This window comes from Gambusia affinis, linkage group LG11 (assembly GCF_019740435.1).
Source record: "Gambusia affinis linkage group LG11, SWU_Gaff_1.0, whole genome shotgun sequence".
Classification (NCBI taxonomy): domain Eukaryota; kingdom Metazoa; phylum Chordata; class Actinopteri; order Cyprinodontiformes; family Poeciliidae; genus Gambusia; species Gambusia affinis.
Genome location: NC_057878.1, coordinates 11,195,337 through 11,259,800, shown reverse-complemented (window position 1 = coordinate 11,259,800; position 64,464 = coordinate 11,195,337). Strand labels below are relative to the sequence as shown.

Here is a 64,464-nt window from a genome sequence, read left to right as displayed (position 1 = left end):
TATTACTATAAGAATCTGATCAACAGTATGCATCTCACAAGATGATAAATGCTGATGTAGTTTCGCATGAGCCACAGGTAGTGATGACTCTCTACAGGCGCCTGGCTGCCCTCAGATCTGTAGAGTGGCTCGGATGAGTTTGTCAACCTGTCAGCAGTCAGTGGACACACGAAGCACAACGAGAGCTCCATCTAGTGGCCATTGTGAGAAGAAACACTTTTCGCTGCACAGGCAGGAAACGGATCTTAGGAGGGGCGATGAATCGCTTTCTGACACACAAATCACACAATTGTGAAATAAACTGCAGTGTGTATGTTTTTTTTTTCTTAAGCTGTTTTCCTACTTCAGGAGATTTAATCTGTTCCCATAAAAAACACACAATCACATTTTATTTGGATAGCACCTTTCAGCAACAAGGCATTTCAAAGTGCTTTACATCATAAAGACTCAAAATCACAAAGTCATAGAACACACAGTCAACAACATTACATTTTGCCATCATTACACAGCAGATTGTTGACTAATGTTTCATGATTATGTTAGCACCTGTGCTTAGCCGTTCAGTGACTGACATGGACTGATTAGACAGCACCTGTGACAATGTTCAACCTGGGAACATACATTTTTTCCCCCAGAAATAACTGTTTTTAGCATTCTTGTGTAGTGGTAAATTGCCTAACAGTATTGCTACTTTAAAATAAATGTAACTGAAACATCTTTTATTTATTTTTGCTTTAATTTTTAAAAAATTTGATCAAAGTTATAGGTTTTTTCTTCCTCGTCACTAATATGAACTTGCGGCGTTTACTAAATGCTGTTGGGACTTCAAGTGGACTGTGCCCTGATCAGACAACACTAATACTGAGGTTTTCGACAGCAAATATTCCAGGTGTACAAAATGTATGTGCGAAGGATGACTAAGTGGGAAAGGCACCTCATGTCCATTGTTAAGTAAGTTGGAGGATCTGTGGTGCTGTGGGCCCCTTCTCTTTTCAAAAGGCTCTGAAAATGGTGTTAAGGTGAATGAGATTGTCAAATTTTTTTCATTACATGTTAAGTAAGAATCTGGTAGCCTCTACCAGACAACTGAAAAAGGGTATTCCCTGGGTACTTCAATACAATAATGATCCAAATCTGGATTTGGTTTCTGTGGGACTGACGACCTGTCTGAGCTCGGGGGACAGCGTGGGAATTCTGGCTTTTTTTAGAGAACCGGCTCTTTTGATCTCGGATCACTAAAAAGAGTCGGCTCTTTCGGCTCCAAAGCGACTCTTCTGATTTTTTTCTCTTTTTTGTTCCTTAATTTAGTATCCAACAGAAAAAATTTTGCAAAATGAATAAGAGTTCATCGTCGGAAATGACTATATTCAACAGCTCTTCTTCTGGGTCAGCGTAAAGTGAAATGTGCATTTTGAGTTTTGAAATACTATATGAGATTTTTATTTGGCATTTGATGGTTACATTTACAGATTTCCCTGAGGAAAATGGATGGAAGGGGAGATTTTAATTCAGAAATCTTCCCATTTTATCTGAAACTTGTGTTTGTATTGAACCGGCAATCAGAAAACATGCTTCTGTTACATGACAGCTTACTGCTCTATAGTAATGAGTTTTAAATGTTTTCTTCTCTGAAAAGCGTCTCAAACTCAACATGTGTTTGAGACGCTACGTCACACTGAGTCGATGAACACTGGAAGAGAGGAGACGTAGTGAGCTTCTCCTGCTGGGCAGAGCTGATAGAAGAAAATGAGGATTTAACTATACCGTCCTGATGAACAGCTGATTTTAGATCCAGATGAACTCCATCCATCCATCCATCCATCCATCCATCCATCCATCCATCCAACCAATCATGTTCCCTTTCTCCCTTGCTCCCTCCATTTCTTTATTTCTTTCTCCTGGTTTCCTCTCATTCCTGGGAATTACAGGATCATTTTGATTTCTTTACAGGGATGTTCTCACAATCTGCTAAAATAAAAATGAATAAAATCAGAAAATCTTGGGAGTTTGTCTTTGAATGTGAATAAAGATTGCTTTGAGATGACAGAAAAAGAGACAATATTAAACATAGGGGGCAATGTTATCCGTTATCTCCAATGTTTAAAGTTGTCCACGATGTTGAACGTTGTCCCCAATTTTTCATTTTATCTCCAGTGCTTAACATTGTCATTGATGTTTAAGGTCATATAAGGTTAAATTGTCATTATTGCCATGTTTACTGTATCTTTTACTTTATCTCCAATGTTTAACGCAAAAGAAAACGTTTGCGTTAAATAAATGACATCAGTTTGCCTGTTTTAAAGGCCTGTTTTAAAGCACTTAAGTGCTGCGATAATTGTTTGTGTGCTAGAAATTAGCTAAAGTGGAATAATTTATTTGTGCCAGGTTATTTATTTTGGAGCAGGTCAAAGAGAATTCAGTGCTGTGACGGCTGTTAATTAATGGAGAAGCTCATTCTCATATCTTGTCTGTCAACAGTAGTCCTCAATAAAGAAACCCGTAAAACAACAGATAATTACTTGTGTGCTAAATAGAGCATGTTGATAGCGATATTATGGGAGATATTGAATCTAATAGCGGTATAATATTAAGCATATCCTGCGCAATCCGGTGGACACATTGTGGCTACGCTGCATTTGATAACAGACTGCCACACAACGTAGGCCTATTAAAAAAGACAACACATTCTCACACCCGACTCGTCATATATTGACGAGTTGGGACGCCGTCTGACCATGCGTCACATATTGACGCGAAGGGTATACCCTTCGCGTCAATATGTGACGACTTGGGCAGGTTCCTTCACCGTAAAATTTTGACGATTTTGACGATTTTGGAAGGTCGCATGTTTTACATGGATTATTTACGCGAATGGTCCTCGCAAACACTGCCGACACTTCAAAACCCAAAAATTGGTTAGGTTTAGGGCAAAAATTACGGTAAGGCATCAGGTAAAACCCTTCGCGTCACATATTGACGCGAAAGGGGTACCCCTCGCGTCAATATGTGACGAGGACGGAACCACCATGCGTCAATATATGACGAGTCGGGTGTGAGAATGGGTTGAAATTGTTCCTAAGCATAACTCCTAAGCTTCCACTTCAGTCTCGTCACTCAAAGAGTGCTATCCAAATATAATGTTTAACATTAACACAGCCTGCTGTTGTTTTCGGTTTGCAAAACATCACGGAAGAAATTTTAGACGCGTAGCACCGACAGATAGACATAATTATCTATCCGTGCTACGGTAGGAAAATCTGACGAGGTAGCACAGATAGTCGGAACACCGGCTTACTTTCACCCCTGGGCATAAGTGAAATAATCTGCCAATGGAACAAGTACTTTTTCCATCAATATTAAGGAATTAGCTATATCTACTCAAAACAAGTTCTTGTTGAAAAGTTACTTGTTAGTTTTGTCTCATTTCAAGTGTAATACGATATTTGCATTAGAATCGATACCAAAAACACTTATAAGATTTTGTGTTTTTTGCAGTGCCTCACTTTTGAACTAATGTCTGAACAACAAAACAGCGTTCAGAGCAGATAGCGACCCACAGCCTGCGGCGTCTGTAATAAACGGATAAAAGAGCAGGACACGCAAAAGCCGCCTATTCACGGGGAGCTGAAGCGGTCAAACAACTGGTTGGACTGGCTTGTCCTCTCTCTGCTGTGATGTCACCATCCAATAGATGAGCGGCTGCGATGCGCATATGTATGCGGTCCGCTGCCTCAGCGCATCGCAGCGAGCCGCAGCTGACAGCTTTTCCAGGTTAGTCGGGCTAGAAACGGAGCGTTCAAGGAGAGAGCACAAGACCAGCTAAATTTTCAACAAGCAGCCGTCATCATCCGCATCCAGCCTAGATATAGAGGGAATCTCTTTTCCTTCTTTCTCCTAGGCCCCCTCACCTACTGCATCTTTTTTTTCCTCTCTCTTTTTTAAGGAATAATGATGTTGATGATATTCTAACGCACAGATGACAGCATAACCAGGGCGGTGAGCTGTCAAACACCCTACTGCAGCCTCTTTGTTGAGAAGGATCTGTAGCAGTCTCTGGACATGAATTCGGCGGAACAGACGGTTACGTGGTTGATCACGCTCGGGGTGCTGGAGTCGCCGAAGAAGACCATCTCGGATCCTGAAGCTTTCCTGCAGAGCTCCCTAAAGGATGGGGTGGTTCTCTGTAAGCTGCTGGAGCGGCTCTGCCCGGGCTCCACGGAGAAAGTAAGCGCAACACATCCCCTCGTCCTCCTCCTCTTTCTCTGTTTAACCCAGGCAGCCGCCCGGCCTGTCAATCCGTCGGCGCGTATGTCCACGTCCGTGACACAGACGCGGCGGTTTGTTGTCTGGCCTCTCTTTTTGTCCAGTGATCCATGAGAGAATTTCTTTTGTAGGTCACGGCGGCTCTTGTTATTGTCTACCGTAGCAGCTTGCGCATATGTTGCCCGTGTCAGCGTGTAAAAACAGAAAGGCGCTCGTCTGCTGCCTATTGATCTGTCATAAATAAGGCTGCTTCGCGTTTACTAATATTACCAGGAAGTATTAAATCTAATAGCCGCTTTATGGTGTTTTCAATGAAAGCCGCCGACTGAAAATGCAAATCATTTGATAACCCCGGCTGTGACAGCCCAAATAATACCGTCCATGGTTTGCATGTCATGTTGGTACACATTCTGTAGGCCTGTGGGGATCAGTGAGGGGATGAGAGGATGTTATCTGTACACAGAGCATCAGTAAGAATGGGCCGCCATTGACAGCAGAGGTGCGCACACAGATGGGCTCTTTTCCCAATTTAAAGAAACAGAGCAGCGTTTGCCTGTCAGAGTCGCAACAGCCTTAATTATTGGGATTCAACACCATGCAGTGCAAAAATAATGCATTATAAGAAAGGTTATATTGTATTTATGTTGTTCATTTATATTACATATATTTCAAATTAAAATCTGAAATGTATGTCCTGTACCACTGAGTAAATACTGCAGAACCACCTTTTGCTGCCATATTAGCTACAGGGTTTCTTGTGTTTACCATTTGTGTATCTACAGGCTAAACAGGAATATCTATGTTCATTCAAGTTCATTCTGATCAGATTGAAGAAGTATGTGAATGTAAATTTTAAAGCCTTCAAAAATAATCTTGAATTTACTTCTCAAATGTCTGGACTTTGACTAAGCCAATATAATATAAATAGGGCCATTCTAACAAATACTGAATTAAAATATATTGTCATTTCAATATCCCCTTTGTGCTCATTGACAATTGCAAAGTTTCTCAGAAGCGATAGGTGATTAAATATTATATTTCAAATGTCATGGATTAAAATTCTGCTTGCAAGTTGCATATTAAGCATGATGGGTGGACATTTACAATCCTTTATGTCCATACTGGATGTTTTTTTTTTTGTTGTTAGATGGAAGGCTAAAGCTTGCAAAGAGTGAAGATATTGTGACATTGTCACAGTTGCTTGAGGTAGCAGCGGCAGAGGAGAGATGAGAAGATATGAAAACAGCTGGGAAGGGGAAAAACTGGCAGGCAGGAAGGTGAAAGATAAAGAGACGGACACAATCTAAGGAAACTAACTCTAATGCACAAATAATAATAACTCAAGAAGCAAACACAGAAATGAACTAAAGAGAAGAAAACCAATAAAGAGAAGATCAAACAGAAGCACAAATGAAACCAAAGTACAAACACCTATGAATCATAGCAGGCTCCTGGAAATAGAAAGATAACTTTTTTAATTGTAATTTATTCATCATCACAATATTCATCAACAGATCTGAAATGTTATCAGTATCATGTATCATCAGAACATGCAATCTCCATGCAGAAATATTTAGATCAAGAATCAAACCTGGGACCATCCGTCTGTAAGGCAGCAAGGCAAAAGAGGGTTCCACTGTGCAGCTCCACTGTACTGGTGTATTGATTGTAGGATCTAACAAGGCATTGGACAGCACAATATTCTCACTGGGTAATAATCTTGAATTAAAGTAATATAGTTTCAAGCTACACACAAAAAAATGAATCAAAAGTTTATAACATTGAATTGAATTGGTTTTAAAAAGCAACGTTTACACCTAATGCTGCAAAAATAACATGACTTATAACAATAACCTGCAAGTTTTTTCTTTAGTATCTGAATGCATAAAACACTAAAAAACAGACTGTTTCCCTGTTTTCTATTTCTCACTTTTGTTTTTTGTTTTTTCTCGTTTTTTTTTTTTTTACATATTTGTAACTGCTGTGGGACTTTTGCACATTTTGCTGAATATGTGGCATTTAGCATGTAGCTTAATTTTATCTGATTGACAGTGTGCAGAAACAGATTGTCTAGGGGAAATGTTGTGTGTCTCTACAGCTGGAACAAAACACCAGTTACTCCATCACTTTTTCTAACCTTCATTTAAAACAAAAATATTTTAAACTGTATGACTTGTACAATTTTTAAACTGTAACTCTTAAAATTCTTAATATACTTTGATACTGATAACTGATGTCTAAATGTACCATGCATGCTTTGTGATAAGTTGAGTCGCATCTTGTATGAGTGTGCATTGTACTGTGTCGGATCATAAATGCAAAGCCGTAATTATAAGTTGTTTGAAATGAAAAACTGGTTTTCTTGGTAATGAAATTAAAGATAATAGTAGCCAAGAATGTCACAAGCACAGTGGCCCACTTACAGTAACATGTCTCGGAAGCATAAAGAAAACTTTAACTTGAATTACTTTGAAAGTAATCATGACATCCCCATAACTTGAAGTCTGTCAGCACAAACAGTGCATCTTTGGCTTATTCTGTTTTGTGATGCAATGCGTCCAGACTGATTGAGTGATATACTTCATTATAAACTTTCCTCCATTACACCCATCCTTCAAACTGACTTGATGGGTGGAGAGATTTGTGACAACTATTGTTAGATTAGACATGAAGAACAAGCCTTTCATTGTGATTTGCTGGAGCTTCACAATCCTTCACAGATTTGAAATTAAATCTTTAGATGATTGGTTGGATCATTAAGAAGAAACAACTGGTCTTTGAGAAAAGTGATGAATATTGGGATTAGGGCTGTTGTAAACAAATATTTTAGTAATCGAGTAACCTATCGATTATTCTTACGATTATCGGATAAAATAAAAAGATAAAATAAAAAGATAAAATAAAACCTTGGTAAATCTAACATAACATCAGCGCCTGTCATTGGCTATCCTATTGCGATTTTATGAATGCGTTTCCTATTACAGAAGTAACTTTCTGACAAAACAGGGTGATTTTATTCACTAGAACAACACAATTGTAGTACATGATTGGTCTTGAGCCAGAAAAGGATAGAGTGCCTTCTCCGGGTCAGGGGTGTGTGTCCTGCCCCAAGTGGAGGAGTTCAAGTATCTCGGGATCTTGCTCACGAATGAGGGAAGAAGGGAGCAGGAAACTGACAGGCGGATTGGCGCAGCATCTGCTGTCAAGCGGGCATTGTACCGGTCCATCGTAGTGAAGAGAGAGCTGAGCCAATTTACCAGTCGATTTACCAGTTGATCTACGTTCCCACCCTCATCTATGGTCATGAGCTTTGATCTCAAAAGAACGAGATCGCGGATACAAGAGGCCAAAATGGGTTTTCTCCGTAGGGTGGCTGGGCTCTCCCTTAGAGATAGGGTGAGAAGCTCTGTCATCCGGGAGGGACTTAGAGTAGAGCCGCTGCTCCTTCACGTCGAGAGGGGCCAGTTGAGGTGGCTCAGGCATCCGGTCAGGATACCTCCTGGGCGCCTCCCTGGTGAGGTGTTCCAGGCACGTCCCACTGGGAGGAGGCTCTGGGGAAGACCCAGGACACGCTGGAGGGACTATGTCTCTCGGCTGGCTTGGGAACGCCTTGGGATTCCTCCGGAGGAGCTAGAAGAAGTGGCTGGGGAGAGGGAAGCCTGGGCCTCCCTGGTGAAGCTGCTACCCCCGCGACCTGACCACGGATAAAGCGGAAGATGATGGATGGACTGTCCAGCCTATCGCGTTTGTAGGCTATGCTGTTAAAATAAAACTACAATTCTGCACACTACTGATAAACTTAAAGCGTCTTATGGAGATTGGTGTATCATTATTATGCTAAAAAGTAGAAGAAACAAGTTGATTTGTAGTTGCCAATTCAATCCTCTTATTTATTGATGGGCATTGTTACTATTACAGAATTTATAACAAAAATACTTAGTAAAAAAAGACAATGAACAGTACAAATACTTGAGCTAAATTGTAATGAATAGTAAAAATTATCTTTTAGCAATATTATACCATGACTTACAGCTCCTTAGATTACGTATACTGTTTTTAAGAAATCCTTCACTGAGCACATGTAATGGAAATTTTTTAAAGCATTTACGTTTTACTGCTTCACCATTAAGCCTCTTAAGCTACTTGAGATTAATATAGTTTTTACAACTTAAAGATGATTAAAAAAAATGAGGCCACATTTCGTCCTCCAGTGTAGAGCATCTAAGAGTGGACGTCTTTTCTTAGTGTATGAAGGCATTAAATCTTTGGTTTGTTTTGCTAATTCTTGTTAATCTAGTCAGTGTACACAAGGATAAACAAACTGCAGTGGTTTTCCAAAATGCAGCTGGAACATTGACATTCCCAGTTCTGACGTCTGAGGAAAGTGTGTAATGATTTTTGGCAAGCAACATATTTGTGCATTACTAAACCTCTCTACCAAATGGCATCATATCAGTGTTACTATTTTTCCATAAAATAAGATTGTGTTGGATGTTTACATGCTAGATTATTTAGGAAAAATGTGGATTTCACAACAAATCTTAAAGGAGCTACATTTATGGTTTGGTGAATTTAAGGTTAATTTTGACAACAAGTTCCTGAACGTTTTTCCTCTTGTACTTAAGTTTCATGAACTTTCCATATATAGCATCTAGAGTGGTTTTTGTGCATGTTTCTGTTAAGATGTCGGAAATTTGGGCCAATTATGTAGTCCATACCTCCTGATACTGAGTAAGTGCTCCTCCTGCTGGAGTCCACACATGTCTGGGGATACTGGTCTCTGTTTACAGCTGAGTCTACAATTTGATTAAAACTATGCAAACAAGACTGGAACAGGATTAATCTCAGATTGTTTGAAAGTAGTTATGGGTTAAAATTCATAGACTGCCACTCCAAACTGTGTGGAAATGTGTAGACAGGGTTACATTTGAGTGAACTGCACTGAATCTGACTCTCAGAAAGAAAAGAAAAAAGCAGAGCTTCTATCAAGATTGTAATGGACTTTTTTTCAGGCATCAGACAATTTCATAGCAGTTAAACTTTGGAACAAAATTAAAATAATTTGTACCGAGAAGAAGCGTATAGCAATTCACATATCTCACATACAGAAAATGCAGTTTTAAAACTGGTTGGTGAATATTAAACACAAATACTGAAAACATTTTTTACTTGTTAAAATCCATCCATCCATTTTCTAACATCCTTGTCTCTAGCGGAGTTGGGAGGGTTGCTGGTGCCGATCTCCAGCTAACATTCAGGGCGAGAGGCGGGGTTCACCCTGCACAGGTCGCCAGTCTGTCGCAGAGCAACACAGAGACAGACAGGACACAAAACCATTCACACACACACACACACACACACACACACACACACACACACACACTCACACCTAGGGAGAATTTAGAGAGACCAATTAACCTGACAGTCATGTTAATGTCAGAGTACCCGGAGTGAACCCACCATGCACAGGGAGAACATGCAAACTCCGTGCAGAAAGACCCCAGGCCGGGAATTGAATCCAGGATCTTCTTGCTGCAAGACAACAGTGCTACCAACTGCACCACTGTGCAGCCCTACTTGTTAGCTTGTTAAAATGTCAAAAAAATAAAATAAAATAAAATAAAAAATCTACATCTAAAAGAAGACTAATGAAAATGTATTGTCTCTTTCTTTATCTCCAGAAAACATCTGACAGCAAAAGTTCATGCTTCCTTTAAACAAATTCCTCTAACGTCGGTAGATATTATCAACGTAATTCAATGTAAACTTTGTGAAACACTGTAATATTTGACATTAGTGGCTGGGTTGAACTGCTGTGGTTGTAAATATAAATATAGAACTCCTGCTGACATGCAAAGAGCATGAACCAGAAAATAAAATGCCAAGGATATTAATTCAGTGAGAAATGTTTAGGATCTATCCACCACAAAGCTCCACAGTGTTAATTCAGAGTGCATACAAAAAGTCACCCCGCCTCAGCAGGGCCATTTTCAGGGCCTGCTTTTGCCCTGGTTCCTACAGTACAAAGGAGAGAAAATTGAAATTGCACTAACCTGGTTCCTGAAAAGGTTCCTGCAAGGAGAAACACGCTTCTAGTGGCAGAGTTGCAAACTGCAAGGAGTCGAAAACATTTCCTCTTAAAATTTCCACATCTTCCTTATAGCCATTGTTTTTTATTTTATTTGTTTTTTTATTGTGTCTGGGCAATTGTGGAAATAAAAGCGAATCAAGCAAGATTTAGAGTACAGCTGTGTAAATGTTCAGTATTATTATTTTACTACTTCCAAATATATTAAAACATTTTTGTTTCTTTCTACCTGTTTGACGGAGGTTATTGTAAATGTCTTGCACTATCATCAACCATCATCATCATCATCATCGGTGGGGGATCCCTATTTGGCAACGTCATTTCCTCGACTGAGTTCTTCCAGCCTCCTTTACTTCCCCACAGCTTGGTTTGTGTGCAGCCTCCAGAAGCGTCGGGCCCAATGCACACAGAAACTGTAGAATGCGAGCTGAAAAAGAAGCGAGACTTTAAATGCTAGCACGGTCCCAAAGGCGCTCGTTGTGAGCAGTAACTCGCCCGCAGCGTGAAGAGGAGCAGTTTATCGATACTCAGCGTTTCCGTCCCTTTTGTTTTTGTTCCAGATTTATCCAGAGCCGAAGAACGACGGCGAGTGTCTGAGCAACATAAAGGAGTTTCTCAAGGGCTGCACATCGTTCCGCGTCGAGGTGAGTACACTTTTTGAAAAAATACTGGGTTACATTTCGCTCCTCTGGACAACATATCTCGAAAAGAGGCGCTTTTCGGGATCTTTGAGTTTGCATGTTTGGGAGGATATGGTAGATATAAGTGTCGTGTTGTGGAGCGGACTCTCGGAGCTCCTGACAGAAAAGGGGGAGGAGGAGTGAATTTGCTACCGAGAACAATCTCCTAAAGCCCGACTGAGATAGCTTTTACCTCCCCGTACAAGTGGCGGTTCTAACAGAACTGCATTTTAGTTGAATACAGGATTTAAACGAGGTCTGTTTTACTTTTCTCAGCTCATATCTGGAAGCGTCTGGGTGATGTTGACGCCTTTTGAATTAATGCAAGGGGCCGGTGCTTGGCTTTATTGTCACCAGCAGTTCACTCTGGCCATTGTTGATCATCTTCCATCCTACAGCTATGAACAAAGACTATATATATATATATATATATATATATATATATATATATATAAAAAAAAATTCCCTTCTCACCCACCGCGGGTGGTGATTCTTCTTCCTCTTAGCTCGGGTCCTCTACCAGAGGCCTGGGAGCTTGAGGGTTCTGCGCAGTATCTTGGCTGTGCCTAGGACTGCACATTTCTGGACTGAGATGTCTGATGTTGTTCCTGGGATCTGTTGTAGCCACTGTTCCAGTTTGGGGGTGACTGCCCCGAGGGTCCCGATGACCACAGGCACCACTGTGGTCTTCACCTTCCAGGCCCTCTCCAGTTATTCCAATTTATTCCAACAAACTTGGATCTGTTGGAATATATATATATATATATATATATATATATATATATATATATATATATATATATATATATATATATATATATATTTTTTTTACTGGGCTTTTTCTAACTTAGTTATACTCCCTATATTATTTCAAAGTGTTGCAGATCCTAATAGAAATGTATTGGGTTTCTGTATAGAAATACAATGGGAATGCTACCACAGCCTAAAGCAAATTAAGGACAGAGTGTTGTTGATCTCTGTGTATTGGCCAGTGCATAGATGGGTCATTGAACCAGTCTGACAATGCAGCTCAGTGTTCCTCAGCGTTGCCTCTCCCAGCAGAGCCTCTGGCCACTGAGCCAGAAGAGCAGCACAGAGCACTGTCACACTGAGTTTGTGAAACATGCAAATTAAAAGTTGGACAACACAGAATGCAAGAGAGGCAAAGACAGTGCGTGATTATTTTATTGGTAAAGGTCTGCGTTTGTTCTGGCGTGCTGCAGAGCCAGGTCTTCACAAGCACTGTTGAGAAATAATCTGCAGATTTTTGCCAATGTGATTCCATATCTAATCTCCTCCCTCATAAGCATGAAAACTAACTGGCTTATCTTATACCAACGGTATCGTAGTACAGTTTCAGACTCACTCCTGTGGCTTAAAGTCTGTTGGTAGAGATGGTAGGAAAACCACAGAGTTCCCTTGGGTTGGATGTAGCGTAGAGAAATGGAGTACATCCTTTCAAATTTTGCCTAAATGTGTCCCCTTTGTGCTAGCACAGTCATTTTAGTGCTGGATTCACGATTTCCTGTTAAAACGTCTTAGTCTTTTACACTTAATGGGTTCTTGCATACAAGATTTTGATCAGATATATGTGACCTTATTTTGTGAGGTCGTTAAAGCAGGATTACAGTAATTTGTGTTTTGGCAGTCAGCTGCTCACCGTCTGTAGAGCCAAAATGAGCAGTCAGAGCTCTGCTGGTTCCGACCTCTGTTAGCTTTGGATAAGAGGAACTACAGGTACTTATAATATGTGAAAGACAAATAGAATTATGCTTTGCTTTTACAGCTCTGTTAACTCCACTAGCTTCCTGTTAGTGGAGTTAATTTACCTGTTTGTGTATGCTGCTTATGAAAATGAATGATCTCTTTTACATCTAATTTGGATACTTGGTTCAGTCTTGTGACTGACACTTGTGCAGCTGCTCATGCTGACCTATTAACCTCTTGTAGTTTTGACCATAAGAAGTTCTCTTTATTGTTCCCATGACGTATCCTGTGCTTGTGGGTAGTTACCTTCACCCATTCATCTATTGGTTGATTACTTACAAACCAATCTTTCATAAACTGTGGGAAAACACCCAGTTGTGTATCCGATTTTAACACGTGCCAAATTATTTTGAGTAAAGCATCTGTTGATATCTTTGTCTTCCAAAGTTAAATTCTCAGAACGTCATTAAGAAACTTAAAGATAAGCCAATTTATCTGTGTTTCAAAAGTCCTTTCCAAATCACAATCAAAACGACCTAAAATCAAAGAAAATCTGTCAGTTGCATTATTGGCTTTGGTGAATATCCATCCATCCATCCATTTTCTTTACACCCTTCTTCCCTAATGGGGTCGGGAGGGTCGCTGGTGCCTATCTCCAGCTGCGTCCCGGGTGAGAGGCGGGTTCACCCTGGACAGGTCGCCAGTCTGTCGCAGGACAACAGACAAACAACACACTCACACACACAATCACACCCAGGGTGTTTTTGGACTGTGGGAGGAAGCCGGAGAACCCGGAGAGAACCCACGCATGCACAGGCAGAAAGATCCCCGGCCGGGAATCGAACCCAGGACCTTCTTGCTGCAAGGCAACAGCTCTACCAACTGCGCCACTGTGCAGCCCCACCTTTGGTGAATATGTCAGCTTTATTTTAAATGATAAAAACCAAGCATTCATGTTAAAATTTTAGCTGATCACATGTTAGCTGCAACCATTTTGTAATAGAACTGATTAAACAAGATAAGTTATGATCCTTTTGGTCATTTTTAGTTTGTCCTCCTTGGAAATTGAAAATCTTGTGACATCACTGGTTACGAAGTTATTTTTAAAAAAGGAGGATTTTTCTTACCTTAGTCAAATATGAATAATTTCTCATATTTTTGTATTTTCTTTTCTAAGAAAATTGGATTTTAATATGTCCATTTTTCAGATCTTACGAATAACTGGGATTTCAAATATTGAAGAAGAGCCCCAGCCCCCAAAATGTTCATTTTAACTGAATTTATTAAAACTACTATTTTGTAATGTATGGTCTGTACATGCATCAACAAACGGGCAGAGAGAGAGAAAATACAGGTTAGAGACATATGCCATTAGTGTATTTTTGTGCAGTTTCAGTCTTGGCTCCTGACATTTGCTAAAAAGTATAATCAACACTAAAATTATTTTTATTGCAATAATTTGGCCAAAGTCAAATTTGTGTGTTCCCAGTTTGCTGTTTAATCTCAAATTAACATACTGTAATTTGAAGTATTCCTGGGTCCTGCTTTGGTGCATGAATGGGAATGATCAAAGTGTGGCCCTCAGAATGATTTTGTGTGGCCTCCTTAATGCAGTTTAAGAGTGTTACAAATTTGACTGACCAACACAAGAAGTTCATAGGTGGCAACAAGCATTTTGATTAACAAAAGGGGATTCACAATTTGTTCATGTCTACTGATCCTCAGATATTATAAGTGCAAGACACTTTTATATTTCTGATCTAACATAAAATACAGATCAGTTTTTCTACAAAAAAAATGTAATTTCTTGTATTAAATTGTTACAAGTTTAGTTTAGTTTGAACATAATATAGCATTACATTTAATTAACTTATAAAAGTTACATACTGTACAGTATGTACAGTTTTGGCCAACAGGTTAAAAGTTTGGACACCACTGATGTCATGCTTTAATTTTCTGTTGGATCTTAAAGCAAAATTAGTAATTAATTTATAAAGTTAAATCAAAATTGGTGCATCTTTGCTAATGCAGCCTTTTTCTGCTTTAATTCACAAGAAATATTGTCAACCACATTTATTTCTAAATCTTCTGGCATGATGAAAAAGCTTAGACTAATACTTATGATATTTAGCAGATTCTATTTCCCTGAAACAAAAATAAGCATATTTTTCACCACCTCTGCTATTCATATATGGTCAAATGCTCATTGAGGATTCTTTTGTTTTTAGGCACCTTGAAACTATTTCACTTTTAAGACACTGTCTTAAAATTGGGTGAAAATAGCTACTGTTTATAAATAAATGTGACCTTGGAACAGAAATGTATATTTTCTCTCCCTTACTTTCAAAACCACATGGTGTTAAGCACACATTTCTCTAACTATTAGCATGTTGAGTCAGAGTTGGGTGTTCCTCTGTTGCCTGAACCTGCTCTGAAGGAGCCGCTCTTCATCTTGATGCTGGAGAACAAGAGACAAGCCTAAGCTTGCAATCTTAGTTATTCTTATTACCTCACTAATCTTTAATACTCATCATTTGTTGTGTATTAAGAAGGAGCTGCTGTTACTTTGTAAATCAGACTAAAGGAAGGGGTAAAAAATGTCTCGCTGTGGGGACTGTTATCAGTGTAAACATGGAAATATGCATTCTCTAAACTGACAAAAAAAAGTGTATTTTCTAAATTTCTTACTAAAAGATCACTAATAAGGGCTTTTCAGGGGGAAAATGTAGTGATTGTTGTCACCATCTTATTTCTAGATGCATCTCTAAAAAAAGAGCTTGAACTGTTACTCCATCTTATTTGTATTAAAAGAGCCTCCTTTTAGAAAATGGGAACCTCTCTATCCCCAGGTTTGGCTTCACTTACTCAGATAAAGGCTAAAAGTCATTCAGCTCTTGAACAAACAAATATACAGCACTTACGAATGCTTGACACACTCTCACTAAAACACAGTCACTGATGCATCCCCCTGAGGATATCTGAGGTCAGTGAAGTGAGAGCAACTCACCACAGGACGTTGTTACAGAGGAAGAGAGAAGAGAGTTGCGCTCAACCAATCACCTCCATTCATCCTTACTGGGAGGAAAGAACAAAATCGTGATGAATGTCATGCAGATATGTATTTCTACATTCAGTACTACTGTCTTTTTTTTTCTTTTTCTTTTTGCTACACTTTTCATGTTTTAATCTAGATAAATCACACCTAAACGTGAGTTTCAGTTCTTGTCTTGGTAATATTTTTTTTTTCACAGTCTGAGGAACAAGACTCTCCTTATAATTGTCTTTTTTGTTGTTTATGCTATTTATATGAGTGCATCAAGCACGTTGTTCCTGGCCAGTTTCTGGTTTTGATCGAGTTATGACCTGCTGGTTTTAATTTTAACTAGTTTTATTTTTCATTAAAAAATAGCACAGACAAGGGTTGGGCAACCCCAGTCCTCAAGGGCTGGTGTCCTGCAATTCTTAGACGTAAAGCTCCAATTTGAGCCCATTTTATTTTCTCTAAGAAATATAAATAACAACCACACCCTTTAAACAAATGACTGAATCACCGCCTCAGCACAATCAAGTTCTCCAGAGCTAGCAATGATGTGAAGAAAAATTATGATGATGATGATGTTAATTTATTTGAGACAGACATTTCACCGACAAAACATAATAACAATAATAATAAAGACTTTCAGGTTTCTAAGTGTAAATACAATACCTTACTATCATCTTAAGCAAAAACTAAAAAAAAGAAAAGAGAAGCACCTGTTGTGAACCTTTTGTGTTCAACAAATGTGGTGGGAAGGTAATGTTTGCAGTGGAAACCCTTTCATGTTATTCACCTTTCAGCAGATTATTTAGTTGGTACACTGGGTTGGTTTAGGGCTTAGATCCTTGTTGCTGTAAATCAGACTTCTGCAGTGTTTCCATTTTCACCAGTTTCTCGTATCAAGCCTTTTTTAACACTGTACATTATACTGAAAACAACAATCACATTTTTCTGACAACATCAGGATGTGAGGATGTTTTCTTCAGTGGAGACATGAAAACTAGTCAGAGTTGATAGGATTGGATAAAGCTTAACAATAAGACAATTCAGGATGAAAACCTGCTAGAGGCAACCAAAGACTTCATCATCTTCCAGCAGGATGATGTGAAAAATTATTTTGATGTGTTAGAAAGATCGACTCGAAGTCCAGACCTAAATCCAGTTTAGAAGCTGTATAAAGACTCCTCACCAGTGGTCTCCATCCATTCAGATTGAGCTTGAGCTGTTTTGTAAAGTAGAGTCATATTTGCAAATACGACTCTACTTCATTCTCGTGGATAGAATGAACTTTCTAAAAGCTGGTAAAGAAGTACCCTATAAGAGTTATAGCCCAGGGAGGCAGAGTAAAAATCAACACCATATGAAAATATAAAATCTTTGTATAATTTTTCTTCCACTTCACAGTAATTCTCTAATTTTTTGTTGAAGTGTCACATTAAAACATAATAAAATATATTAATGTTTGAGGTTGTAACATGACAAAATGTGAGAAGAAATTGGATGAAAACTTTTGCTTTCATCCCATAAACAAGTTATGAAAATACCTATATTTTTTCTTTTTTATATTTTTTGCTAAAGTACATACTAAAGATTAAGGTAAACTTTAACGTCACTTTAAGTTTGGAACCAATTACCTGACTTGTTCTTTCAGTTTCTATTTGAAAAATGTGTTTCGATATCTGACATATTAAGTCACAGTGAATTTGAGTACCGCCATGATTGATGACATGAGCCTTTTGTGCAGACAGGAAATGCTTTTCATTTGGGTTAAAAGATGATACTGCTAAATGTGTCTCTTTATGGCTGATGCAGATTAATTCATGGGTTTGCTGAGCATGCATGTTTCCTGTTCTGTTTCTGTGAAAGGTGATGAATAAACTCCAGCTGCCCTATTTTACAAAGGCAAATTAGATTTGCTCATGTTTTGTCCTCTTATCGTCCACAGCCGTTTGAGGCCAGTGACCTTCTGCTGGGCCTGAACTTCTCCAAGGTGCTGAGCAGTCTGGTGGCCCTGAATAAAGTCACTGCAGGTTGGTTGAAATATGTGCACCGTATGTGTGTGTGTGCACGCGAGTCACATGAGGAGAGAGCAACCAGTTTTTATGAAAGAACTGCAAAGCAGTGTGTGGGGGCTGACTGCAGATACCAGCTCTGTTTTATTTATGCTCTGCCGTATTTGTCTAGATATCGGCGTGGGGAGTGACTCAGTGTGCGCCCGACACTCTTCCGCCCACCGCATCAAGTCGTTCGAGTCGCTGTCCTCTCAGGCTTCGCTGGGCCGATCCTCCAAGCTGCTGCAGAACCAGTTTCGAAGTCTGGTGAGGGTTGCACACAACGAAGCAAGTGTGTTTTAAAATTAAAATTCATAACTTAGTGTTTAATATTCAGCTTAATACAAATATTAAAAAGTTTGTCAAAACAGCTGTTTGTAACAAGTAAAATAATAAAATTTTTTTTTTTTTGATTTAAATACACATGAGCTCTGTGTTTATTTTTATTTTGGCACTTCTTCAGGACATGTCGGAAAACAGCGGACAGCAGCTGCTGGTGAAGGCTCGCTTCAACTTCCAGCAGACCAACGAGGATGAGCTCACCTTTACCAAGGGTGACATCATCAGCGTGACCCGTCAGGAGGAGGGCGGCTGGTGGGAGGGGATACTCAACGGCAAGACTGGGTGGTTTCCTAGCAACTATGTGCGTGAAATCAAAGGCTCTGGTAGGTACCACAAGATCAGACGTAAAGATATGGGTAATGATTATGTCCTGATCGGAGATTATGGGGAAGATGCAGATCCAGCTGCTTAATAGAATTAGGATGTCCTGTTATGATGATAATTGAATTATATTCTGACAGATCGCTCATATTTTGCCATGCAATGGTCAAATGCAAATGGGGGTTTAGCAGTCAGGGATCTGTAGTTGAAGGTTTCTTCTAATTTGGAGTGAAACAAAATTCACATTGGTCCAGGAGTGCAATGCTGAAACATTGTGCTGATCAATGGTAGAACAAAGTCCAGCAGAACTAGTTCAGCATTTAGTTCAAACAAATCATACAAGTGTATAGACACTTGTATGATTTTAGGAATTTAGAAATCACATTCTCAACATCTTACTGTAGTTTCTTCATCTGTTTTGAATAAAGTCCTAAAAATACTCTGATAATGATGTCATGCACAAATTAACATGTAATTTGCAAATTATAATTTTTTTTACGTGTTTGACTCTGTCATTTACTCTATGTTCAAACTACATTTGAATTTGGATTAGTTCCTAATAATGCTTTCTTCTTTAGATATTGAATATTTTTTTTCTATTTTGCATTATCGTTTTCAAGAGAGACCTGTTCTAACATTATATAAAACCATTAAAGTTACATACAAAACAACAATACAAGTGCATAATAATTTGTAAGGTAAATGATTACAAAGTTATGGTTGAGGTTAAATTACACTGATAGCATTGGTGTTCCTCTTTCATAAAATCCCAGTGTGACAGCTGCTCATAATCTGTGTCATAATCTATTCATGTTGTACTTACCTTAATGATGATCATACAGCAACATTTAAAGTGACAAGATTAAGTTAAAGCATAAATCCTGTGCTTGTCTTTGTTTATTTATTTTTTCTTCAAAACTTGGTCTTTTTTTATTCACTTCCTTCAGCAGGCTCACAGACGACAGCCTGTTTTAGTGAGGGAAGAGGCATGCGTATTAGCAATAGCAGTTGCCCATAGATTTTCTGAGTGCAAACGAGTCTCAACCGCACAACAGTCACCAAGCTCTCGCCTTCAAGAGAAAACGCTGCGATGATTTTCTGCATATGGAAGCTGAAGCTTGTGATGAGTTAATTTCTCAATAGAGCAGAGAATGAAAGTTCTCTTTTTGAAAGTGTTCATGCACAACACCAACAAAAGCAAATGAATCTATTGCCCCTGGCTCCATCATCTCCTGTGCGCGGTACGATTGCACCGAAACAGCGATGAGGAGGGTTTTCATTTAGGCCTTCCTCAAAAGTGGTCTGTAATTTGCTTATCTGCATTTGTTAGTATTCCAAACGCAATCCACACAAGGTGGATTAGATTTAATTTCCTTTTTTGATATTCCACTCATGCAGCAGTTGAGTGTGTTGTAGCGCCATGTTTGTTTGGTAAACACAGATTAGTTCATTTATGACGGGTTTTATTGTTGGGTGTGAGCGCTCGTGGTTAAAGCTAGCCTCTTGTAACTGAAGAAGCCAGGAACCATGCATATGTGGACTAGAACAAGACGTATAATTCAACCCTCACAAGGGACCATGAGTTTAGTGAGTGGAAAAAAGAAACAAAAAAAACAATTCATGTGCAAATGGATAGAATGAACTTTGCCCAGGCGCCTGTTGAGGAAGTTTCAAATAAGTCGCTGCAATCTGGAACCAACTTGGTCCCAGATAAGCAGTCGAAAAACAATGGGTGAATAGATTGACTTCAGTTTTGTCAGTCTCTTTATGATGTAAATCAGTTTTCTGTCTATGCATGCCTTTGTGAATAATGTTGTTCTGAATAAACCTCATCACATCCCTATCAGAGTTACAAACATCACAACAGCCTTTGTTGTTGTTATCCAATCTGATAGTAATGCAGCGACACATCAATTACTCATAAGCTGCTGTGGTGTGAAGCCATGTGTTACTACTGTCAGCAGATGCAGAGTAAAATGAGATGAAGACAAAAGGATTCATTGTTGATTCTCAAATCATGACATGTTTTTATTTCACTTAATTTCCAAAAAGGGACATTTTATGAATTCCTGACTTGTAATGCAGAGTGTGTTGATTATTGTCCTGCATCTTTTAATTTGCTATGGGAAGTGTGTCATATTCCAAATGAATAAGTGCGCATTGCTTATTACAAGTGTACAGAAACTTTATATGCATGGGCTACGACAGTTAAACCTTCTGTAATGTGACAAAACTGGGAACTTAAAAATACTGTTAATTTGTTTTTGTTTTTAAAAAAGCAAGAAAAATATAGTGTGGGATCTTTAATGTCTGTAGTTCAGTGATAAACTAAGCATGTTTTTGTAATTTTAAAAAAAAAAGACTTTCAATTCTGTATTTTCTTGGTTTATAAAAAAACATGTTTGTTTTAAAGAGCAAGAACAGGATATGGATCACTTTGTTTTGAAATGCTTCCTGTATTTTAATCAATCATCTCTGGTTCAAAATCTGAAATACTAATCTTTGCTCTGTTTGATTTTAAACTCGCGGTGCTGAAAATATAAAATTTAGAAAATAAGAAATTAACAAAGAGAACCTGGAAAATGAGGGTGAATTGTAATTAATAAAATTTTCCAAATTTAAAACGACATCACAGTGAAATATTTTTGTAATATTGTGCATCCTTCTTATAGCACAAAATGGGAAAATTATCAGTGAGTTTTTATTTTATTTTATGTATTATTTACATGAAGACCACTTTTGAATTAGACAAACCACATTACATAAGCTTGTGAAATCTGGTCTAAAATATTTTGCACTTATTACAGATTTTTCAAAACAGTTTGATTAATAAAGCCTTTACTCTATTTGTGAGAACAAGGGAAAATATTTTGTATTTCCCTTCAGATTTTTTAAAGTACTGCCTTGTCTGCATCGTTGGATCCATAACCATTCACAGAATGACTGCTGATTGCTGCTTGAAGATGTGAAAATATTGCAGTGAATATATTGATCAGTTTCATGCAATACCGCCATCTTCAGGTGATATAATGAATTGCTTTTACTTTCTGGAAACAGATAAACAAGTATCCCCAAAGTCTGGCACCCTGAAGAGCCCACCGAAAGGCTTCGACACTTCTGTTATCAGCAAGACGTACTATAACCTGGTAAGGATATCTTTCTTGGTCTTATTTAGAAATATTTACTGAATCCATGACGTTGAGCTTGAAGAACACTGTTCTGCTTTTCACTGATGTCTAATATAACAATCCTCTACTTAAAGAGAATATGTCTTAGATGTCAAAAACTGATTTAAAGCTGCATTATTTGTTGGATATGTAAGAAGGAATGATGGTCAGTTTGACTCTGAGAGAAATTTTCTGTATTTATTTTATTTATGCACAACCTTTGAAATTAATATTTTCTTTTACTTTTTTATTTTAATCTTTATTTTAAGCTAGTAATCAGTTAATAAATAAATAAATGTAACTTGCCTTCTGAATCCTTTAACATGTAGTCTTCACGGTAATCGTCTCAACTGCTTGCTGATCACATATAAACACAGAATATCCTCTATTTGCTAAATTTTGTTTATTCATTTTTTGCTTTTTTTGTAGGTGTTGCAGAACATTTTAGAGACAGAGACAGAGTATTCTAAGGACCTTCAAAGCCTCCTTACTAACTACCTGCGACCTCTCCAAAACATTGACAAGTACGTCTTGATTAATTTCGGTGAATCTGTGCAATGCCATCTCGACGTTCTTTGACCTGGGTTGCGTTATGTCCTCCTCTCAGGCTGAGCAGCTCCGACGTAGCTCTGATTCTGGGGAACCTGGAGGAGATCAGCACCTTCCAGCAGATGCTGGTCCAGTCACTGGAGGAGTCTACAAAGTCAGTCCCTCCCCCTTACGGCACTGAACACTTCCATGTTTAGTTGAAATAAACAGAGTGACATCTAGTGTTGTAATTCATGGGCTGCATGAACACTAGATTAAACTATAGAAGATCTTACTGTATACATTTTTGATTGTAGAATAATTTTAAAGCATTTTTTACTAGCAATTTTTCTGTGTTTCTACTGTTTTCTATTTAGTGCTAAGTGTATTTTACCTTCTAATATTTGGTCTGCATGTGATCTGCTTTTGGTTAGGCTTCCAGAGAGCCAGCAAAGGGTGGGCAGCTTTTTCCTGAACCTCATGCCTCAGATGAAAGCGCTCTATGTCGGTTACTGTTCCAACCATCCCTCTGCTGTCAATGTGCTTACTCAACATGGGTAGGTTCTCACCAATGCTGTTTTACCTGGAGATTGGTTGCAATGTTGTGTTACATGCTTTTCTGTGTTACATGCTTTCTGAAAAGACTTTTTGGCTGCTTGCTGTATTTAGTTTAACTAAAACTAAATAGAACGAGAAATTGTTTTGTTTATAATTGGATGAATCAGAACAGTTGCTTCTACTAACTGACTATAAATCAGCTCTGAGTGAATATTAGTTGTGTACTGACTTGTTGTGTCACAAGTGATCTTGGTTAGAGAAGAAGCTTTTAGCTTTATCCTGATCAATGTAGCTTTTTGAATAATGGATTCTTGTTGTTACATCATTGATCCATTCTTTGCTTAATCTCTTTTCTAGCTTATTAGACACATAAAAGATTAATCGACGGCATAAATGTCAGGAGAGTTAGGTTCTTGCTTCAAGGGAACAGTGCCACCGACTTCTATCCTGATTTGGCGAACCCGGTTTGTTTTCCTGTTCGTTATCCAGCAATAGGGCGCTTGCATACCCCAGTGGTGGTTCTGACTTCTAAGTCACAGTCAGATCCGTAAGCTGACATTTAATAATCAAAACATTCCATGCTGCAGGTTTACCACTTTTCAGTGAATAAAAATGGTCACAAAGAGTTCATATTTAAAAGCAACAAACATAGCTTAAATTGCTGAGCAGATTAATCGGGGCGATTGTGATTAATCAATTATGAAAATAATTGTCAACTAAATTAGTAATTGATTAATCGTTAACTGGAGCATACACTCGAAAAAAGCCATTTTCAGATAAAACAATATATTCAAAGCAGCAATTAAGTCAAAATTGTACAAAAAATATATGCATTTTGCATTTAAGATAAAGACATATTTGTCTGTAGATAGTTTTTTGCCAAAATTTCTCAGTTGCCGTAAGTGTAGTTTCCCCCGGTTCAGATTTACTAAAGGAATGCTATGTTATTGAATTTTAGGGAATAAAATATCTCTATTATTTAAAAAATTAATTGAATTATTTGCTTATTTGTATTTTTTTATGTGTTTCCTATATTGTATAAAAAGACTGGAAAAAATGGAAAAATATGTAGAATGTGCCAATTTTTTTTTTATCCAATTAATTAATAATCAATAGAAAAACAGCATAGTTTGAAACATTTTAATGCCATCATCTCATAGCATTTTGCGGAGTTATTTTAGCTGTTTCCTTATTCCCCCTACACTTCTCCATAAGCTGTTTTACCCAATCAACAAAACGGATATCAGCATTGACTCTGCCTCCGGTTGATCATTGTTGGCAAAATATTCTGACTCACTATAGATGTTGACTCAAACGTCTGGAAACATTTTGGCTCGGTCTTGAAAAATATTAAAGATATCAGCAGCTCTTTGACATTGAATTGGGAGTTTACAGTAAATACCTTCTGTTTCTCTTCCATCTTAAGTGAAACTCTTCGGGACTTTATGGAGGGCCACGGTGCAGTGGCTCCTGGGATCCTCACCCTGACCACTGGCCTCAGTAAACCATTCATGAGGCTCGACAAATACCCCACCTTACTCAAAGAGCTGGAGAGGCACATGGAGGTGTGTATTATGACCTGAAATGTTGTAATCTGACCTGAAATGTTTAATAACTACACATTTTCTCTGGTGTTTTAGGAGAATCATGCAGACCGACCAGATATTGTGAAGTGCATGGGGTCTTTCAGGAACCTTTCAGTAAGCTTAGTGCACCTCTCATCCTCTCTAATGTCGCATTGAACCGCAGAACGAGCTGAAGGCAGATACTAAAGCAGTTTTCTGTTCCCATCGTGCTAGGCTCAGTGCCAGGAGGTGCGAAAACGAAAGGAGCTGGAGCTGCAGATTCTCACAGAGACCATCCGGCTGTGGGAGGGAGACGACATCAAGACCTTGGGCTCGGTGATATACATGAGCCAGGTGTTGGTCCAGAGTCCTGTGTCTGAGGTGTGTACATCATCGCTCCACACTGACACGAGTCACGTGACGTCCACGGTTTATTCTGTGATGCAGAAAACATTAGGAAATAGAGATGCAAAATCAAATAAATGTTATTATGAAAGTGTTGGCTTATATAAATTCATGATGTGAATTTTAAAGCGAACCATCATTTGTCGTGTATGGATGATATACGAGACAAATTTATGCAGTGTTACTGATGGTTTTTTTTTTTCAAGACATTAAGCTGAAAAATAGATTCTTTCCAGAGTGTTGCTGTTTATTGCTGTTAAATTTTATAACTTTGGAGAACAGCTAGTGAAAACCCCAAACTCTGTTTTTCTGAAATTCACATTACACTTGACAAAAAAAAAGAACTTTTATTAACAGAAAATGTTAGTCTACTTATAAGCATCTCCATGAAGTGGACATCATATGGATTGAATACTTGGACTGGGCTCCTTTTGCATGAATTACTGCATCAATGCAGCGTGGCATGGAGGCAATTAACTTGTGCTCTTCAACACTTCTATTCAAGAATGCATTAATCTTGAATAGCTATATGTTTGCATATAGGAGTGAACAAATAGCTAATTTGGCAATGACATTTGTGGCTTGCCCTCCTTGTGGAGGCCTTCAGTAAATAGTTTCCATGATAGTGTGGGCCATTACTCAAAATTTCTGTGTTAAAATCTTTGGTGATTTTATATTTCACTTTTCTGAGAAGCGGAATAAAAAGAGCAAAAAAACAAAATGTGCCATAAGATATTATTATAGTGAATATAATTTTTCACTAAACAGGTACTGAAGTTAATTTTTTAATAGTATTAAAATGTGTTGGGTAATGCTTTTAATCTGCTAGCGAGAACATGTATTTTAAAATTGACAATTGCATATTTAGCCTTGCTAGCATAATTAAATAACTTGGTTACATAAGTTGTATAATTGATTGATGTATTTTTCACCTCCTACAAAAGTAAAATATTGTCCCGTTAGTTTTTCAGTCCTGCCTTTTTGTCCCAGTCACTGAAATGGTTTTTCTGACGCATATTTAAGTAAATGCAACATTTATATGTGCAGATGGTTATTTAGGAAAATTGGTATTTTACATGGGAGTGGAAATGAGTCTCATTTGTGGTTTTATGTATAACTGCAGTTTAAGTGATGAATATGTGGTGTGAAGGCAGCCTGGCTTTGCAGATGACAGTTGATTAATGGCTGCAATAGAAATATGGGTCAGCTGAGGCATCTAAAAATATGATTTATGGCCAACAAAATGCTTTTGTCTGATATTAAGATTGTCACCATATCTCCCATTAAACTGCAGCTCAATCAGCTGCCTCAGAGCTGAAGCACTTCAACTTGAAGAGACAAAGGAGACTTTCTGATCAACACTCAGCCTTTCATTAGGCAAACCTGAAACCGACTATTCAGTGCCACAGAGGTCAGCATTAAGGCTAGTAATTAGAAACAACCTGAAGCAGTTGTCGTCTGATAGAATCAACTCACCCCTAACTTTTTAAAAACAAGACTAAGTCTCTCCCTGAATAGTGGATTCAAGGTTTTTATTTCAAGCAGGTTCCCCCAACTATTTTAGAAAAAACACAAAGGCTGTTGTGAGGTTGTAATATTTTTTTCCGATTACTGTTTCTTGTTTGATCACTGCTGAGATAAGATCCTTGTACTAAGGGGCAAAGGCGATTAGAAAAATGGAGGGACCACTGTTGAGTTGTTTCCCATTCTGGTTATTTCTGGACAGCTGATTTGTTTCCTCCAGTCCATTCATGGTTTTTATTCAGGTAGTCCACCTTTCTTTGCATAATTGTTTGCGTAGTTGGACACACGTTAATGAAAGTCTGGTGTCTTGCTCCACTGTGAAGTTCTCATCCACCAATACTTCTCTGTTTCTCTCTATTTTTTTTTTTTTTAATTTTGATCAGGAGAAGAATGAGCGCTACCTCATGCTGTTTCCTCACGTGCTCCTCATGCTGTCTGCTAGTCCCAGGATGAGCGGTTTCATATTCCAGGTCAGAAATCCTTCGACTTCCACCTCTGAACATCCATCCGAATGCCTAAATGAAAATGTATTTAAGGCTTGAATTACAGCTTGAATTACTTAAAAATGCTTGACTTTCCTATAAGCGTTTCCAAAAGTTTAAAAAGTCCTTCAAATGCTTTATATTCAGTTTGCATAATTTTGTTATAAAGTGCAATCTGATGTTTGATTAAAAGCCTAAATGTGAAAAATCTTAATTTTTTATTTCTGTACGGAGTTAAATCAGACCAAACTTTTCTTGTTTTGGGTTAGTTGGAATTACCAACATTTTCTCTTTGCTGAATGCCAGAACACTTTTTAGATATTTTTTATAACTTTCTTTGTATATTGTGTTTCAACATACAATCCAAGATTGTTTGGGTTGTATCAATATAATGAATATTTATTATATATTTCTATAGTATGAATAATTTACTGATCTGTGTAATAGAAATAAAGGGTTACTTATAACTGATGCAACATTATTGAAATTGTTTTTTTTTTTTTTTTTTTTTTTTTGTTGAATTAGTGATTTGTTCTTGGACCAGTCAGGTGCATAGAGTGTGACTTAGAGACATAAAAAAAAAAAAAAAGGTTGTTATATTTTAGTTTACCTTTTCCCTGCTGTAGTATATAAAATGCCATCACAAGGCATTACCAACAATAATGAATTGTATCATATATAATAGTGAACTGAAAGTGTCTTTCTTAGTTAATTTAATCCTGCAACCCATAAAGGTTAAGAGCTAATATTTACTGTATTTTGTTTCTCCCATTGGTTTTTCTTTGCAGGGAAAGCTGCCTTTGACTGGCATGATCGTGACCAAACTAGAAGACTGTGAAGCCCATAAAAATGCCTTTGAGCTAAATGGTAAAACCACATGAGAAGCAGCAAAAACTTCATGAACGTGCAGAAAGTGTTTCGAACAGCGCCCTCCGTTTGCATGCAGGCACCATGTTTGACCGTCTTCAGGTGGTGTGTGCAAACCAGCAGGACCTGCAGGACTGGGTGGAGCATCTGACGAGACAGATCAAACACAGCGCCGCCACGGCCCCCAGTCACAAACCGCTCGCTGTCCCCTGTCACACGGTCAGGAGCTAATCATTACACACAGCCTATTTCCTTTCCATTTATCTGCGCCCAGTGTGGGGCCAAACATTGCGACTATGTATGTTGGTTTCACACCGACCGTGATCCTACAAATCAATATGTTGTGAATGGTTGGCTTTATATAATGTGCAATGGTCATGTGAACAGACTGCAGTGGCATTAGTAAGTGGTTTGTTTCTCTCATTAGTATGATGTCAGTAAACAAAAAACTGATTTTAAGTAATAAAAATGCATAGGTTTCGACTTTATTGGCAGAATGTGTTGAAGTCGACTGATAAAAAGCAGCGTTAGGAGTTATTATCTGCATATCAGAGGCCAACTATGATCTGCAACAACCTATATATATTGAGAAGTTAATGTGTTACAGAGTATTTAAAGTGTTTCATTGAGCAGAAAATGGGAACAAAATGGTTTTGTAACAGAGATTGGTTTTGTTTGCTTGTTTCCTCAGCTCCCATCTCATCCTCTCACCCCGTCCCGGCATGCTGAGAGCAGGGCCATGACTGTGGCTCCCACCTACCACACCCTGCCTCACCCATCCTCTCATGGGACGACCCACAGCACAATGACATGGGGCCCCCTGGAGCCACCAAACACCCCCAAACCCTGGAGCCTGAGCTGCCTGCGACCCGCGCCGCCGTTACGGCCCTCTGCTGCACTCTGCTACAAAGAGGTGAGGGACTGTTTATTCTTTTTTTTTTATTGTTTATTTACATAATTGCACTATGTGTTTTGCTGTATAATTTTGGAGAAAAAATGTATTGTTTTGCTTCTCGTTTGCAGGATCTCAGTAAAAGTCCAAAGAGTGTGAAGAAACTCCTTCCCAAACGCAAACCTGAGAGAAAACAGTCTGAAGAGGAATTTGCTCTAAGGAAGAGTATGTGTTCAATATTCAAGCACTGTTTCATTGTAGTATTAGATCTCTACTCTTAATACTAGGTTTCTTAGAGCTCTAATACTCCAAGAGTATTAACATTAGCTTTATACATGAAGGCTATCCATTTTAATTAAATTGCTTCTTCACCCTTTCAGGTACGGCCGCTCTGGAAGAAGACGCCCAGATCCTGAAAGTTATTGAGGCGTACTGCACCAGCGCCAAAACCAGGCAGACTCTGAACTCCAGTAAGACAAATGAAAATCGTATAAAGGTTCATTTAGGAAAGGAGGAGAGGCTTTTACTTGTGTGTTAGTTTAATGTTCGATGACCTTTAGAAAAACTGCCAATTTCCTTAGTATTTAAACAGCAATAGTAAAAAAAACCCAAAACAAAACATGAATTTACAAAAACTCAATGAACTTGATGGAAAAAAAATTTTGTTCCTGTTTTCTACTTAGATAATATACTGATTATCACACCTACAGTATCTGACAATTGTGGGGATTTTCATAGGTAGTTTAAGCCAGAAAGTACATTTACAAACAGCTGCATCTTGAAGCTTTCACAAATCGTTCCTGTACAAATCGTCAAACCCGTTTCTTCCTGTTCATGTCTTTGTGGAGTAATACAAGTGGCCAGGCTCTGTCTTTTATACGTAAGGCGGCTGAAAACTTCTCAACAGATATGTTTCTTGTGGCTCCTCAACCATAGCTTTGAAAATTATAATTTTTTAAACCATGATGCATTTTGATAGCGTCAACAGGTCGATGCCTTGTAGAAACATACCTGTATTTTCTACTCAGTGCCTATCTTACCGCTGGTATTCCAAACTGTTCCTTCTAACAATATCTCCTCTCTCTTTCCTTCCCGTTTCCTCCTATTGGGCATTTTTCTGATTTACCTTGAGTACCTTTTTCCATATTTGTGTGTTTTTTTTATTCATACCTTTATGATTTTTTCCACCTTCTCCTTACGCATCTGTCATTTCTTTTATGATTTACCATTTGTTGCGTATTGCGTGCACCGCCCACAACCCCTTCCTCCGACTCCCCATTTCCTCCCTCTCCACATTTTTTGCGACATCTCCCACCCTTGTCCCACCGTCACCCCGACCCCGGCCCCACCAGCATGGCAGGGCACAGACCTGATGCACAACCACGTGCTTGCCGACATGGACCAGTCCTGCGTGGACTCGCCGGGCCGCCGCAGCAGCGTGTCTCGGCCAGAGCTGAGCTCCGATCTGTCGGAGGACTCCGACTACGACTCCATCTGGACCAGCCACAGTTACAGGATGGGATCGGTGCCGCGAAAGAGTTGCATCTCCCATCAGAACTAGAGAATGTACAGCGCCGCCAGGCTGTACTATAATGTAACGTATAGTGCGCTTACCTCTTTTACCGTAGATGTATTAAAGAAATTGATTTTTTTATCTATTTATTTTTTGGGTTGATTTGGGTAATTTATTGCTTTAATTTATTTTTTTGACGGCTTGTCTGATGATGTTTTCAGCATTTTTCCTGTTGCCTTTCCCTTTTTTGTGCCTCCTCTCTTTCTGTAGATGTCATGCAGTAAGTGTTAGCTAAATAATTATTGTTAATTTATCTTGAATGTGACCACTCTCCTTGTTTAACCATAAATCTGGTGGACTCTGAGTGGAGAGGATGGGGATTTTGGTATGTAGTTTAGGGGAGGGAGATTCAGCGGCTGGGCAGGTGGGGACTTACGTTTTTTTCCTGTCTGATATTCAGATGCAATTCAAGAATGAGTGTCTTCAATTTACCATAAATCTTTTTCAGCATGTGGTTTTGGGATACGCATGCTCAAGCATAGCACAGATGCTAAACAGGCACACACACACGTGGTTAGGCACAAATGCCTCTGCTGTCTGCAGAATTAAGCAGTGTACAAATTCAGATTCTTAACATTTACATTTAGTCTTTCATGATTCCATGTTTAAACAATCTTTCAAACCTTTGGGAGGATTACAAAAAATATGAAAAGCAAACAAAAATACACTACTGTAGGAACAAGCAGACTTTGTCAACTGAATCTTTAGCCAAATATAAATATAGCAGTGACTCTGTCTTATTATCATTTCTTTCATGGTATTTTCCACCAGGGTATTCAGGGACATCCTGGACATTAAACTGGATGGTGCATTATTACGCTAAAGCCCACAGTTTAAATTGGTATCCTTAATTTCGGGATCAGTGAATTTCTTGATTATCAGTGAAACAATAAGGCCTGTTGAGATCTGGCACTAACATCAGTCCTGTACACTTTGATCTCATTTGGAAAACACAGAATAACGATCTGAATGCATGCAATCCCAGTGAGACTAAGGGTTGGTTTGCAAAGATTTTAATACGACTTGAACCTTTTTCTTCATTTTTTTCACTTTGCAATTGATGGTACAACAGCATAAATAAATACATTTGTTGACATATTATGGAGCTCTAGCATTGACAACCATAAGAGGTGGTCAAGGAGATGTTAATCTGCATTATTTTTGCAATAGGAGCGTTGAAGGATCGCCACGTCGTCTGACGTAAAATCCCTTTAAATGGGCAGCATTATGTAAAATCAACTTTTTTGAGCTTTATGTCAATTTCTAATGTTATTCCCTCATCAAAGACATGCATGGAGTGTTGCTTTGGTTCTTTTATGCATGTTTGAAGAATCTGTGAATCTTCATAGCAGCCATTTGGGGATGCCTAAGCACTTGCTCTGACAAAGCATTGCCAATTTACCCAAAGCTCCTCTTTGGAGCTGCAATCTTAGCCGAGTTTTCGCCCCACAAAGCACCACTCCTGCGTTTCCCCCACTCAGCTCCTCCAGACTAGCGGCGGCAGCCATTAGCAAACCCCTGATGGAACTGCTAATCTGCTGAGCTCATCATATGAACTACTTCTCAGTCTATGAATGATAAATTGACATAATGGAGAAACGTTGGGAAGATTGTGAGATTTTTTAAAGAGACAGAGGCCAATTTCATGGTGTCAAAGATTTTTTTTCTTATATATGTTTGATACACTTTTATAACAATTGAAGGAAACATGATTGTGCTATGAAATCACACAAGGTGTCTGGGAAATACATAATGCTGCCCCTTTAATTGCTGGGCTTTTACCATCTTAAAAAAAAAATGTATTTAAGAAACAAATTTAAGTAAAATCACGATGGTTGACTAATTTAAAGCAGCTGAACATGTTTTTTGTGTTCCTGTTTTAAAAGTTTAAATTAATTTCTCGAATACCTGTCTATTAAGGAGACAGTTCTGGCTGGACTCAAAGCATTAGGCCAACACTAGTTAAGTTTTCATTGCTTTCAAACTTCAACAGTGGCTTTCTTCTTGCCACTTTTCCGTAAAGGACAGATTTGTGAACTGCGGGACATCTCAACAAAGTTTCCCCACTGGAGCCGTGAATCTCTGCAGCTCTTTCAGATTTACAATGAATTCTTGATAAAACATTGTAAATGCAAATGTATGATTGCAAAGTGAAAAAAGGGGAAAAAGCTTAAGGGATGTGAACATTTTTGCAACACACTGCATCTCTGACCTTTAGAGAAAGTGATTTCATAAGTCTGAAATTTTGTATTTGCAGCTAAAGGTGAAGCTTGAACTGAACTTTTCTTTTGTCATTGATGGTGTAGCTGATAAATCATGTCTGTAAATGCTGTTGTTTGAGATTACCCTTATGACTTTAAGTACGACAGTAAAAACATAGCTTAAATCAGTCAGAACAACATCATCAAGTAAACTAGCAGCTATGGTGATGCCTAATCAACTCTCCCTACTGTTGCCAGCTTGTGGGGCTTCCCATTCTTTCTCACATTAGTACCTATTTTTATGAAGAAGTATTTTTCCAGTATCGTTATGAAAAGTACAACTCTACATTCTCTTACAGTGGGCAAAAAGAATGACGTATGGAAAATATATATACTTATGAGTCCATGTTGCAAGTGTTTATAAAATGATTTCTTTACAGTATGTATAATTTTGTACACATTTTAGTATTTTTTTCCACTTGTCTGTTGATTTAAAATTGTATGTCAATGTTTACAAAATAATCTCTGTTCCCCCTTTCATTTGGTTTGTATCGAAGTTTACAATTAATACTGAAATGTTTTAATTATTTTGCACAATCATGTTATGGGCAGAAGGGAGTGGAGGTGTGGACTCAATGAAATTCTGTACTTTTTAGTGTCTACCAAGACTCTGTATAATATAATCTTAAAGATAGACTTAAGTATTCAGTGTAATTGTAAAGTGAATACTCATTTGTACTGTAAATGCTCACCTTCAGTGGTTGGATGACGTTGAAGGACAAAAGAATAAAAAATAGAACAAAACAAAAGAAACAAGAGACTGCAAAAGGCGGAGTTAATCTATTTCAACTTCAGGATGCTGTTAGAGTGGACTTGGCATATAAAGAGCACATAATGTCCCCGTTTTTTGTAAATACTAGTTGTCTTGCTGCCAGAAAAAAAAAAAAAAAGATCTAAGAATATGGCTGTCCTATCATGTGCTGAACTTTGTGACAGGTGTATTCTGTGGTTTAACAAGTCAAACTCTTGGACAGACGGGGTGAAAAAAAAACGTAGTCTTTAACCAACATCGTTCTCTGTCTGCTCTAATGTTGCATTCAAGTCACACACCTGACCGTGTCCTTTTTCTTTTTCTTTTTTAAAGTAGCCTTCAGTGTATTTGTTCTACACTGCTGAAGTGTTCAAAGTCCCAAATGCTGTATTATGAGTTTTAATAAATCTATCAGTTGATAGAAGCTGTCGTTCTGTTGCTTTGTAGAGCCGATCCGATTGTGTGTCCGAAAGCTTTCGCCAACTTTTCATGCCTTTTAGTTTCCTCTGAGTCTTGTTTTTCTGTCATGACTAAAACACTAGTACTAACCTCCTGTCTGTACCTACAATAAAGTCCACACTGACTTTACTCTGAATGCATTTCACTACTACTTGTTGACTAGTTCAAGATGAGACATAGTGAAGTCCCAGAGGTCGTTTGCTTCTCTGTTTTGACCCAGGATCACGACCGGAAACAGGGCTGCATGTGATCATCCCTGGTGAGGAGAACGTTTTTCTAGACGATCCAAATCGCAACGGACAAAGTGTGCTGGAAGAGAAGTAAGAGTTACTGACGGTGGCAGTAAGAGGTTTACATGAACTTGTCTTCGGCCTGAATGCCCAATTCGTTTTCTCCATTGTGTGTGCCCCCCCCCCCCCCCCCCCCCTCAGTGTAGCTGAGTGATCTAAAATAAAACTTAAAGAATTAAAAATAAAAAAAAATAAAAAATTGTGTTTGCATGATTGAATTTATTGTGGATTTTTCTAATTCACAACAGATCAAAATTATGTACATATATAGTTATCAATCCTCTAGCATAATTCAGGCTTGATATTTGACATTTCCAAGCACAATTTGCAGAGTCATCTTAAGCTGTTGAAGAATGATATTCTATCATTCTTCAACAGTTTAGGCCAGAACTGTCCTGGAAACTCAAGATTGCCATGCTTTATCTCCTAGAAAACTAGTTAAAATGTGCTTTTGGTGTTTTTGACACGATTATAAAATCCATATAAATCGCTTCTTGCTTTTGCACAAACCTAAATTGAGCGTTCATTGTGACTTATACTGGTTTATGTAACGGCCTGTGTGAATCTGATTTCATTGAAGGAGTTTGGTGGATGTGGTTTACGCCCTGCGGGATGAGGTTCAAGAGCTGAAACAGGTGAATGTTTGCTGTTGTCTCATCATAAACTAAGAGTTAATTGTGTAGTTATTTTAATTAATTTAACCATACAGTTAAAATACTCTGCAAAACGGTTCTTACTTCCTTATACTTTACTTTAAAACAGCCACAATTACTTCTGGTCACTTGATGTAGAGTTTTTCTGTTGTCTACAGGCTTTGTGGAGGTCTTTCAAGCTTTGATGCTTATTCACTTGGATAATAACAAATGTGAAAAATGTAGAAATGGAAGACAAAAGCAAAGATGTTAGAGCTGGAAACCTATCTGCAGTGAATAAACAACGTGTCTTTGAGGGAAAAAAACCCAATATTGACTGCAGCACATGTCCTCAGAGACACATTAGCCTTTAAATTAATCGCATCAGTTTGTAGAGCAGCTCAGGACAAACGTTTTAAAACTTAAGCCATGAATAACAAACAAAAATTCTAGAAATAACGGCAGATATAATATAATTGAATAGTTGAGAATTTTGAAACTATTTTTATCTATCGCTGCAGCCTAATAGTTAATCATGGTATATGAATAAAATAAAATGGAATAGAATAGATCAGGTGAACACCCAGGTACTTATGAGAGTACTTATCTCAATGTCTGTTGTGTATCAGATTAGGATCAGTGGTTGTCTTAGAAAACGGTAAAGCCACGTTAATATTCAAAATGTATTGGCAGCGAATGCTGAGACTTTAAACTGATTGTTAGTTCATCATATTTTGCACAAGTTTTCAGTAGATAAGAGGGACATTGTTGGGTCCTAAAATCCCTTAGGTGTCACCCTGAAAGTGCTTGCATGTTGACACTGGTGTCCTCTTGACGATTAATGGGTTAAAGACCGCCTATGTAACCTGTCCTTTTGGCTGCAAGTAACAAAGTGACAAAAGTTTCCATTTAAAGCTGGCTCGATGCTATGGTGTGTTATATGTCAGCATAACTCTCCTCTAAGTGTTTAGGAGCTTTTTCATGCCTGAATAAAAGTAGGAAAACAATTCATGACTGTTCACTCAATATACAAAACTGTGTCTTAAAATGTGTCAAAATTTCTGGCTTAGTTTGATTATTTAAAACATCTTTTGCTATTTGAATGATTTTATGTGTGGAATTAAACATTTCTCATATATGTCTTTTGGAATAACTCATTATTTATCCTTGTAGGACAATAAGAAGATGAAGAGATCCCTGGAGGAGGAGCAGAGAGCACGTAGAGACTTGGAGAAAGTTGTGCGGCGAGTACTGAAGAGCATTAATGACCCAGCGTGGGATGAGACCAACCTGTGAGCTTTATTGGTTGCATCCATCTGTAGCTTTGACAAAAAAATTGACCAGCATACCTTTTGTGGACTTGATGCGAAATCTAAAATGCACACACTGGCTTAAAAAGGTAAAAACTTGTTCTGGGAATGAGACCAAGAGTAGATTTAAAAGCTGTGGGCTTTGTGTTCAAGACATTTTTTGGTGATATGTACAGAAAATTAGAGGAATGTTGACCATATTCCTCCTAATTACATTCCTTTAGGCAAAAAGCCAGTGTTAGAAAAAGAAATCATACCTCTGTAGCATTTCAACGTTCATCATGAATGTCTGTTGTTTTTTTTTAGGAAGGATCAACTGGAAAAATGAGACTTTTTTTCTGTTCCTCTTGTTTACAGTCTTAACAGGATGACCATAACGTGGTACATAAATGGTACTCCAATGGTGTTCATGGTCATGAAGGCTTTGGACAAGTTGCTACTTGAACAATACTATTTCATAATCTCTGTTATTTAAAGTTTTATTGAATAATTTTGCAGGGATCTTTTATTGGACACAGGCTACGTCTGTTTTTGTTTCAGCTTGTGGTGATTCCCCACTTTTATTCCTTCCCTTTTGTCTTTGTTGTTTGACCACTTTGCGGTACGACCTTCTAAGTGAATTGTACAGATATAAAGTTTGTACTGTGTGATGTAAATAATGCTAAAACATGAGCCTTTTTCCTTTGGGAAATAAATGTTTATTAAAAGAAGGATTTTGAATCACTTTTCAATTTGGTCCAGACTGGTGAAGTAAAGGTTCCCTGACTTTTTAGTGAGTCACTAACAAAATAATATTGATAGAATCTCGTGACTTGAAGTATGTATCATGCCTTTCAAATGTTTTTAAAGGCAATAAAAAAAGCAAATTGGTGAAAGAAGATCCTTTAATCCCATGAGACCAAAATGTAACTTTTTAGCCTACATGAAAACTACTAATTATTTTGAGTTTTTACTAAGTAATATTTTAGTATTTACTTATTTATTTCAAACAAGTTTTAAAAAAAGAAGAGAGCAAGAAATCGGTAGGACAGAGAAAAAACATAACCAGGAACAAAATAATTTGTTTACCACCACTCCTCTGTTTGAAAAGGAGTAGACTTATTTATTACTTATTTGATCCTTTTGAGGAAAACAAACAGTGCAGACTACCCTTAACAAACTATTATTTCCATCTATTCTGCCTCGCTTCCAGTTGTTTTGTTCTCTGTGTGTATCCCACTCACTGTAGAAATGTTTGCCTATAGATCATGCTGAACATTAATGTTAAATATTTAAAAATTGTCATACAGTAAAGAACCGTGATCTCAGGTAAGATGAATTTTTTTTTTTTTTTACATAAAAATGTGTAGAAATGCAGTGCTCAGGTCTATGGGGATGCCACAAATGATTCAGATATTAAAAGGTAAGACTGGAAAGCTAGCTGAGAAAAACAACTTTGTAGATTTTTTTTTTTAATCAATTGTCCATAATTCTTGATACACAATTCATGAAATATATGCACAGTCATAGTAAGTTGGTTTTAAATCTAGTGGTTGCCATGTAAAAACCCTGTTGTTGCAGACACATGGACACATTTGACATTTTCATTTCACTTGGGTATCATCTTTCACTTGTTCCCTGAGTTGATGACCAACATTGGTAGGTCAGGATTACTGTAACCTGGGTAACGCTTTATAATTAGAGTGCTTTAACTATACTTTATAATCCGTGTACTGTCTTTTTTTTTTATGATAAGATCAATGTTGAGTATAAACTTTTGTAAATCAGATCCACGTGGCTTGATTAACTCAAAGAGAAAACACAAAAATGACCTTAAAGGATTGTTTTTTTTTTTTTTAAATAAGATCAGTTAAAGTGCAGGCAAATAGAGTGATGTGGCTATCTCATTGACTGCATCTTGTGTGTGTACAACATCAGTGTTTTTTTTTTTCTCCTCCTCAGGAGGTTTTTGAAATCTATTGTGCATTTAGGTAATTGTGTCAAGCTTTGTGAAAGAGATGATCCGATTGTCCGGCCGGATGAATAAGCACAGATGTCAACCTCCTCACTGTGACTCTCACCTTGTCCCCTCACTAGTAGTGAAAAGAGTGGCCCCCTTTTGTTTCATGGTGAATATTCCCCCATTGGAACAAAGCCACAATTCATGAAGGAAAGCAGATCTTAGAAGATAAAGTGCCAGTCTCTGACCTTGCGGTTTGACTCCTAGAAGGTGTTGACTCCTAGCGCTCAGTTGTGAATCGTTTCCTTTATATTTGGAATCTTACTTGGATCTACAAAACCCTGTTTAATTTGGTAAGATGATGCATTTTCACATGAATCCTTCTGTTTCTGCACAGGAATACTTGAGTCCGTTCTGTCCTCCTTCACTCACTTTTATTATTGTACAATTTGTGCGACTTCTGGGAAGGCTACAAATGCAATATACAGAATTTTATTTGTAAAGCAAAGAGGAAAGGTTTTGAATCCTTTTTTTTTTACATTTCACAGTCATGCTTTGTGTTGGTCTAAATCATAAAATACATCAGTTTGTAGTTTCAGTATGCATACGGTGTATTTCTGACTGCACTGTAGGATGCAGTCAGAGATTTACTCCAACTTTACAGAAACAAACAGAGGAGTGTTTTTCTCCCCGTCAAGAGACTTATTGTCAGATCTCTGACCTGCCCCACCATCTCCTCACTTTGACTCTTTCTTGTTACCAGGATGGAGTGACAGCTTGTCAACGCTGCTGCTCCACAATAAGACTCCGGCCTCCTCTGGCTGTTGAGGAGCTCATAAAAAAAAGGAAGAAAAAGCATGAAGGTCTTCCACTCTCCTTCCTTCAGTCTTTTCTCTCTCTTCTCAAAGCAGAGAATCAATCAGCTGTACGCACACACATCCAAGCACACGACTCATTTCTTCTGCCTTCCCCTCGACTATTCAGCAGCCAGTGATCATTTAGACTTGACATGTATTGTGAAAAACTGAGCTGCTTTGCCTCTTTCTTCCTCTCTTTCTTTCTCTCCTTTTCTCTTTCAACTGTCTGTCATTAATGTCCAGGTCTTACAATGTACCGACGGAGGAGAGGAAGAAAGCGGAGAGTGAGGGATGAATTGATGGATGGGAGGATAAGCACTCTGTGTCCTTTCTTTAAAGATTTGTTATTGTACAGTACTGTCTCACAGTCATTTTTGGTTGGTGTTTCAGTCTGAAAGCCCATCCACGTGCTCTTTTGTATGGGAAAGCAATAAGGCCCCATTGAATGAAGCTGAATGGACCTGCCATCCTTAGGGGCTGAGGCCTGAGGACTCCTATTCTTTAGCCCCCAATCTAATTGGAGCTGAAATGAAATGGAGGTTTCTTATGAAAATAGGCTTTGTTTGGCTGCAAGGCTGGTAATTCATAAACAATAAGCAGGGCTCCATTGTGTAGATAATAATATATTCATGCCGCTGGAGATGGGGAGAAGGCAAAGCGAAGGCTGAGGATATATAAGGAGGATAGGCAGAGACAGCGATGGAGAGTGGAGGGGAGGAGGAAGACGAGGGGCTAATAGCAAACAGTGGGTCAAGGAAAATTGGTAATGGTTGGGTAGAGGCGAAGGATTTAATAGAGCAAGTGAAAGGACTTTAAGTGGGCAGGAGTGAGAAGTGAGTGGGAGTGAGGGAAGTGAAAATGACAGGAACGGGCGAGATGGACAAGATAAGGACGAAGCGAGAGGTGGTGGGTGGGTGGGAGATTGGAAAATGGCTACAGGTGACTGGTTTTGGAGGACGCCAAGTGAGTAAAAGTATCATCAAAACTAGAGTGGCGGGGAGCTGATAGAGACGAGCGGTCAAGTGCAGGGATAGAGCAGAGGGAATGGTGGCGAGAGGATGCTGGTGTTACTGCTGAGGTTTGAAATCTGGAAGGAGGGAGGAAAAAAAAAAGGTGAGCCATGTCTCTTCTTTGCTTCGCCGGTCTGTGCATATGATCTCCTCACTGTTGCCATGAATAATTCTGCAGGTCAGGGCTGTGCCTCTCTGTGGAGTTCAATCGTTCTGAAAGTGGGGGAAGAGTTTCTCACTTCCAAGGACACGAGAAAACAGAGCTGGACTGTGTGGAGATGCAGGCTGACTGAGGAGATCCCCCGCTTCCTCTAGAGGATCTACGCTGCTGTGACACTTAATACCTGTATTATTATATTACCTAGAAAATGCTTTGGATGTTACCTGAAAACAAGGCTTCAAGTGAAAACCTGCTGTACATCAGGGACAATTTTTTGAAACGGTAAGTAAATTTGAAAGAGCACTTTAGAAGTGCACTTGAACTAAGAGCTTATCTTAGCAAATGTTTGCATGCTCATGGATGTTAGTTTTTCTTGTTGTGTGCACACAGTAAAGAAATGCTAATGACTCCTTCAAAGATTATAACTTTGTTATTTTAGATAACTTTTCTGCACAAACAGTAAATAGCCATTTTTGATTAGATCACTTTTTAAAACAGAAAATTGCAGACATAACAGGAAGATTTTATATTATGAAAGAAAGCAATTTAAAAGTTAACTTGTCATTAAACACATCTACTTGAGGTTAACTTTTAATACAACATTCAGTCTTCCACTTCTATATTAAGCAACTGGTGATTTCAGGTAATTCAGGGTTTGTTATTCATGCTGATCTATAAACTTTCAAGAAATATTTCATTCTTTTGAACAAATGTCAATCGTTTTGAGATGGATCATTCACATTTAAACATTAGAGGGAAAGAATCAAGCTATGAAATCAAGAAAATTAAATATTAATTTGAATAAATGAATAGTTTTAAAGTACTATATTTGCTGTAGTGCTGATCATAACTTAGACGAAGTATTACTACACGGAAGGCTGAGTGTTTTCATTTTATCCACTAGATGGCAGCATTTATTAAGATGTTCACCAAATTCCATCACCTGTAGACAGAAAGCATCGGAGCACTACGTGAGTCTAAAACGATGAATTTGGACTCGGTGTAAAGCCACATTTCACTGGTCTAATATCAGGAGGCAGATGTCCATGTTTCATTAAATGTGATAAACTGGCTTTCTGATATGACTGATTAATTAGGATTGAAAAGCTGGGCATTTAATCGTGATTATATTTTGTGTTGATCCCATGGTAACTTGTCCACAAGATGGCAATGATGCATAATGAAAATCTATATGTGTGAGTTTGCGCTGGCTTGTGTTTTAGAATTGAAAACGGACTTTCCGCATATGGATGCTTTTGCAGATAACAAAGAGTAATCAAATTGCCTAGTGCTCATACATAAAATAAAGTTTTTATGTCTTGTCTGTATATTTAGAGTTTTTTGAGTATAGTTTTTTTTCACACAGAATTTTCCATTTTGCCCTCATCTGTTGGAATCAGTGGCTTTATATTCTGGAGATTAGATTTAAACCATCTTAGAAGCGGGTGAAGATCAAATCATGTATATTTTAAAACCGAAGGACATTAAGTCAACTTTCTTTTTGACATAGTCTTTAATTACTTTGCGGTTCTCTACACGACCAGAGTTGGATGTTTCCCCGCTGGGTGTTCGCTGCCTTGTTTGTGTTTATTTTCATGCAGCAGAGTGGTTGCTGGCGGCGCTGGTCACTACAAGTGGCTGGCATTCGGTGCCTGGTAATCAGGCTGTGGGCAAACTGGGTGGCAGTGCTTCGAATGGTTTGCTGGAGATTATCCCAAAATTATCCATGAATTATCCCCCAGAATTACGCCATTGCAGTCGCCATTGATGGAAACTGGGAAGAGGGAGAGCGTTGGACTGAGTAGGGGTGTGTGTGAGTGCAGACACACACAAACTGTTAGACAGATTTGGATGGAGCTGCATTGGTCTGCATGTAGTGTAGCAGTGTGTCTCTAATGATTCTGGCAGTGTTGGTACATTGGGGTAATGGAGCATGTTAATCCACATCAAACAGCTATTAGCAGCAGATTTTACTTGTAAAATCACTGGTTATGCTGACAGGGAATGCAACCTAAAGACTATCTTTTAACTTATGTCACAGTTGCTCAGTCGACTGCTTTTCAAAGTGCCAAAATTATAACTTTGCTTCATAATGCCTCTATCTGCTTGTATAAACTGCCTTTAGAAGTACTCATGCACCACAAACATGTTCCCATTTGTTTTTGTTTTCCAACTCTCTGAGTCAATAATTAGTGACCGTGTCCTTCTGTGCCATTACAGCAGGAGCAGGTTTCTACCAGCTTTCCTAATCTAGAGACTGAAATCATACTTCTTTGCAAAAATTTAAAAAAAGCACATGCTTCATTGGCTCTACATCTTGATTTGAGATTAATCTATGATTTGAAGTTGCTTTGAGCCATGCCATTGTAGCTCTGGCTCCATGTTCAGGTTCAAGTTGAACCTCTATCCAACCTGTTTGCAGCCTCCAGCAGGTTTTCTCCCAGGACTACTCTGTGTGCTACTCCATCTCTCTTCCCATCAACTCTGACCTGATTCTCACTCTGCTAAATAAAACCATACCCACCGCATGATGCTGCCACCACCACGGTGTGTAACTTTTTTCACAATGTGTAACTTTTCACATGTTGGTCAAAACATGTGATTTCTGCAACTCCTCCAGAGTTATTGTGAGGCTTTTGGTTTCTGTTTTGGATAAATTCTCTCTTTGGAAAGGTTAGTTTAGTTTAGGTGAAGTGTCATGTCTTCATTGAATTGCCGTTGTGCCATGTTTGTTCTAGTGTTTGGTTGATGGATTGAATGAATTGCAGTGAAATGTTCAAAGTTTTGGATATTGTTTCTGAACCTAACCCTTCTTTCTTACTGATTTGTCTGGTTTGTTCTCTACCAAAACCCCTGAGACATTCACAGAACATCTGTGCAATGATAATGAACTACATACAATTGTAAGTGTAGGTGCTTCTTGAGACAGTTTGTTGGTCTTGATTGTATTTAGAGGTGTCAGTGGAAATGAGATTAAATGTTTCAGATTTTCATTGGTTAAAATGTTGGTAAACTACATATCCTTTGCCTTCCACCTGGCAATTATGTGCTACTTCTGTTGGTCCATCATATATAACCCTGACATGAATGCTGGTAGCTGTAAAACAACAAAATTTGGAAACATACTCTTGCAAGGCACTGCAAATGTGCACTATACATTAATTCTCATGCAAGTTATTTATTCCCCCGAGCTACAGGTTGTTGTACTTGTTAGTTTTTTTTAGTTTTTTTTTTTTTATTGTGTGGTTTCTGTCAGTGTCATTACAGTTTGAGCAGATAGTGTGTCTGCTGGGGTTCCAGAGGGATGAATGGTGCGGCTGAACCTCTCTGCGATAAGTGTTCCACAAACAGGTCCGCAGATTGTCCTCTGAGCCATTTTCCACTGACTGAGAACACAAATTATCCTCTGCATTCATTCCCTAAACAGACCGCCGGTGGCGCAGAAGCAACATAGTTTGTTGTGGCTCAGTCTTCTCTGTTTTCTTGTGCCTTGGCTGCACGCAGCAATGCTTACACTCAAGATGGGATAACAAATGTGTGCTTGTCTCACGCTGGCAAACAAAGGCCAAATGCAACACAAGTGAATAGAATAAATGCACATCTAAGGCGAGGTGAGAGAACAATTAGGTTTAGAGAGAAACCTAATTTCTCTCTAACGCACAGACTGGCGAGGACGAGGGAAACGGCAAGAGGCAGAGGGGCCAAAAAGAGGGAGAAGCGGAGGTGGTGAAAGGTTAAGTACTCTCTCTTTTTTTGGATGCTGTACTTCCTGCGGGGCCTTGTTCCTTGACCTGCTGGTTAGAGGAGAGAGGTTAAAAAAAATCTTGAGCAAGAGGAAGGAGGGTAGAAAAGGCTAAAGCTGCATGCGAGGTAGCAAGGTGAGAGGTGGAAGAGCTAAAATGGGAGGAGTATTTGCCTCCGGCTGATGGGGAACAATTGGACACGTAAGCCGGCACACGCACACGCACACGCACACACACACACACGCATTCAAGTGCAGAAACAAAATGGACATTCTCACACACACACAAACACACGCACACTCAGGACTTCAGGCCCAGCAGGCGTATGAACTTCAGTGCAGTTGTTGCCATGGCGATACACTGAGTTGCTGACCCCCTGACTCCATTTTTCCTGCCGCTTGGCTATTGAAAGAGATGATTGACAAGTGTCCAAATGTCAGCCGACCCAGCCTGGCCACACAGATGGAGGAGGGGTGCGTGTGTGTGTGTGTGTGTGTGTTTGTGGCAATTTTATGCTACTTTCACTCACAGGGTGGGAATGTGTGTGCATTGTGGGCATAGATGCATGCAGATATTTAAGTACCTTTACTTCCTTTGAAACTGAAAAAGCACCTTAAACACCAATCACAACAAATTGCCCACACCCTGATGCTAACAATACACCGAGAAAAGACATCAGCAGAGATAAACACACGCATAACGTGGACGTATTCATGTGTGAACACATATATCCTGACTTGCACAAAGAAAGCAGTCAAATAAAGTCCTTTTGTATGCAGGACAGGGTCGTATATTTGGTTTGTCTTTTGAGCTGCACCGATAATCCATTCAGTGGGACGTGGGATTGACAGTGGCTATTCAGCTTTTTTTTTGTGTGTGTGCATGAGTTTTGTTTTCTGTTCTGCTGTGTGTATATTTAATTGCACACCATTGACCCAAATGCATTGAATTTAATAAGAAAATGAGTCTCGTGAAAAATATTTATCTTTTTCCTTTCTTTAATTTTCTAATGCAGTTCCCTCTTACAACTCCTGTTTTGTGTGTGTCCGCTCTCACTTTTGTCTCTCACTGTCTCATTGTGTGCGGGCTTGAAGGGATCGGTCTTATCTTGATCACCCACAGCAACACATTAACCTCTCCTCCCTTATCTCTACGCTGGTCATTAGTGCCAAAACCCTTAACGTCCTATTGACGGAGGCCACAGAGCTGTGTGTGTAGGTGTGTGTGCATGCGTATGTTGAGTTATTGTAAGAGACGTCGATGGGATCTGCTGAGCTGGTGATCTGCGGCGATAACATTATTAGCATTTTGTCTGCATGCCGAGATGTAAGTGAGAGTGACAAAGAGTAAATTGCAGAGGGATATTCTTCACTTAATTGCAGGAATTTTCAAATACATTGTTTGTGATTTGACGGGATAGAGCTTCTATTTCATCATTACCATCTCCAGCATGTGAAATGCCTTAAAAATGAATGTTTTTTATTAGAGTAGGACAATCACATGGTAAAGAATTTTGAAACATCCTATCTTTAACTTGTACATTTTTTGTACATCATTGACTATTTTAAAAATAAAAACAGCAGTTATTTCCAAACCTACTAAATATTACAAACTAAACATTTTTATTTATACTTTTATTAACATTGATACAAGAGTTTACAAAACTGTAACTAGGTTTCAAAACATTCAGTTTGGAGTAGGTACAAATATGACACAGATGCCTTTTTGCCTTAGTAGCTCTTTGACAATGACTATATATATATGTATACAAGTATAATGATAACCAAACTTGATGAGAATTCAAATTTATTTTGCCACTATCCACAGTCAGCAAGGTAAATGAGGCATGTTGTCAGAGAAATGCAAAACATTTTGACCTATTTGACTAATAAACTGAAGTTGACTTCAATAATCAAACTGGAATATAGGTAATTGACTTTAAACTTGTCCGTAATCAAAAACTTAATACTCTGCTAAATGTTGATGGAACTATCATGGAGTTATGATTATGTAAAATAATCTATAACCCACTATTAGGTCTGGTGGAGAAACTGATACTTTTGGCTTGTTTCTCTTCGGCCCTGAGACCCTTGATGGTCTGAAACACAGAAACACAGAATCCTACCAAGTATTTTTAAGTCCTGTTTCTAGTGCAAATTCCTTACTAACCTTGAAATAAGACTAAACTAACTTGCAAGTAACTCATCAGCAAAATTTAAAAGCTTGCTTTAAGAAAAATAATTTCTTAATATTGATGAAAATGTTCTAGTTCCACTGGCAGATAAATTTACTTACAACAAAACAATTTCTCCATGTTAAAAGTTAGATAATCTGCCAATGGGACTAGAACTTTTTCATCAATATTAAGGAATTATTTACTTAAGACAAGCTCCTAAAAAGTAACCTGTCTTACTGATAAGTTACTTTTCAGTTAGTTCTGTTTTAATCCATGTAAACTAAGATATTTGTACAAGATAAAAGATAAAAAATACTTGGTAAGATTTTGTGTTTTTGCAGTGCTCATATGGCATTGTGTTGTAGCAGAAGATTTTAAATATGTTTGGTTCTGCGTATCAAAAAGTTGAAAATGGGTCATGACGGTCTTTCAACAGAAAAATATTCTTGAGCCCTATTAAGAGAAGTCCCACCGCTCCGGAGGACCTAGAGAAGTTATGAAATGGTTGCAGTCCCATCTTTCATTGGCAGCAAATTAAAAAAATATATACATATATTTCCCGTTGGAGATACTCCTATAAAGATTTTTTACCCATCTTTACCAGGGGTGTTAATAAATTGAAGAATGGTCTATGAGTTGCTTCTTTTACTGCTTCGTCTCAAGCAGCTGTCAACATGAAGTGCACCACAAATTCAATCAGTTCAGTATGTCTTTTTTTTTTTCTTCACTTTTGGATATCATGTATTGCAGCAATAGCATCATTTATCTTAAATATGGTCTCACCCATCCAACTTAGTTTCAAAATAAGAGGAAGCACATTAGAAAACATGTCTGCATAAATTCATTTCTGCGATGCTTTTTCGTCTAGTGTCACAGCACAGTTATTATTCTGAATGGGGAAAATTATATTGAATTGCAAGTGTTCATGTTAAAGACATACCATCCTTAAAAGCCCATTTACTCAAAAAACCCCTTCTGACAGTAACTGTGAATAAAATTTAAGCATTCAGTTTTGAGGTAAATGTGTTCCTCTGCTTATCACTAAATGCAGTACTTATCTCATGTGTCTCTGGTTTCTGTCTTATCCCAGCCATTTGTGTGTGTTGTAGCGAGACTGACAATCTAACAGGTTAAAAGAATAATAGCAACTCTATTTACCGCCAAACAGCCTCTCATCTGCTCAAAATTGCATTTGCTCCATTGCACAGACATGCAGCTATGGGATGTGCGCTCTGTGCAGAGTGGGAGAGTCCCCACTCTGCTCTAATATTTAGGTTGAAACAGTCATGTGTTGGAGTGAGCCCTCCTCTTGTCCTCCTCTTCAACGCAAAGCACTGTTAACCACCGGCACTCTCAGAGAGGAATACGCTGACCGCACTTATTGTGCTCTGGATGTGCTGTGTGAGTGCTGTGCTTTGAGAGAGTGAAAATATTAGGACTACTATAATCCTCCAAGGTTAAGGATTCTTTGCTCTGTAAATGTTTTTATTCCCTCTGGTTTTTTTTTTTTTTAAACTTTATTATAATATGTTAAATTCTCATTTTTAGTGCTCTTAATGATAGTGATATTTTCTGTCATTTGAAACACTTAAAAATTGAATTATGTTCTGCTGATGAGAAAACATGGCCCATATTGTTATTTTTAATCCATATGCTGCACTCAACTTTTCTCTATGAGTCTGTGAACAATGTTAATATAATTTCAATTGTAAATGCTTCCCAAAGCCATGGAACTATTTTTTATTTTTGTTTTACTGAAACAAAGCAAAATCATTGTATAGAGAGCCATTTCAGCCAAAATTAAATAAATTAATAAATGGGAAAAGTAAATAAATAAATGAGTAAAATAAATAAACAAATAAATAAATAAATAAATAAATAAATAAATAAATAAATAAATAAATAAATAAATAAATAAATAAATAAATAAATAAATAAATGGGTAAAATAAACAAGAAAATTAGTTAATTGCATCTTTATTCCCATTTATATTTATTAATTTATACATTTATTTATTCCCAGATTTATATCTGCCTGGGATTTTTTCATTTCCCTATTTTCCTTTTTCCCCTATTTATTTATTTAATTAATTTTGGCTGAAATGGCTCTTCATCTCATTGGAGCTGCAGTTTTAAATAAGGTTTATATTTACAATGAAATATTGTTAGCTATGCACTCTAAAAAGGAAATTAAGAGTGTATTGAATTTTGGCCAATAGAATTATCAAATTTTTATAAGAATTTATGTTGGTTAATACAATATGTTCAATGGCTTAGATTACACCCTGATTTGTTTATTTTTGTAACAAATCTTACAAAAACACGTTTTAATAATTCAACTAAAATATTGACTCTGTTAGCTATTATTCTGATATGTTTATCTTTGTTGGATTAGAAGTGAATAGATCAATTTAGGGAGGTCTAAGAATTGCCCGGAGCCTTTTAATTGAGAAAATATCTCCGGAAAATATATTGGAGTGTCCATCTTTAACTATAAGTGCTAATGCTAAATGCTAAAGTTGTTCTTTATCTTTGTAGAATAGATTTCAAAATGTTTACCTATTTCAGTCACTTTGACTAGTTTATCAACGTTGCTAATGCAAAGTCAAACTTGCTGGGAGAGGATTTTAACCCTGGGGAAGCTGATGTTAATTAACAGCATGTTTGATGTGGTTCTCTGGGAAAATGTTGTGTAGAATACATTCTATTTCTTTTTGTATTTGTTTGTTACAATTTCAATGCCTTTTTTATGCCTTAACTCAGTTAGCTGCAATGCGAACCAAATAACTAACTAACTAAACTTACTAGCAAGCTGAGCTTCATTGATGGTTGTCAAGACAGCTTTTGGCAAGTGATTGTTATGGTGTGTTACTATTTTGGTAGCATCATGCCTTTAGCATTTTAACAATTTTGCTGATGCTAAAGTTGAACGTGCTGTAAGCTGAGCCTCTTGATAATAGAACAATCTTTGCAAAAGAGTGACCTAACTGTTCTATTGTTTTCAGATAAATGTTCAAAAACCTCTTTGTTAAAATCATTTCAAAATGTCTTTACTTGTTCAATATTGTTCTATGTCTTAACAAGCGCAGTAAGTCCAGTTGTCACATGACAGCCCTTTAAAAATATAGATTTTTAAAGTTTGTAACTGGTTCACTTTTAGATCTTAATTGTGAACCTATTTTTGTTTCTTACAGGAAGACAAGCTAAAAAAAATTAACTTGGCAGTAAGAATTTTCCAGTTATAGTTAAGTAAGCTCATTTGGATAATCAGTCGAGAATTGGAGGTATTATTTAGGTGTTTTTCAGCTGCCAAGGTTACATACGTTTTGTTCAGAAATACCTAAATGAAACGTGTTAAAATTACTTTGCCAATTTCATTAATGTGTTTCTAACAGTTTTATCAGTGAATATGCTTTACACACACAGATCTATTTTACTCTTTTACCCTCTATGTGCTTTCTAAAAGTTAGGAACAAACAAAAACTCCAATTCAGCGAATGTAAAGAGTACAGTAACTGTGTGAAAATAAGAAATACAATTTAAAAAAACGCTCTCCTTTAGTTGCATTTCTATCCTGCTTAGATTTCTAGTGCAGCACTGATTAAAGGCGCCTGGACTCTGAGGAACTTTTTTTGTATGCGTGGTTTACAGGTGCACTTCATGAAATTTGTCTGTACAGATGCATGTGCATGCAACGCGGGTGCAGGTTTAACTCTTGTCTCTGTCCCTGAGGTGTAACGATTTCGGTTTGCGGCTCAGTCATGCAATGCTCGTGTTCAAACATTGATGGCGCTGCTGCTGCATTGTGATTAATCACAATGGCAGCTATACTGTGGATCCACTCACCGCCCAGCATTACATTAGGGGACATTATCTAAATACTCAACAAAGTGAAATTGAATTTAGGACTCCCTCTGCGCACACACACACACACCAACACACACACACACACACACCTCCTCCTTCCACTCTGCAGGCTCAACCAGCCCGCTTCAGGATCCCATTCTCTCCTTATTGTTGGGGGGGGAATGGAAGGTGGGGTAGTTGAGCAGGATCCTCCAGTCCTCATCCACTTTCAAATTGAATCAGTCTCAATTTGACCTTTTATGTCCCAGAATCCGCTACAGATGTACAGTATGTGCACACAAGCGAGATTTGACACACGTCTGCGTGTGCACCCATGTGTGCCCCCGTGTCAGCTCACATTGCTCCCGGTGAAGTGGGAAACAGCATCTCCCCATTTGCTGCAGAATAGACCAATTAGTGTTTAGCAACAGAGCAGGAACCCGCGTGAATGTGTCATTGATTAGCAGGATTTAGCTAATCATCACATCTCATAAACTCACCCGTTAATGTCAGCTGGATCTCCTACGGTACGCCTCCTTCTCCCTTCCTCAATCCATCACTCTGTCTGCTTTCCTTCTCCTTTCAAGACCCCTCTTCCCGTCTTGCCTTTTCCGCACTTGTATTTTTGCCCATCTGCCACAGTCTGTCTTCTCTCTCCTTTTCTTCCTCTTCTTCTCCCTTCAACTCAAGTTCTTCCTTCCTCTCTTTGCCCTTTCTTCTCCTTTTCTTTCCTGCAAGACTGGAGGGTGTACAGTAGAAGAAGTGGAGCGGATGCAGGCTTTCCTTTTGATTTTTTGCTATTTTTAAAGAAAATTAGCACTTTAAAATTTTTTTTCCCCCCTGTAAGCAGAAGGTTTATCTCTTTAGGGTTGTGTGTTCTTCTCATTAAGTTGGTACCTTTTTATGTTTCTCATTTCGGTATATTAAGTTATATTTAGCATTTGAAGAAAGTAGAATCTCTTTCACTTTTAGTTATTAGGCACTATGATGAATTCATCAAAAACACCTATGTAATTCAAATTTTCTCTTGACTTTTTTGTGTTTAAGGCTTAAATGAGTTAACATAATACTCAGCGGCAAATATTTTGAATTATAGATATATTGCAATTAGTCATCAATAATTAATTTGTGTATATTCTATGTCATCTGGATTCCCTTTCATTTCAAGCATCTCAAAAACTGCAGAAATCAAATTTAAATACCAAAGTTTAAAGATCCCCAACTTTTCTCAGAATTGTATCTAAAAGACTCATGATCAAAATGGATATTTTAATTTGATTCTGTTTTCACAAAGAAATCAAGAAACTGAAAAACAATCACAGGCATAAAATGTTCTTTACTATTTCATAAAATTTCACTTACCTCCTTAACAATACATGGCATGTTTTTGCTTTGGTAATATAAACATTGTGGAACATTCATGTCTTTTTTTTATGGAGTCTGAAAATGTTTAAATATCAAAAATAATCAGAAGTAATTCAGAGGTTAGATTACCAGAAACGTTTAGTTTTAGAAAGTTAATTTTTACTGCATCACTATGCTGGGACTGAGATTAATCACTGTATTTTATTTCACGTGGCTGATTTTCTTCTACTGTAAATTTTATAACATTTCAAATTTTTCTCTTGAAGTAAGATGTAGGGTGATAGTAATAAAACGGTTTCATAAGCAGACCCTAACTCAAAGTTTGACAGATGTTTTTTCTATAATTTTGCTATTTAAATATACGGCCATTAAGAGAGTGCTTTATTTTTACAAACCAGGGAAATGAAAAATAAATAAATTGCAATCTAATTGTAGAAGAACCAGGAGTTATCGATAGTGTTACCTTAAAAGCCACTACAGGGGAAAAAAAGCAAGAGCCCATAAAAAAGTATAAACAGGTTAAAAAAAATTAAAATAAAAAATACACATATGTGAACAAAAGTATTTAAATCATTACAACCTATTATATCAGTGACTCCCTCTTACCTTTTATGGTAGTGAGACATATTGTCTTTGAGTCAAGATGGAAAAGATGAATTTCCCTTTAAAGGTCATATTTACTTGAGAATTTCTTTTTTCCATTTCCTTAACCCTTCATTCCGTTTTAATTTATTTGTCTGAATATAGCTTTTGGAACGCTTTTATTTATTAGTTACTCTGTGGTGGTGACGATGCTGTGGATCACTAGAGCAGTTAGTTGCGTTTTTTAGTTATTTAAAGTTTATTTTTGGAAAAAAAAACCCAATGATTTTCTTTACAAATAATAAATTGAACATTTAGAGGGAAAAAAATCTATAAATAAAATGTCATGATTTAAAAAATAGTGGCTGAATTAAACTGCTGTTTTTGAAGCTTGCTGTGTGAAGTGACAACTATTAGTTATATTATTAATTAACATCTGTTTGACAGCACATGGTGGCCAGCTGGAAGCATGAAGGCGGACGTGTGGCACGCATGTGGTTACGTGTGTGTGTGTGTGCGTGTGTGTGTGTTAAAGGTTTCAGGGTGGAGGCTGAGGGGAGAGGAGGGGGATCACACCGTTTGATTTGTTGTGTTGCTAATGTGACACTGATTATACAGGTCAGAGTAAAACAAAGCGGCGAAACGTTGCGATGCTAATACAGACGCTGTGATAACAGGGTTGTCGTCTCAGGCGCCCAGATCTGCAGATATATACCTTCATGAGAACATATACACTTGCATGCACTCTCTCTGCACACACACTCACATGTCAGAAAAAGAAGAGAGAGAAAAAACATTCTCTCTCTCAATGACTTCAGCAAACCACGCAGAGCCGTTTTTTTTTTTTTTTTTTTGTGAGAGGTAGACTGTTGCCATGGAGAGACGAGGTTAGTGAATTTGACCTATGCTATCATGCTAGCTTTGGTCCCGCAGCTGTAATTTCAAATGAGAGAAAAAAACATGTGTTTCTCACTGAATTGATTTATCCCTATGTTTATGAGTAGATAAGTGCAGTGATGCTTAGATGGAGGGTTATTTTCATGGGGTGACTCTTTTGTGTGTATTGTGTTTATCTAGGCCACTGTCGATGTAGGGAGTACTGTAGCTCTTTTGCTCCCAGCGGGGGGGCCTCTTTTTGTGCTTGTGTGTACGGGTTCCTTTCCTCTGTGTGTGCCTGCAATTTGTTTGTGTTTATTTTGTGCACCATTCTCCTCCGCAGGTACAGCGAAGGCATGGGACACGTTGTGATTTATGGAGAACGGTGCGTGACCAGACTGCCCTGGTGGCACTGACGAAATGAAACACAATGAGATGGACAAAGTAGACGCGACTAAAAAACACGGAGTGCGCTTGTTCTGGTTTCGTTTGGATCGAGCCAGACTTGTGGCCTTGATTCTGAACTCTTCTGTCCCTAAAAATCATCCAGTTGTCTGCTGTTCCACACAATGAATCCAGAGTAGCACCATATGTGTGCATGAGCAGCATACAACATGGAGACTTTTTACTGAACAGTATTTGATCAGTGTTTTTCTATTGAACCCATTGACCTAGAATTCACACTAGATGTTGGTGGCGACCAAAGTAATCCATAAGTACAAAGAAATCAGCAGAAATCTGTCAAAAATCAAGCTATGTGCAAATATTTAGAATGACACAGAATAACCCACTTACAGAAAAATCCCCTCTTTGCTTGTGGTATCTTCATGATATCTACTGTGTGGAAGTACGAGTTATGTGCATTGCTCAGATGTGACATTTAATCAATTTTTCCAAAGAAAATGACTTTAAACATTAAAAGCTCTGTTGGCCTGTGACACAATTTGATCTTAAATTCTTTCCAAAGATTTTCCGTCGCATTCAAGTCTGATAAATAACTGAGCTACTCTTACCTTTGTTTTCTTTTTCTGGAACCACTTGAGACTCTTCCACCGTGTGTTTGGATGATTGACTTGCTGACAAACTCTCATGTTGTTCAGTCTTAAAAATTTTATCAAGAAGGTAGTGGTACGTTTCTCCGTTCATGCTTTTCTCAGTTATATGGACATTTCTTAGCACCAAATTCTGAGAAACAGCCTAGTACCACACATGGTCTTTGGAGGATGTGGAAAGGCTTTTTATCTCTAAACATGCTGTATCTAATCACTTCTGAATGGTTTAGTCTTGGTTTCATCTGATTGAACTATGTTAGTCTATTATTTCACCGGGTTATTTTGCTGTAAAGCTTTGAACAAGCATCAATATCCTTTTTCTTCAGTAGTGGAGTGTTGTGCTGTGAGCAAATTAATTCTGACAGATTTTTCTATCTGTTTTTTTTTTTTTTTTCTTTGGGCGGGGCAAAATGTAATTCCAGTTCTATCTTAAATCTCCGAATGACTGGAAATTGTGATTTCTTTTCTGGTTACTGTTTATGGCCTCTAGGGTGCCAACATATTTTGAAGCTCAAAATATGTCTGTAAGTTAACCAATGTCAACATCTGATTTTGCAGAAATAATCCTTTTGAAGGTCAGTCTTGCTGTGACCATTTATGAGATATTACTGATGTGATATCTTGACACTGAGAGACTTTTGAATAGGACATCAATTAGGACTTAACCAACCAATATTAAGTGCTTCATAAATGCCTAAAGATTTCAGGTATATTCTTGGCTTTCTATGCCATCATGCAACTAGTTTTCTTCACATTTATTCCCCATGACTTTGATTTCTTTGTGTGAGTAAATTACTTTAATTGTTACCAAGTTGTGGTGTAAATTTCATGTTATTAACCCTATCAGAAATTTATTTATTAGGAAAAACTTTAATGCGTTTAGGACTCATTTTTCATGTTGTGTTGAGGAACACAAGAGAGCAAATGGGGAGTCGAGGTTTGGTCTGCCTGGGATTTGTAGGGGGTTAATTGCTGCAGTGGGTGTTAGTGTTGGCAGAGGAGGGTGGGGGACGTGTCAGTCACATGTTTTGACAGTTCCTTGTATAGGTTGTCATGTTGCCCCACAGCCGTGGCGGAGGATCCACCGACCTGGAGACCGAACAGGGGTCATCTCCCTGAACGGTCCCCAAGATGGCAATAGGTGACGATAGGCAAGGCGTCGCTCAGGAAAAAGGTCCCACCAGGGGTGATCCAATTCTCTGTATTTGGGGCGTCGGGAGATTGCTCGCTCACCTCTGTCAACCCCTCCATATACAGGTCAGCAGAAATAAGGCAGAAGCTTACAGTGACAGGAGGAAGGGTTGACATAAGAGAGAGGCGTAGCGTAACCTGTGTGTCCGTGAGTGTATGTATAATTCACTGGGTAGGACTGTGTCCCTCTCATTCCATCTCCAGTCATCTGAACAAGCAATGTAGTGGACACTAATGTGCTTCCCAGCACTTAGGTGACCCTTAAAAGCCCCAGTGGGGGATACTTGAGGGGGTGACTTTGCTCATGCAGCATGGGACACCTCTGTATTCATTGTTTCTTTTTTTGCCCACATGACATACCTGTTATCTCTCTCTCTTTGTCTTCTTACTTCAATCCTTCACTGTTTACACTCTGCGTTTCCCTTTCAACTTTCCTCCTCAGGGAACGATCTCATCCCTCTTCTAAATGGTTCTCAAGGTTTATGCAGGTCACCATTGGATATTCCTGCGTGATCTATAGTTATTGAAGCATAAGACAAATCAATAAAGTTCTGACGCTCTCAGATTTTTCCTTACCTTCACTAATGTCGTCAAAGCATTGGTTGTGAAGGTCAAGGTTTTTCCAGTTGTTTTTTGTTTTTTGTTAAAGAGCTTGTTAAACATAATGATGTACCTGCTGAAGGACATAGAAAAGAGGTAAGGCCCACAACCCTGAATGCTGCGTGAATAAGAATTGAGGGCTCTACCGCTCACCGTCTGTTTCAGGAGAACCTCTGGGAGCCGCCATCTGCTACTGAAGGCCAGGCGGCCGTTGGAGCCTTGCTGGCTTGCCCTTGTCTAAAGGCAGCTGTGTTTGTCTGTGAATCTGCATGTTCAGCATGATGGCTGTGTGCAAGTGTGATCACGAATAGTATCATTCCAGTAATCGGTCATCATTAGTTGACATGTCGAGTTTATTTTCCTCCCCTCTGTAGTTATGTTGCACTGTAATATATGCCACAATGTAATGGTACCTAATGGTTTATTGGAACTTCATTTTGAAATAATAATAATAATACACACAACTAAAGTGTAATATGAAGCTGCAATCATTTCTTTAAAAACACAAACAAGACTCTGGTTTGAAATTGAATCTATTGTGGATTTTCTTTGACACACATGGTCGTCATGCATACCAGCTCAAATGTAATTCTGTAATTCATTTTCTTGTCATTAACAAGCATCTGGCAGCTGTTCAGCAGAAAGTGTTGCAGAATTGGTGCAGCTTCTCTGAATCGGTTGCTTTCTTGCCACAGACTGCACTCAAAATCATAATTCTCTAATTTTTCACGTGATTAAAGTCATGACCAGTCCAGAAGAGTCGTGTTAGTCTACTTATCTACAATAAAATGAAAATTTTTGAGGTGTGTTTGGGATCAGTGTTATGGCTAGAACACCCACTTGTGTTCATTTCAATTTGCTCGTCATTGGTGAAGAATATAAAGTGTGCAGGATGTTCTATTGTACTTTTAATTCATTATCCATTCAACTTTCCATTCAATCCGGCCAGCTACAAAACAGCCACATAGCACTGTTCTGCCACTGCCATGCCTAACAAGTCATACATTGTTTGGAAGTTTATAACCTTCATCCAAACATTTTCTAGTCAGTTTGACCAGATATCTTCATCTATTGCCTCTTTCACACTTTAACTTATTACCACAACTTATATCGAGGGTTTATGGTGGAATTGCTTGGTGAAGAAAGTCAGTGTCTCTACTACAAAACCTTTCTGTAGAAGACTTTGAGTCGATGTGGACAGGTACAGCATTCAGGTGCCACTTTCTGGCAACTTTCAGAGCATGTGCTGCCTTTTAGATCTGCCTCTTTTTAGTCCATGGTGACATTAAGCTTTCGTGGATCTTTGTGATTTCCAGACTGCTTTTAATCATTCTGACCAAAAAGTGGGATAAAGTAGAGCTTCTTTACCAGAAAAACAAATAGATCTCAAGATCTGGGTCGATTTCGGTGCAGATTGCACATTTCCGTTGGGGTCTGGGCATCTAAACGTGAGCATGTGAAAAGTGGTATCCTTCATTAAGTCACGTGTTTCAGAGATTTTGAAGCGTAGAATTTGTGTCACAGAAAGAAACGCGGCTGTGTGGTAGTTAGGACATTGTCAGTCTGCTGTCAGCTTCCTCTCTCAACATGTCCTTGGGCGAGAATCTGAAGCTTACATTGTCAACGATCTCTGAGTGAAAGGGTGAATGTGGCTCGTAGTTAAAAAATGCTTTTGAGTGATCAATAAAAGTAGAAAATTGAAATTGAAAAATCTCCAGTTTAAAAGCCTTTGTGGGGAGCAAAAACACTTATCACCCCTCAGGAGTACATGTGCATGTCCGCGTATGTGTGTAAGTGTGTTAATTAATTTTTAGAACGATTGTTTTGGAGTCCTAAGAGCAAGACAAACTGATTTATAAAGAAGTCAATGAAGAGCAAATTAAAGCTACTACTCCTGCAAGGTTAATAAATTGTAAAGTAAATTCATGTTTTCCACAAAAATAACAACAGATTTTAAAAGAGGATTTCTTTTTTTATTCTTTGCATTGCTGTAAAAACTAAAACATTTTTCCCAATGCGATTCATTGTGAAAGCAGGTCAAAGCAAAACATTTTTCCATTTTACCATTAATAACAGATGTAGACGGCGGCAGATTTGGTATAGGCAATATGAATCCCCACTCTTGTCGACAAAGCCTTGAAAGAGGCTTGAGCACCTGACAAATGAAATAAACCATTCAAGATTTATTTGTTTTCTGCAAAATTTAGAAACTTCTGAGTATGTGTGTTAATTAATTATTGAAGTTATTGTTTGAGGTGTCGGCATGAATCAAAGTGATTTATAAAGAAGTCAATGAAGAGCAAACAGGTAATATTGCAACCAGCTTAATACATGTATAACTAAATTAATGTTTTGTAAAAAACAAACAAACAAAAAAACACAAACTAAGAAAAGCATACTTTCTTAGATATGGCTCCTGTAAAAATCTTTTCAATTCCTGTATTTTTTTATGGCTTTAAATGAAAGCTGCTTTTTCTTTTTCTTTTCTTTTTTATTGTAATAAGATATGCAAGTCCGTTAATGATCGTGGCAATTTTATTTTTTATTTTTATTTTTTAAAGGGGCGACGTTCCTCACAGCCATGTGAATGAAGTCAAAATTCAACAAATGAGGAAAAGAAAAAAGATCCAGAAATATAATTAAACAGGCTGTATATTGCATCAGGCTTTTACATTAAAGTTGGATTCTTACAAATGTGGCGCTATTATAATAATTTTATTTACATCAATCCAGTTCTATATTCTTATCTTTCAAAAATAATACTTACATTCATAATAAGAACTTCTACAGCTTTTTCCATTCTCTGCCTCCAGTGATTTGATCTCCATCCTTAGGGGAAGACTAAACTTTTTCTAAAAAGAAATATGCACTTTTAAATGTATTGTAACATAAACCTTAATAAAGAGATGCTTAAAACAATCTGTGTGTGTTCTTTAGTTTGCTTCCCCCTGATAAAAAACTTTGCATGTACTTACAGTCCTCAGGGATTGATTTTCCACGACTATGCGCATTACCACAAAACTACTCGACGTAAACATCTGATTTTCAGACCTTCAAAGATTTAAAGGTTTTATTTGGTAACATAAAAGATTCTAAAGTGAGACAAAAGAAAAATGACAACGTTCAATCCGTTTTACCAGCTTCAGATCTAACTTGAGAGGCTAAACATCTCCTAATGTCTTCGTCAAACAATCAAGCTGCCACAAGCCCCCCACCCTCCCCTTAACCCGCTTCTCTCCCATGGGCCAGCCAAAGGCTAACAGCTTTGTTTGGATTCTGCACTAAGTGATTTTTAATCAACTAGCCTGCATGAGTCCTCCCAGGGGCCTGAGCAGCTGAGGCTATAAGACACTGAGCTGTCGGCTGGAGATAGCGAAAACTTCTGCAACAAGACAAAGGACAAGAAATAAATAAATAAACAAGCTGTCAAAATAGCATGCTGACTAATGACATCAACAAATCTCACATTTAAATTAATAATAAAAAAAAAATGCCCGTCACTGTCTTGGTAATATGCTTGTGAACATTCAAAATATTATTTTTTTAAACCTGAATACTTCATATAAGTGCACTACTGGGAAACACATCAGAGTCCATTTCTGCAAAGGTTATTTCTGCACAAGCAAACATTTGCAGAACAAAGATTGTTACTTCACATCCACTAACTCAGTATAAAATAATCACAAAAGTTTACAACAATTAAAATATATCTTGCATAATTTTTTTTTTGCAAGATATATAAATTTTTTTGCAGTTCACGAGTGGTATGCATGACATTATTTACTGTATCCAAGTATTGTTCTTTTCGTATGTTACTAGTAAATCTGGCATAATGTATCACAAAACACACCATAACAAACTAGGCACAAATCACCCAAACCCCACCAATTTTGGAAAAATGCGTCATCCAGCAGTTTTGAACTAAATTAATGAATTAAAGCCTAAATCAATTTTTTAAATAATCAAATATGTCGATTGCAGCCTATGACAGTCATGTAGGAACTATTCCATTTTGTTTCTGTCAGACTGAAAAGGAGTGTGTAATTTTACTTGTCTTATAAGATGGCTTGAAACTGCAATCATTTTAAAATCTAGACGACTTGCTGAAGTTCAAACTGAGTAGCATTAGGAAGAAAAAAGGGATTTAAGAGGCTTAATGTGACATGGTTGCTGGTTCCCAGACCAGCTAGTCCAGGAAGAGATCAGACGAGAAAAGTCAAATTGGTGCAGATCATAAAGATGAACCAGCAGCATAAGTAACCTTTTATATTACAGCTTTTTCCATCAATTGTGTTGATTCCCTTTCTCTATTTTCATAGTTTATAGCGTGAACGTGGCGATTGGTTGTGAAGTTGTTTCTCTACCACCTCAAGAAAAGATACCTCAACTGCAAAGTTTGCAGGTGGCAACTGAACTGTGGTTATTTTCAACCAGCAGAGATTGACTCATTCCATCATCACAATGTTTTATTTCAGTTCTATTAAGTGCACTTTGCATTAAGCCATGACTTTTAATACTTTTGCTTGGTGGAGACCAAAAGATTGTGTGGCATAATATTCTGGTCACCATCTAAAATTTGGCAATTTTAAAGAAAGTACATCTCAGTTTGGTTGTTGTCTGAAATAGACCTTGTAAGTTTTCTGCCTTCATATTATTTAATGTGCAACAATGTACTCTTTTGCCATATTTCTAATGTTTCTATTCAGTGCCAGCCTGCATTGTGGGATAATACATTTTATATTGACAGTAAACTTTGAGTAACCAACAGATCCAAAACTTCCTATCAGTAAATTACATCTCGTCTTTAACTGTAAAGTTCCTAAATCTCAGTCAAAACCAAAACTAATATAGTAGTTGACTGCATGCATTCTTAAAATTTCAATATATATTCTTAGCTTTGGTGGCCGATTTTATCAGGTTACAGTGACAGTTGGAAAATGTCATTTAAAGTGTAATATTCATTTTTTTACTGCCAGTCTGCTGACATTTAAAACCATGTGGTTCGCCATGATGCTGTAGAGAACCTAAACTGGCAGATTGCTGTCTGGCGGCTGTCAAATGGAGGCGTTCAGTATATGAAGCTACCTATTAGGCGATGGGATTAGTCCACAGATAATTTATCTTATTATTTACATGGTAATCCACAGACAGAGCAGTGTTGTCGAGAATTTCCTGTTTGGAAAAATAATAAGGCAAGAAATACACCCTCCCCACCGTATGAACACAATGGAAATATTGGCGTGCAGTGAAATGAAGAGGGGAAACCCCAAAACTTTGAAACTAGAAACTGGATTTGCTTTCATTTATTTTTACTTTGTGGCTTCCTAAATAATATTCAGACCACTCAAAAGGGATTGTTTGGGTTTTTATTTTAAGTGAAATTTCGTGGAAAGGTTGTAAGCGGACAGCATTTTCTTTACAGTAGACATTTCTGACAGTCAAGAGTACTGCCATCAATTCAATCCAAAATGGATTTCTGCCATCTTTAAACTGCTCCAACCTCATATTTTTTATAGGACTTAATGTAAATGCTATTTCATCAACCTCTTTGGTGCAGAAAAGTGTGGCTGCTTATTTAAAAACTTTCTAGTTCAAGTATTAGCAATATGACACAAATTAGACAATGTTTTCTGTCCAGAGTTGCCTTAATTCTTTCTGGCATTGATTTAACAAGATGGTGGAAACATTTCTCTGAAACATTGGTCCATTTTGACAGGATGGCTTTTACCGGCACACACAGAATATCTCAGCCATATGAGTGTAAAGAAATGCACAGAGGACGTCACGTTACCAGACTGGAGGCAACCGCAGCTAACACAATCTCTCTTTCACAATCATCTTAATTAAGGATGAAAAATCTAAAAATAAAATCCAAAGGTTTAGATTGAGACCGAGGAAAATATCTGGATTAATTATTTAATATTTTGTAAAATGTAAATAAAAACTGAACATTTTCAACGTATTTTTTTCACATTCACATTAGGGCACAAACATACAATAAACATACAGCGTCAAAGAAAAGATGAGCTGCAGTTACCCTGGGAAATTTTTAACCTAGGACTGCTTTGGCCATGCTAAGAACATTCTTCTGTGTTGGAAATTCAGAGTGAACATTTCTTTTCACAAATTAAGAAAAAAATGACTGAAGAATTCCTGCTTTATCCATTTAAATTAAGATACTGTCTCCTCATGACCCCGTCACACTTTCCCACTTAAAATGACTTTGACTTTCTGTTCAAAGCTCAGACGTATCACTGTCATTAATAGCATGTTACAAGTCAAGCACAGGCCTGAATACACATAGCAAAGGCGGAATCGTGTTTAGCACCCACTTGTAGATGAACAGTCAGTCCACATTCACGTTCAGAAGATGAGGGCCATGAAAAACAAATTCCTTCAAAGATCATACTACTTTGCTCTGAATCTACTGTTAATGAGTCAAGGTCTCAGGCCTGCAGAGAATTGGAGTGAGCAAGTTAAATGGAGACTCAGGAGCTACCTTTAAGAGCTATTATTGTGGTTTCCCATTGTTAAACAACCTTCAAGGAGAAAGGCAGTTATTAACAATATTACTCATCAGGCGTCTCAATTAAAAGCTGAGATGAGAGTCGTTATGGTCAATATCTCAGAACACTTAGATGGTTCAACTAGATTAACGCTCTGCTGCTATATTCCTCTCCTGTGAAACGGGCGTACAGACGCGGTCCGAGCAGAAACAAGTGTTTCTCGGAGCCTTAACTTCAAGCTCACAGCTCACTGTGGTACAGGATGCAGTGGATGTATTCAGCGTACACCCAGCCTCAGCTGTTTGCCACCCCGAGCGTCTGGCCTCTTTTCGTCTTTCTGCTCTGCGGAAGCAGATGCGGAGGTGCAGAGATAACTCTTAACTTTGTTTTGACACTTTTGATTAAGGACCATTGAAGGAACACCTGTATGGCGGGAGGGAACAATGCACCGAGCCCATAGAGAGATTGATTTTGTGCATTAGAGAAGCTGCCATTGTCTAAAGCCACGAGGTCCTTTGTTATGCTAACCAGCTGTGGAAGATTTCCAATTCAATTTCACCTGAACGCTGGTCAGCCGCACGCTCCATTGTATGGCGTCCCGTGGGCCCCCCCAGTCAGCCCCAATCCACCCACCGCCGCCGCTGCCACAGCAGCCTTCCCCCTGCCGTCTCTCAAACTGCAATTTAGCCACTGAGGAGGGTGTGCTTGTATGTGAATAAGTTGGTGTGTATGTGTGTGTGTGTGTGTGTGTGTGTGTGTGTGTGAGGGTGGGAAGGGTTGAGTAGAGGAGGGGGGGGGATGCTGTGCGGACTAGATTGACAGCCGGCTGGATCCTCTTCCCTCAATATACTCTACATCCTGTACTTGTGTGTGCAATGGGCCGCAGAGAGGATCAGAGTGAAATGAGATGATATTAATTATCCTAATCCTGATGGCTCTCTCCGGACTTCTGCTTCCACTCATCTGTCTCAGGAGAGGCCTTGAATGGTCAGACAGAGAAAATGTCAGAGAAATGAAATGAAAGACGATAAATTCAGCAGAGAATACTTCTAAACAAAAAGAATGACAACGTGCTCACTGACGTAGTTCTCTTTCTTTTTCCTGTTTCAATTTTATGGTGCAATAATTGTCGAGGCGTATCACAGCACTGAGAGGATTATAAAACAAAGCTACAGATGTGCCAATCGATTAACCAAAGATCACAATTGTCCAATTTTCCCCTTGATTGGCTCTTCAAATATTTAAAAAACTTTATACTTTTTCTCCAGTTCAATAAAAATTTTGAAACTAATATAGAACAAGAGGGTCGCCTTAAATAACTTAATTAATATGAAATAATTTAAAATCCTTGCTCAATGACTTGATCAAATGAATTTTATCAGAAGCATTAATTACAGATTTCTATTGAGTTCTTAACATTTGCATTAATAGTAAAGAAAAGAAATTATTACAGATATTTATTTGAAGAGTAATCATTAAAAATCTAATATATTACTAGAGATTACTGGGGAAGATCGAATCTAACATTTAAGTATGTTTGTTATTGATAAACTAATGCAAACATGGACAACTAATTTTATTTCTCAGTTACATACTATCTATCTGTTCTATATACATTAATCTGATGAAAGACCTCAGTTATTAAGTCTTTTTGGCTAACAGATGCCAAGAAAATTATCATTCTGATTCCAATTCACATGGCAGGAGATGAATATGGGAAATGAGGATTAAACTCTGTTCTCAACCATTTGGAAACAAAGGACAGCACTGCTTCTTAAACACATGTACAAGATGTGCAAAACAAAGTTTAATAGCATTTCTTTAAATGAGACAAATTAACACAGTGTTTGATGCAAAATTGATTGGATCATACACTGTAAACTTTAAGATTTAGTGCACTTAAAGTTCAAAAAGGTCATGGTCCTGATTTGGATCTGGCTTCCTTGGTGGAATGACAGGTGTCCAATAGTTCATGTCCAAAACGTCTTTTGCACCAGGACTTACACCTTCACACAGATTTGATCAGTCAGGGATGATCAATGACTAATAACCTGATTTTTGATCTGTGTCATGCAGCTAATGATTTCAAGTGAGTGTGATATTAGGCAAGTAACCAGAGATCTTCCTTTCTGACAGATTTCTTGCCTGCAAATTTTTACTTTAATTAAATATCTTCTAAAATGTATCAAGGTTACTCAGTCTGAATTAAATATAACAATTCACCTAAAGAAGAACAGTTTCATTAACATAATTTTAACATAATGAAATTCAGTGATCACCCTTCTGAACAGTATTTATGGATTAGATTGATTAAAATGAAGTAAGATCATGATCTTTCATGATCGCTTGTTGCAAAAGCTGCTGACTTTCACGTAAACAAGGAAACGCATACCTGCTTGGAAAGGAGCACTCCTCCAGTGACAGACAACTGCATCCTAAATGCACAAAGAAGCGTTACTGCAGATCCTTCCTCCCAGCAGATGCACAACCATAACCATCACTGCTGCCAGCAAATTCACCAAGTGTTTATTCCTGTGGGTATTTTTATAGTTTTACTCATTTTAAAATGATATTTCTGCAGGTACTGCACATCTCAGCTTTTCTGCCTGTAAATAGTGTATTGTCTTTGTAATGCACAAAAACAAATGTACATCATGTGCGTTTTGTTTTAAAAAGCGATGCTGATTTTTGATAACTGTACCATATTTTGATGTAATCTTTTCTTTACAATATATAATTCTTAATCTTGTTCATTAATATTTGTCATACATTTTGAAACACTTTTTTTTTTTGTCTTTGTGTGAACCTG

At 37.9% G+C, this 64,464-nt stretch overlaps 1 protein-coding gene across 4 annotated transcripts; it reads left to right on the top strand.

The window, feature by feature from the left end:
* Nucleotides 1-3,725: 3,725 nt before the first annotated feature.
* Nucleotides 3,726-36,463, top strand: arhgef7a (Rho guanine nucleotide exchange factor (GEF) 7a). 4 transcript variants are annotated; one of them, XM_044130730.1, is made up of 22 exons: nucleotides 3,726-4,224; nucleotides 10,912-10,995; nucleotides 17,721-17,805; nucleotides 17,960-18,093; nucleotides 18,290-18,491; nucleotides 21,547-21,635; nucleotides 22,086-22,180; nucleotides 22,264-22,359; nucleotides 22,619-22,741; nucleotides 24,169-24,307; nucleotides 24,383-24,442; nucleotides 24,542-24,688; nucleotides 26,620-26,706; nucleotides 27,507-27,585; nucleotides 27,665-27,804; nucleotides 28,277-28,498; nucleotides 28,609-28,702; nucleotides 28,858-28,947; nucleotides 29,830-30,015; nucleotides 33,742-33,841; nucleotides 34,392-34,446; nucleotides 35,617-36,463. In XM_044130730.1, exons 1-22 carry the CDS (start codon nucleotides 4,060-4,062, stop codon nucleotides 35,737-35,739), a joined length of 2,595 nt encoding a protein of 864 aa, XP_043986665.1. In that variant the 5' UTR covers nucleotides 3,726-4,059; the 3' UTR covers nucleotides 35,740-36,463. The 4 variants fall into 4 exon arrangements, with proteins under 4 accessions (XP_043986665.1, XP_043986663.1, XP_043986662.1 ...); XM_044130728.1 differs by lacking the exon at nucleotides 29,830-30,015; XM_044130727.1 differs by lacking the exon at nucleotides 29,830-30,015 and having other exon boundaries at nucleotides 3,729-4,224; nucleotides 17,960-18,114.
* The last annotated feature ends 28,001 nt before the right edge of the window (nucleotides 36,464-64,464 follow it).

What these genes read in the sequence shown, in the direction of transcription:
- arhgef7a (XM_044130730.1), top strand. Translation starts at nt 4,060, where the DNA reads ATGAATTCGGCGGAACAGACGGTTACGTGGTTGATCACGCTCGGGGTG. An exon ending in AGAACCAGTTTCGAAGTCTG is followed by an intron (nt 18,094 to 18,289) that starts GTGAGGGTTGCA and finishes GCACTTCTTCAG; the next exon opens with GACATGTCGGAAAACAGCGG. An exon ending in CAGGCAGACTCTGAACTCCA is followed by an intron (nt 28,948 to 29,829) that starts GTAAGACAAATG and finishes CGGCCCCACCAG; the next exon opens with CATGGCAGGGCACAGACCTG.